Consider the following 72,089-nt stretch of genomic DNA (forward strand, 5'->3'; position numbering starts at 1 on the left):
TCAACCATACTTGGCAGAAAGGAAATTGGTGTGTAGATTGAATAACCAATTGTAGCCTTATTTTGAACTATAGTGAACTCCTCATTCTTTCTCATATCAAATGAGTTGAATGTCATTTTAGATTACGATAATTCAGGGGCCTCACTCCATAAACGTGTTAGAATGTCTCGTTAGTCTTTTCTTTTTTTTCTTTAGGCCTTTAGACCCTCTCTTATACCAACAAAATGTTGGCTCGTTTTTTAATGTATTAGTGAAAAATACATGTTTCATATTTCTCACTATAAAGTGTGGTCTTTTATATAAAGTTTTTTTTTATATTAATGATAAATATGTGTCTCGTATTTTTCAATTGAAACTTCAATACGTTATTTTTAGTTTTTTATATGTATTAATGACAAATATTTGTGTCAGATATGTCTTACGTAATTTTTATATGCTTATTTTGACAAAGATTAATCTTGTGTTAAGGAAAAAATTCATGCATCAAGTTGTAAATTTTGTGTATTCATGACAAATTTTGATTTTATAGTATCCTTAATCAATATTATTAGAGCACTAGTTAGTAATTTTCGAATAATCAATTGATTTAAGTTAAGATCGAAATGTTATTAATGCATTGAGATTCAAATCATAACTTAATGGAGGTGATACAACATTAAATTTCTCGCATATATTTAGAGAATAATTTCATTTAAAAACCACTTTTTGAATTTGTTTATAATATTATATATTTTAAAATTTATTTTATATAGATTATAAATCTGTTTAAATAAATAACTTATTTGTAATTTTTAGCACAAATCTTTATTAAAATAATGTTATATATATATATATATATATATATATATATATATATATATATATATATATATATATATATATATATATATATATATATATATATATATATATATATATATATATATATATATATATATATATTTCGTTTTTATAAGCTAACTTTAAAATTTTATAAAAATAAAGTTAAAAATAAAATAAAAAATATCATAAGTTGTTATACAAAGTCTTTGAAAGAGTGTTACAAAATATATAATAGTAAATAAATCTAAATAAATCAATCTAAATAAACCTTATATAACATAAATTATAGATTATTTGTATGCTAAAACTAGAATTACCAACCCATACGTTTTTGTATAAACATGTAGAATTTATTCAAAATACATACAAACATATCATTTTTATAATGCTTTATTTTGATTAATTACTCCAATAAGAAATTTAGAAAACCTTTTTAACAAATAACTAAGCACTTGATTTTTTCTAACATTACATTTCAACTATATTCAAATGTTTGAGAGGAAAAGAAATAAAAAGATTTAGATAATGATATATAAATGTTTGAAAGGAAAAGAAATAAAAAGATTTAGACAAAGATATATAATTTTGGATAAATTTAAATAAGTCAATTTAAACAAATCTTATATAATATAAATTACAAATTATTTCTTTTCTAAAACTTGAATAATCAATCATACATTTTTTGTATAAGTGGATTTGAAAGTTTATAAATGACGGTATTTTTTCAAAATCTTTTGCTTACTAATCTCTTTTGTCTTTTTTTATTATGATCTTTCCTTTTTCATTGATTTTTTTGTCTCTTCCTAATATTTGAGGGTAGTTGGACACCTTTTAAGGCGATAAATATGTGTCTCGTATTTTCCAATTGAAACTTCTATCTGTTATTTTTAGTTTTTCTTTTATGTACTAATGACAAATATTTGTGCCTGATAATCTTATGTAATTTTTATGACAAAGATTAATCTTGTGTTAAAGAAAAAATTCATGCATCGAATTGTAAATTTTGTGTATTAATGAATTTTTCATTTTACAGTATACTTAATCAATATTATTAGAGCACTAGTTAGTAATTTTCGAATAATCAATTGATTTAAGTTAAAATTGAAATGTCATTGATGCATTGAGATTCAAATCATAACTTAATGGAGGTGATACAACATTAAATTTCTCGAATATTTTTAGAGAATAGTTTCATTTAAAAACCACCTTTTGAATTTGTTTATAATATTATAGATTACATATATATATATATATATATATATATATATATATATATATATATATATATATATATATATATATATATATATATATATATATATATTTTAAAATTATTTTATAATATAGATTATAAGTCTGTTTGAATAAACAATTTATTTGTAGCTTTTAACACAAATCTTTATTAAAATAAACGCTTATATATATATATATATATATATATATATATATATATATATATATATATATATATATATATATATATATATATATATATATATATATATATATATATATATATATATATATATATTGTTTTTATAAGCTATCTTTAAAATTTTTATAAAAATAAAGTTAAAAAAATATAAAAAATATCATAAGTTGTTATACAAAGTCTTTGAAAGAGTGTTACAAAATATATAATAGTAAATAAATCTAAATAAATCAATCTAAACAAACCTTATATAATACAAATTATATTTTATTTGTGTGCTAAAACTAGAATACCAACCCAAACGTTTTTGTATATACATGTAGAATTTATTCAAAATACATACAAACATATCATTTTTATAATGCTTTATTTTGATTAATTACTCCAATAAGAAATTTAGAAAACCTTTTTAACAAATAACTAAGCACTTGATTTTTTCTAACATTACTTTCAACTATATTCAAATGTTTGAAAGGAAAAGAAATAAAAAGATTTAGACAAAGATATTTAAAAGTTTGAAAGGAAAAGAAATAAAAAGATTTAGACAAAGATATTTAAAAGTTTGAAAGGAAAAGAAATAAAAAGATTTAGACAAAGATATTTAAAAGTTTGAAAGGAAAAGAAATAAAAAGATTTAGACAAAGATATTTAAAAGTTTGAAAGGAAAAGAAATAAAAAGATTTAGACAAAGATATATAATTTTGGATAAATTTAAATAAGTCAATTTAAACAAATCTTATATAATATAAATTACAGATTATTCTTTTCTAAAACTAGAATAATCAACCCATACATTTCTGTATAAGTGGATTTGAAAGTTTACAAATGACGTATTTTTTCAGAATCCTTTGCTTATTAATCTCTTTTGCCTTTTTTTATTATGATCTTTTCTTTTTCATTGAGTTTTTGTCTTTTTCTAATATTTGAGGGTAATTGGACACCTTTTAAGGCGATTTTTTTTTTCTTTTGACAACACTTTCTTGACAGGCTTTTCTCTCGAGAGAATTTATTTAAGAGAAATGTGATTGTTGACTTTACTCTTACTACTTGTTATATTTGTGGTGATTTGGTCTAGTCAACTTCTTACTTATTTGTTACTTGTGACTTAGTTAATAGTGTTTGATATATGATTTTCAATTGAGTTGATTGGGATTGTAGGTAGTCCTTCCTAAGGACTTTAATCTTCTCTTTGAGAGATTCATTTTCTTAGTAGGTAAGGCGAAGTCTATGATGATTTTTCTATGGTATGATAAAATGTAGTATGGACCTTTTGAGGGGAAAAATGAGATTGTGTTATCTGGTATTATGACAAATTGAAATAAATTGAGGAGAAAAATATTTTTTTGACTTGAAAATAATTCTTAGGTAGATAATTGAAAAATTCTTCCACCTTTAAAGAATGACTTTATAAATTAACCAATAAGAGATTGAGATTTCTGTCTCCTTTATAGTGGCCGTGGTCCTTTGTTATTCTTTCGGTAGTTGTGTTTTGACATCGGTAATTCAGTTGACTAGTGATCTAACTTATTCTTTCTTTGTGGTGCGGTTTTCAGAGGGCATTTTCTTGTCTGTAGTTTATTTTATTATGATTTATTTATTTTTGACTTGTAGTTTTTTGCTTTATCTTTTTGTTATCTTTTATTTTCTCTAATGTAGTTTTTGATATTTCTTTTCCTAATCATTTCATCATTTGTATTCTATTTTACTTTTTATTATTAATATTATTTTTCTTTTAAAAAAAAAAGAAACAATAAAATGAAAAATAAAAAAGTATTCTTTATTTTCGAAGACGATGCAAACAAGTTGGAATAGAAAAAAAGTAAAGATAACGAATATTGTGTTAGCAATGCCTATGAATATATTTGGTTTTCTTCTCCGATTGTTATTAATACAAATAGTTGTAAATAATAATAATAATATAATATAATTATAAAAATCACATGATTTTTGTAACATTATAGGAATTAAATGCATGGTCATATTGTTGAAAATTGATTGCAAGCAATGAGGTGAGATATATAAGGCATTGGGCCAAACTCAGTAAGGCATTTATGATAATTCATAAGTTTAATATCTAGTATCAACAAATTATGATATGCAAAGGGTTGGTTGGGAGGGACATCTCCCGTGATGCAAAGGAGTATAAAACAGTAAGCAGAATGCAAGAATTAATGAACACATGAGATTGATCCAAAAAAAGAAAACATGACATTACATGTGATTAAGTTTCACCACTTCACCCATATTCTCTCTTTTCATTCACTGTCTGTGGGTCTCCTCTTTCAAAACCAAACCTGCCTATATATCTGCTGTCTTTATTTCTTTTTTATTTTTATTTTTAATAATTAGTAAATATATTATTCTCCAAATTATATGTTATTGATCAAACACATAACATAGAAGATCGTGTAATATCTATCACCCAGGAACATGTTTCCAGCAGAGAGAGTATGTTTATTTCTAGAGGTGCCTTGATCAAATCGTTTTTTCTTAGTAATGATTTATTCCTCTGATAAACGACATAAGAATTAGTAAACTTTTTTCTTATTAAAACCTTCCCAAACACAAGTTGTTTCAGGATGAGTTATAGAACCTTCACTAGAGAGATCAAGAAAGACATCTATTAAAACAAATGATAGAACAATAGGGACCATTTTTATCCAAGAACAAAGGTTGTTTCCTTGTAATTTCAAAGTGCAATAAAATACTCTAACTAGGTAAGGATAAATGTCACAAGAGAATTCTAAGAAAAGTTTCAAACTATATGTTCTAAGTAAACCCAAAAAACAAAATTAAGAGAATTCAGAAAGATCATCGTATTTGGGTGTAAGTAGTGATTTGGTCTGGAATTTTATTTTGAATAATACATTTGTTTTTAGTTACAAGCAATAAATGAAAATCCATATGATTTATGTCTAAAGATTTTCCTTGTAATCTTCTAGAGGGAGGATATTTTTTTTCTGAAGTTGTATTGAGTGGTCATGGTAGGTTTTGGGAGGAATGGGGTATGAAGAAGATGAATAAAAAGAAAATAAACTGTCAGGCAACTGATGTGCTTTATATTTGGGAAAATTTTTAACATGGTATTTGGATGCCAAATGTTGGTATTTGACTACCACCCCAACTTTTTTTTTGAATAATTTATGCTTTTAAATTCTTTTTGACCCATGTACTCATGCTAAATCATATGATTTTTTTTTTATTATGACATATAACACATAGAAAATATAAGAAAGCATAAAGAACATAGAAACTTGATTATGTACCTTATTGAGTGTTCCACTTGATTTGATGAGCAAATAGGTGGATTTCCTTTAAGATCATCATAGCTAATATTGTGTCTCAGATGAATGTTCATTTTCCAATATCATTTTCATCCAAGTTTCCCGATTCTCTTCTTATTTTATAGAAGGATTATTTGGCTAATGGTTTTGTAAATATATCATCCAATTGACCACGAGTGCCCACAAATGTAATTTCCATATCTTCTTTAAGAACATGATATATGAGAAAATGATGTTTCATGTCTATTTGCTTTGTTCTTGAATGCATTACTGGGTTTTTAGTTAAATCGGTGGCACTCATATTGTTCAACCTTAAAGGAATGCACCCTAGGTTTAAACCATAATCACATAGATGTTGCTTTAACTAAAGTACTTGCGCACAACAACTTCTAGCAGCAACATACTCTGCTGCAGTACTTAGGGAAACACAGGCTTGCTTTTTGCAAGACCAAGAAACTAGTCCATTACCTACTATGTGAAACGTTTCACTTGTGCTTTTCTATCAGTTTTGAATCCGACATAATTAGAATTAGAATATCCGATCATATCACATAGAATACCTTTTGGATACCATAAACATACGTTTGTGGTTTCTTTAAGATATCTCATGATCTTTTTAAAAAAGAGAGATGATATTTTTTGGGACAAGATTGATAGCAAACACATAAATAAACACTAAACATTATGTCAGGCCTACTAGCAGTAAGATAAAGTAATGAACCAATGATACCTTTATACCTTGTTATGTCAATTGTAATTCCGGATTCATCTTGATCAACATATGTACTTTAACTCATTGGAGTGGAAATTTATTTGCATTTATCCATGTCAAACTTCTTTAAAAGCTATTTTAAATACTTGGATTGATTTATGAATATGCTCTTCTTTGCTTGTTTGATTTGTAAACCAAGAAAATTGTTAGGTTTACCCATCATGAAAATTTCAAATTCATGCTTGAAAATTATTCACATAAGGTTTCATTTATGGAGCCGAAGATGATATCATCATCATATGATTGAACTAGAAAATTGTGATTGTTAATCTTATTGATAAATAGTGTTGTATCCACCTTTCCCTTGTTGAAACCTCTTTCACATAGAAAGTTGCTTAATCTATCATACCAAGCCCTTATTGCTTGCTACAAGCCATAAAGAGTCTTCTTTTATTTGTACACATGAGAGGGATTATTAAAATCTTGAAAGTCCAAAGGTTGACTTACATAGACTTCATCATGAATATATCCATCAAGAATGCACTTTTAACGTCCATTTGGAATATCTGAAAATTCAAAGAACATGCATATGCAAGTAATAGTCTAATAGCCTCTAATCTTGCAACATGAGCAAATGTTTTATCAAAATCAATACATTCTTCTTAATTATATCCTTGGGCTAACATTCTATCCTTATTCCTAAAATTATACAATTTACATCAAGTTTACTTTTAAACACTCATTTAGTTCCCATTATGTGTTTATTATTAGGTCTAAGAACAAATTTCTAAAATTTATTTATTTCAAATTGATTCAATTCATATTGCATATAAAGAATCCATTGTTCATAATCTAAGGCTTCATGGATTTTAGAAGGTTCAATTTGTGAAACAAAAGCCATGTTTAAATAAGCATATTTAAGATTGAGTCTAGTAGACACTCCATTGCTTATGTCTCAAATTATGTTGTCAATATGATGGTCTCGACGAGTCCTCCATTATTGAGGTAAATCATTATAATTGTGCTCTTATTGTATCACTTCATCTTGCTACCATGTTTCTTATTCAATGAGACCATTATTATTATTCACATCTTTTGGTGCATCATCTATATCATCTTAATAAATATTCACAAATTTATCCATGTATATATTCTTCAACGACGAGTTTTCTTTTATTAAAGATTCTATATGATTTACTAGAAAGAGAATAGCCAAGAAATATACCTTCACTGGGTTTTTCATCAAACTTACCGAGGTTAACCTTACCATTTTTTAAGACAAAGAATTTACATCTAATTATGTGTAGATGTGAAATATTTTGCTTTCTTCCTTTTTAGAGTTCATATATGATGTATCTTATGTGGATCTATGTACTTTCAGGTACAAAGCTAAAAATATCGTTGAAGATCTATCTGAAGTGTTGATGACGAAAATAATTTTTAAAGTCAGTGGCAATAGCTTTCAACCTTGGTGATGATGATCTACCCAAAATAAAAATTTCACGCCTCATAAAAAAAATAGATTCAAGATTAAATTGCTTATATAATCAGAATAAATCCATCAAAAAATCTTGAAGCGTCATATAAAGTGTGAAAGCTCACATGGTCATGTCTATTTGTCTGTCTGTGTGACACGAGTATTGTAAAAATAAGGAAGTAGCTTAGAATTACTAAGAAAACTCTCTCTCCCTCTCTCTCTCTCTCTCTCTCTCTCTCTTACACACACACACACACACCCCTAAAATATTTTTCAAAATGTTTTTATGGTGAAAATTATTTTCTAAGCTAGATCCAAGTGATTAAAGATGTTTCCAAACCCTTTTTGAACTATTTTTGAACTAACCAATTGATTGGTAAATTATGCCAATCGGTTGGCAAAATGTTTTCGAGCCAACCATCCAATTGGAGCATTAAGTCAATCAATTTGAGGAGTACTAATAGAATACCTAAATAATAAATACAACACATTAATGTCTTACAACATCTCTATATCCAAACTTTCCTATTTGGGATTACTAATCAATTAAGAATAAGTTGGTCAATTGATTGAAGCTTTGTACCAATTGATTGGCTTATTAATTTGGCCCATGAATTATTTCAATTATATTTTTTCAAACTACTATATAAGGGAGACATGTCTCATCTTTATTTTACACCACTTTCCAATGTTTTACCATCTCTTTGGAGTTCATCTCTCCAAATTCTTTCTCTCTCTAGAAAATATTACCTTTCACTTGATATTGTCTTAGTGCTTGTAAGTGAAGCTTTGCTTGAGAGGAATAATTTTTTTGTAAGTGATTGTGATGGTCGCTTAAATTCTTAAGAGTGTGATTCTCTTAAGAGATCGAATTTGGTTCATAAGATAAACCAGTCATAAAATCTCTATGGTTGATTTCTTAAGCTTTGCCAGAAAAAGTTTTATTTTGGTTATTGAGATAAGCCATAAATATCTAAATGGTTCATTAGCTTAGCATGGAGTAAAAGCTGTCATTGATTGGGGATAAGCCTTTAAAAATCTCAAGATCATACTATATTAAGGTTTATGGGGATAACATTCAAAAGCTCAAAGTTTTTAGTCAGACTCTCAAGAAGACCCCTCGGGGACAGGAATAGGCTAACGTCTAGCCAAACCTATATAAATCTCTGATGCAATCTCTCTAACCCTTTCCTATTAATTTCTGAAATTTACTTATGTTATTTTATTTCCGTTGCAACTCATTCAATCAAATCACTAATACGGTCTTAACCAAGAAAAAGGATCAAATAATCATGAATTTTAAATACCACAATTCACCCCCTCCTATTATGCTTGAAGTCACTTGTTCAACATCTTCTTCAAGATATGTCTTATCATAACCCAATTACTTACATAACATATTGTGCTTATTGCATCTGCCCAAAAATACATTGTTAGAGCATTGTTCTTGCAAGTTCCTCCAACGACCTATTCTTTCTTTCAGCTACACCATTTTGTTGTGGTGTCCTTGGTACCAAGGAGTTATGTGATATGTCGTTCTTAGCACACAATTCTTCAAAGGATGAATTTTAAACTCTCCACCATGGTCACTTCGAATTGATAAAATCTTCATGGATTTTTTATTTTGAACTAACTTTGCATATTTCTTAAAGGCATTAAAAGCATCATGTTTATAAACTAAAAAAAATGTCCAAGTAAATCTTGAAAAACATCAACAATAACTAATGCGTAATACTTGTCCCAAAAGCTTTTAATCGTTGAGGGTCCAAATAAATCCATGTGAATCAATTGAAGAGGTCTAGATGTAGAAACAATGTTCTTAGCCTTGAAAGAAATCTTAGTTTGCTTACCTTTTTTTACATGTATCACATAATTTATCTTTGACTAATTTATTTAGACGATCCATATGAATATGAGAGATTATTTTATGCCAAAGTCATGCATCATTATTATTGTTACCCTCGATACATTTTATTTTCAAAGATAAATCATCCATATGTATCATTAAAATATTATCGACTCTTTTTCCAATAAGCTTGATTTCATGTAAAATTTCTTCTTCTATGATACATGCATCTTTATTGAAATTTATTTTGAGACCTATATCACATAATTGACTTATGCTTAAAAGGTTATGCTTTAAACCATCCATATAGATAGCATCATCAATAGTGGTAAAGGATGACGTACCTATTCTTCCAATACCAAGAATATTGCATTTATTATCATCTCCATAAGTGACAAATCATGTATATTTTAAGGTTAAAGATTAAAACTTTGATTTATCTCATGTCATGTATTTGAAGCATCCACTATCAAGATACAACAGGTTGGTGGTGACTTTTAAGCATTCCTATAATTTTTTACTAGGTATCCAATGTGCTTTGGATCCTTGTGGGTTAGTTCCTTTCTTTACCCAAACATACTTTCTACTTGGAACACCAATATTTCTCATATAGCAAGCATTTGGCGTATGGCCATTTATATTACAATAAAAGAATTAAGATGCAATGAAAGACATATTTATTTTAGAATGATACAAATTATTTTTCACATATGTTCTTTTTGGTTGAAAGGTATCCTGCACCTTTTTGGTTTAAACATTGGTGTAAGCATTGTTAATCATTACAAATATAGTCTTAATTGAACTAGGTTTATCAAATTTGGAATATACATGACCACTTGTATCATTTGTATATCTTTGTTTACTTAGAAAACTTTCTAAACCAAGTTTTCATTTTTCATATATCTTTATTACTTGATTCAATTCACCAATTTTTAATTCAAGAGAATTACATTTAATACATGTTGAATCTTTAACTTTTTCTAATTCCACTTGCATGGTATTGATGGGACATCATGAGGGGGAAGCATACGTATTAGGTCAAACACTCACCTAAAAGTTAAAGACTCACCCAAACAAGTGAGAGATATATCATATATTCACCCAAAATCTTAAGGTGATAGGTGTATGGGTCTTATTACTTATAAAGTGTTCAACCTTTACTTTTCTAAGCAATGTGAGACTTAGAACTCACATTTGTTTCTCAATCATTTGCCCCTCAAGTGTGATTTCATCCACTATGCTCCCCCTCAAGTGGAAGCTCTTTTGTCCACATACTTGTACAGCCGTTGAGAGACACCCTTATCTCATCATGGATACTTCAACGAAACATGTCGCTTGACTACCATGTCAGGAAGACTTTCAACACAAGGAGTCGGTCCCTTACTCGAACCATGACTCTGATACCACCGATGGGTCATCATGAGGGGGAAGCATACACATTGGGTCAAACACTCACCTAAAGGTCAAAGACTCACCCAAACAAGTGAAACAGACACCACATATCCATCAAAAACCTTAAGGTGATAGGTGTACATGTCCTCTTACTTATAAAGTGCTTAATCTTCACTTTTCTAAGCAATATGAGACTTAGAACTCATACTTGTTTCTCAACAGGTATTAGTTTTACTTTCTAGACAGACAATTATTTTCTTTTGTTTAGTACATGTCCTATACATTTTTAAACATTCAACATGTAATTCAAGAAAAACATTTTGTAATTCATCATATGACGGTTTATTATTAATTTCAAAATCACTAACCTCTTTATCATTATTGTTAGAGTGATGCGGGCTATCAAGGAAAGAAAGTTTCAAAGAGGAAGGAAAGATATGATTCAATGCTTTGAATATGGGAAGCAAAGATATATCAAGGCCGATTGCATGTCTCTAAAAAAGAAGAATGTATTCAAAGGAAAGAAGGGCATGGGACCAAAGAAAGCCTACATATCATGAAAAGAGGCACTACGTCAGCCTAGTAGTCAAAATACCAATATGTGGTAGTCGACTACTATAATATCCCGACCTGGACTATTGATTGGAAAGCTGATGCAAGCCACAAGTGCATCGAAATGTGAAGTGGTATAATATATATCGGAACACAAGGAGATATGTTTGATTACTATTTTTTTACTCTAGAAATGTGTAGCTAAGGCGATGGAAATATTGGTGATTCAGTGTAAATGAATTAAAATAAACAGAATAAAAATCAGGACATGGGTTACAAGAACCACTATCCTGACACACCCAATTTACGTTCTGAATTGAATACAAGAAAATAGTGTGAGATATAGAAAATAGGCAAAATTTTATGCGACACCTACTTTCATAGCGTGTCTACTCTCTCAGTGCTTTCGCTAGCCCGAATCATTCATCTGACAAATCATACTTTAGCACAACTATGCGGCTTTCTTAACCAAGAGTGAGATTCCTTGTCAGTGGCGCCGCAAGTTGGTTGTTTAGCAATCCGCTATTGGATACCAAATCATTACCTTTCAGTACATGATCAGTATTTGAGTTACCTTTGCTTTTGCAATTGACACAAATGTGTTTAAATGCTCAGATTCTAAAATAACACATTTGTCTTATTTTCTCATTATTCAACTACAAATAAAGCAATTAGGGTTCATCATGAGATAGGTCACACGGCCCCTTGTATCTAATGAACTACTCACTCATGGTGAGATTGATCCCAAATAAATAAAGTAAAGACATATCATGCATAACAAATAAATAAGGTAAAATAAATTGCAAGGTAAATAATAAATTAGACTTAAATGAATAGAATACTTGAATATAGAAAATTCCAGAAATACAGCAAGAGTTGCAAAGAAAATACAATGGAGAGCTTGGAGCCAAAAATGAAATTGAAAGATTAAATATAGTGAGTGTCCCCTTTAATCCCAAGCTAATGATCATTACTTATACAAAAATAACCAATTAATCACCTTAAACTCGTGCTAATACAATAATGGACCACTAAGCATTTAATTGAGTTAGTTTTAGTTTTAAAAGGTTAGAAAATGGCAAAAAGTACATATTTCATAACTGACGCTAGGCTCAACACGGTCAATGTTAAGAAACAATGCTTGCTTTTGTTGTCCTCTGATGAATATAGCAGGTGAGTCTGGGAACAACACGTCACATGTTAGGGAACACATCCTGACCGTGTTGTCCCTGGGTTTGATGTATGGGTGAGGCGCTTCATGCCAACACGACCCGTGTCAGCTGACTCTGCCCAACTGTGTTGGACTCGAGCTTTGTGTATGGTATGACTTAATTTTTGCATGATTCTTGCTTTCTTTCGCTTCAATTTATTTAGACACTCCCTTATTACCTAGAAACTGTAAGAACACACCAAAAGCGCATAAAAATGGAATAAAATAAAGAAATAAAGCATAACAAATATTATTAAAGACACACAATAAAAGATATAAATACCACTTATCAAACTTCCCCAAACTAGAATCGTTGCCTGTCCTTAAGAAACTGACCTCACAAAGAGAAAAAGAGGATAAGGTAATGAAACATGCAAGGTTTATAAATTTGAAAAGAATAATACTCATAAGTGAAATTAGTTTCGATTGGCTTTTGGTCAAATCCCCTTGTACTAACCAACACTATAGGAATTGTAAGACACAAACCACATAAACATGGACTAAAAATTTCATTCATTTGATACGGTTATGACTATGGATTTGTACCTAAGTCTCACTTATCGATTTTCTTCTCTTTTTGTTCTTTTAACAATCAAATTAAGGCAATGAAATATGGATAGTAATCACAAACCATACACAGATAATTGAGGATTTATTTGTTATTTATAAGACATGAGAAAACTAGTTGCTTTATTTGCATATGATTCTACACACAAATGTGTTTTTATTTATTTTATTTATTTATTTCGACGTTGGGGTTCAACCACTGTTGGGTTGAGTAATTGGATGAGGGTTACCCAACTTAATATGTGTAGTTGCTTTTAACCACCATTTTTTCCTCAACTAACTAATTATAGCTTGTGAATCTATAGTATATCAGGCTATTTTTATAGAACTAGTCGGAAAATACTTCTCAGAATTGGAGACTATGGCATAAAATGAGTCAAATTGATATCCCTTTTGGGAAAATTTTGGATGTTTGAACAATACCTATTTTATCGATTTTTCCTAGAGTCCTAAATAAGCCTTTCATCCATATATATATATATATATATATATATATATATATATATATATATATATATATATATATATATATATATATATATATATATATATATATATATATATGTACTTTTTTACTCAATCAAATGAAGACCTTACAATTTTTTTTAAAACGACTCAAAATTTGGCAATTAAAAGCACTTGCTTCCCACGAAACGCTTTCTTTAATGTCATTTAGCTCGGCAGCTTATTGAAGCGGTAAATTTATGATCATCAAGCTATGGACAAGCTAGACATCAAATAACAAGAGTCGCCACCGCGCTTTTATTGTTTCCAAGGAAAAAGGGGAAAAGTACGAACAAAATCCAAAAATAAGAAGTTTTCAAATCAAAACTAATAAAATGCCAGAGATTACAGGTAAGGGGGTTGGTTACACAGAGGGAAGGTGTTAGCACCCAAAGTGTCCTAGGTACTCCTAGGGAGCCCTTTCTTGTGTGCATATGTATTTTGTACAAAGTGATGTTACAAACAAATAAAATTGGGGGATGAGAAAAGAATTCATTAATTATATTTTTGTGTTTGACAAGACCTTCGGACTTGTGCCTACGTATCAACATAAAAATGAGGGATCAAAACCTCGTAGTTCGTGATACAACTTTCAAAGTGGATGCATTGCTTTTAATCAAAAATTAAGTTTGAAAGGCACAAGGGCCTAGAAAATGATTTAAATGAGTTAACTCTTTTTGCCTTTTGAAAATTTTAAGTCAAATATAGTTAAGTTTATTTACAAGTTTGAGTTAAGAAAAGAAGTTTGAAAATGCAATGGCATAAGGCCAAAGTTTCTAATTTACAAAAGTGGTCAAAGTTTTAAAAAGAAAACAAGCACAAGCAAAGAAATTTTTAAAAGGAGGGAGAGATTTTGAAATTAAAGAGATGGGGAGGAGATGAAGAGACTAATCATAAGCACAAATTTAAAAGTTAAGAGTTGAAAAGATCTGACCAATGAGCTGCAATCCAATAGACAAGAATGTCATATAGAAATCCCAAATTCCCTTGGACATTAGAATCAAGCAATAAACAATGCACACAATATTAACTTGAAGAGCAAGACATCAAATAAAGATGGCCACATCCAAGCTTTAGACACTCCATGATCTCCTTCAAATTTGCCCATGCAACATATGAATTCCTCAAGTTACAGATTCAAAATAACAACTTCACAATGATCATGTTGCAGATGAACTCAAAGAGATCTTCAATGATGTATCAGATGAAGTTTCAAATTGCAAGCACTTGGTTACATGAAAGTTGGCATTGGCCAAGTCCTTTTGCATAAGGATGTTGCCTAAATTCTAAGTCCAATTGTCCAAGATCAAACCAACAGTCCACACAATAGTTTTTTTTAGGGTTTTTGTTCTTATTATGTACATTAATGGCCAAAGACCACACAAGCAAACAAAATATACACAAACAAGATATATCACACAATATGGTCCAAGTAGACAAAGTGAAAATGACATTAATATAAACAATTAGAGTGGTATGATTAATGGCAAATGAATAGAGCTTAAAAATTAAAGTGCATTAAAAGTAAATGGCTTGAAATTAAATGTTAGTTGTTAATGAATTAGAAGTTAGTATTGCTTTTGCTTTCCATTTTAAGTTATTCTTAGGAGAACACTCAACCCACTTATCACAAGGATGGATCCTTGAACCAAGACATCTTCCAAAGGAAGGAAAAAAGGCAAAGTTTCCACACAATACCATGAAAGATGGGAGACTTACAATCTTACTATCTAGAATGCTATGCCTTTTTATGTCAAAAATTTAGCGCTATGTTAAGCAATCGTAATTGGACTTATGTAGAAGTCACAACTATTTAAGGTCGGGCAATAGAATTTTGGTGTTAATGCATGTTAGAGACATAGTATAATGGACTATGCTCATGAAACATACCACACACAAAAAAATATGCAAAAGAGGTGGCCTAATCTCATCCATACTTATGTTGATTTTTCAATCAACTAGCCTTAGGACCTTGAGATATCATAGGCCAAATGAAACGGATGCATAAAGAAGGGGAATTAGATGAAGAAGGAGGGGAGTGGATCAAAACTCAAATTGGTCAAAGGAGGACTTTTACCAAATTAAGATCATTCATTCATTTTGGGAGATGGAATGTACATTCCATCAATCCCCTAAATTCAATGATCTTAACCTAACAAAGTTAAATCAACCTTGACCAAGACCCAACAACACAAGTCAAACTCATACAAATCATCAAGATAGCTCAACACAATTATTTGGCATTTATTCAATTTTAAAATACTAAAAATAATGCATTAAATTAAATATGGTTTGGCAAATTCCTAAAATCTCATAAAAACACCAAAGAAATGGCCATGAGATTTGTCATAGGTCAAACAAGGTCAAAGGACCTTGGAGAATTTTTTTAAAGAATTTTTGGAAACTTAAAAGTATTTTTAAACAATTAAAATTATTCACAAAACCAAGTAAATCATGAAAAATATTAATAATGATCCAAAAAATAATTTTAATTCAAAATATGAAAGAGGATTTTATTTAAATTTTTTTGGTGAATCTCTCATATTTTTTGGATCAATATTAAAATTAATATGAATTAATGAAAATAAAACAAATTAAATGAAATTCAAATAATCAGAAAAAATGTGAACCACTTGATCTCCCTGGTTAATTGAGGTGGCAGATCAAGTGGCTGAGCGCGCACAATCTACCATGCACCTGAGTCAACTAATCACACGCGTGGTAATCAGTATGTACGCTCAAGATTAAAACATTTCAAATGAGATTAATGGCTCAAAACCTGTCTAGCACACCACTGACGCTGGACCTCCGGTCACCTTCTCAGGCGAGGTCCACCGGACTGGTTCACTCATCACCATCAAGAAAATGAAAAAAGAGGATATGATCTGAAAGAAAAAATGGTGTAGAGCTCGAATCTGACCTCAATTTCAACTAACTCCAAATATATAAAAAGATATGAGGAGTTGAATTTTGAGGTGTGTCAACTGAGTTGCTTCGATTTGACCTCAAAGCAACTCAATCTTCTTGCCTATATTGGCAGGACTTCAGATAACCAAAGATCCAAGAGAATTGATGAGAATTGAGTGAGAATCAAAGAGAAGAAGATTTATGAAAATTACCTTCAATGTTGTGCAGAAATGGATCTTGCTTGCTTCAAACTTGACTTGATCACACTCGAGGAGCTTGCAGAAATGGTTTGGCAATGGTACAAAGCTTTGGATCCTGGAGTTATTGAATCTCCAAACAATGAGATTCAAACTCAATTTTCAAGTTGAAAATTCTCAGGTTTTCCTTTGAATGGCGAGGATTTGAATTGGGGGGCAAAGTTGGCGCGCAAGGTGTGTTTGAAATGAGCTCAGAGGCCTTGTATTTATAGCATTTGGGATTGATAATTGCACACTTGAAAATTTACTAAATTTGGAAATGTGATGCACAAGCTTGCATGGGAATGTATAGGCCCATGAAGCAATCCATTATGATCCAATTGCAACTGTACTGAAGTTAAAATCATGCTTGAGTGGCAAGGCAAAGTGAAATGGAGTTTTGGACATTTGATTTTCTCCAATGATGCAGACCTGTTAAGGCCATGCGTAGCCGTAGCAAACCTCATCCAAAATGAATGAAATAGGGTTCTTTGGAAAGCTTAGATCAAGGGGAATAACTTTAATATTGGACACTTTTTCATTTGGGACTTGGATCCTGGTGAGTTTTGAGGTGGAAGTTTGGAAATTTCAACATGTTGAAATTTTTTCTAAGTGTTAAGTCATATATCTCAATATTCCACATTGCTTAACTTTTTATGTGAGCTCCAAATGAGAAACGTGTCTTCATCAAAGTTTTAACTATTTCAAATAACTTCAAAATGATCCCCAATTTCATGTCATTTGGATTTAGAATGATAGAGTTATGTATTTTTGAAGTTGAGGAAAATCACTTGTTCAATGGTATAAGGCAACAATGACCTATAATGTATCCTCATATCACATGCTCATAAAAGTTGATTTAGCTTTCACTCCAAACATAAAAGTTGACGTATACACCTTTAATTTGATTATGCAACTTGTAAATCTTTCATATCATAAAAATTGAGCAAGTTATGGCCTTGAGAAGTTAACTTTCAAATTAGGGTTTAGACAAAATGACATATAATGTTTCAACATAGGAAATGATTATCCAAGAAAAAATAGCTCTAGGTATCAACATGAAAGTTGTTTGTAATGTCATTTAGAATAACGTTTCTCTTGGAATCATTTTCATATCGTGAAAATTGTAGGAGATAGGGTCTAGGGAGACCCAGTTTTGATCAAATGAATCCATCTGGCCAACCACCACCAACCAACTTGCTAACCTTCAATTATCTTGACTTTATAGGATCATGATTGATCCTATATGCATAAGATGATGAATTTTTAAGTGTCCCTTGAGAAATTTGGTCAATTGGTGAGATAGTTTGTTGAGGAAGTTACTCAAGATACCCAATCAAATTAGGGTTTCCAGGGCAAATCACTTCCAAACTCTTGAAGAATACTTGATCAATATGACATGTAGAGATCATTGGGACTCATATATGATGCTTAGAGACATTGTGGATCAATCCTTGATTGTACTTTTAGCCATGAGGGTCTTAAACCCTAGATGTGAACTTGATAGATCAATGGGGATCATGCCTTACCTACAAAGGAGTTAGACAAATACAATGACATATTTTTGGTATTTTGATTAGTAAAATGATGATATACAAGTATGATACAATCACATGATGCTTGGTGATCTCTCCCAAAACAAACCCAATGAAAGAGGGGTAAGGAGGATGCCAAGGTATGATCCCAATGCTAATGCATATGATGAAATTGCATGAGGGATCTTAGGGTCAAAATTGGGGTCTTACACTTATGAGTACAAACATTCATGGCGGCTTCTTCAAAGATGGTTCTTCAAACTTAGGTTTAGTTGTCTTTAGGGCCCATTCCCACCTACCTAGTTAGCTCTCATATTTAGTACTCCCCTTTTTCTTTCTTCTATGGGGTGGTTCGTACTTTTTGACCAGTGGGGGTGGAATTTATTCTACCTCAAGTGTTTGGTTTTCAGGTTGGGTTTCATTATAATTTTTCTTCCTCCTATGGGTTGGTTCATATTTCTTAATCGGTGGGGGTGTTTTTTGCTCTACCTTAAGTGTTGGGTGTTTGGGCTTTACTTCATCACAAGTTTTAACCTCATCAACTAAGTAACAAGAAACCTTTGTATAAGGATCTTTCAGGAAGCTTGTCATTATGAATTCAATTCTCTCATTTCCTACCTCAAGGGATAACTTTCGCTTCTTAACATCAATAATTGTGCCAACAATGTAGAAAAAGGGCCTACCAACAATGATAGGTACTTGTGAATCTTCCTCAATGTTCGTGATAATAAAATCGATTAGTATATAGAGATGTCCTATTTTTATGGGTACATCCTCTAACACACCGATTGGGTACTTGACTGGTTTGTCTGCAAGTTATAGAGAAACATTTATAGGTTTCATCTCACCTATTCCTAACTTCTTGCACACAGATATGGGCATTAGGCTAAAGTTGGTCCCTAAATCACATAGTGCTCTATCAAACACCATAATGCCAAGCTGATATGGAATTGAAAAACTCTTTGTATCCTTCAATTTAGGTTGCATACTTCATTGCCACGACCTCATGTTCCTCTAATTTTCTCTTTTAGATAGTTTTTCCTTTAGGAACTTAACATAAGTGAGCATTTGGGAGAGAACTTCGGTGAAAGGCACATTGACGTAGAGCTTTTTCAGCATCTATACGAATTTCAAAAAATGAGCCTCTACCTTAGCCTTCACCAATCTTTGTGGAAATGGATTTTTATTTGTAGGGAGGAGGGGAAACATAAGGCCCCTATTTCTCTTCCTCTTCGATAACCATCATTTCCGGTGGTGTCGATAAACTCTCCTTATCCATTAATTTTTTCTCTCCTAAACTCTCAAACTTTTTTACATTTCTCCTCAGAACTCTCAATTTGTTTTCCTTTTTTCTCAGAACCCTCAACTTGTTTTCAACTTCTGGTTATCACAACATTCACATGTCCCATAGGATTGTGCTCGGGATGACCCGGAAAAGACCCCAGAGGGACTTAAGATAAAGATTATTGTTGTTCAACCTTGGAGATTTGCGTCTCAAATTTCTTGTTATGAGTGGAAATGTATTCAATCATAGTGGTCAACTGCATAAGGACCTCATTTGTATGAAGAGTTTTGTTTCTGAATTCTCCATTCTTACAATTTTGCATCGCCAAGAAACTCTCCATCATGGTTTCTAATTTAGATTTACTAAAGGTTGTACCTTGTTGGAAACCCGAAGGCCCCATGGTGTTATGGGACTGATTATTCATATAAGATAAGTTGGGGTGATATCTACACCCAGGTTTATAAGTATTAGAATATGGATTTCCTCACTGATTGCTAACATAATTAATGTTGTCTTGAGTGGATCCTCCAACAAGGATCACGTGACAGTCATTGAGGGAATGTCTTTAACCCACAAACCTCACAGTAGAGGACCATTAGGGTGGCAGGAGCTACAAAAGCTACAGGTGTGGAAACAAATGGTGTTACACTCAAGTTTTTAATATTTTGGTAGAGTGTGTCTAACTTGGAATTCATGTGATTGAACAAACTTGCTTCATAAAGCCCACACTTTTGAGGGGATTTAACAATTTTTTTCCCGTGCACTTCCTCATGAATGGTGGTTTTTTGCCATGTCCTCGATCAAGTTATAAGCCACATATTATGGGTTATTCATGAGCGTGCCACCGACAGGATCATCTAAATTCATCCTCGTGGAGTAGAGGAGAATATTGTATAAAATGTGTACTATCAACCATTTTTTTAGTTCGTATAACGGGCACAATCTCAACAGATCTTTGAAATGCTCATAGGCATCAACGAGAGACTCTCCTTCCTCTTGTCTAAAATTATTAATTTTACTTCTACTTGAGTTTTCTTGCTTAGCAGAAAGTACTGCATAAGGAAAACAACCTTTAGTTATGGCCACGTAGTTATGGAATTAACATACAAAGATTGAAGCCACGCTCAGGCTTGGGCTCTTAACGAGAAAGAGAACTATCTGAGTTGAATGACATTTTATTCAATGCCATTGGCTTTTTGAGTGCCACAGAACTTGACAAAGATGGACAAATGAAGGTTCAGATTTTTAGTACACAACCCTGAGAACTGGTTATGTTGAACCATACCCACCATCGAGGGATTAATCAAAAAGTTATTTTCCATAATAGGCGGATGGAAAATAGTACTATGCGGTTATCATCAGTGATAACCGTGTTCTATTTTAGTGGTTTGGTATATAAGACCTTTTTAGCCATTTGTCTGAGAGCTCGGATTCTCTCGTGCAAGAAATGCTCTATTTTGTTCATAGGTTCAAAAAGATTTCCCGCAGACCGGGTTCTTTGCATACGATGGCAGCGAAGAAATCATAGTAACAAAAAATAAAAGGTGATTTAGTCTATATGGTGCTAGAATAAAAATTCAATATCAAAATTATCTCCTCGACATCGGCGCCAAAAAGTTGATGCAAGTCACAAGTGCACGACAATGCAAAGTAGTACAATAAATATCAAACCACGAGGAGATATGTTTGATTACCGTTTTTTACTCTAGCGATGTGTAGCTAAGGCGATCAAAATATTGGTGATTCAGTGTAGATGACTTAAAATAAATAGAATAAAAATCAAGACATGAGGTACGTGATCAACTATCCCAATACAACCAATTTACCTTCCGAATCGAATACAAGAAAATGGAGTGAGTTATAGAAAATAAAAAAAAATTGTATAACACCTACTTTCATAGCGTGTGCACTCTCTCAGATGAATAATTTATCTGCTTTTGCTAGCCCGAGTCATTCATCTGAGAACTCGTATTTTAGCATAACTATATGGCTTTCTCAGCCAAGAGCAAGACACTTTGTCAGTGGCGCCACAACTTGGTTATTTAGAAATCCAATTTCGGACACCGAATCATTACCTTTCAGTACATGATTATTATCTTAGTTGCCTTTACTTTCACAACCGATACAAATATGTTTAAATGCTCTGATTCTAAAATAACATATTGCTCTTATTTTCCTGTTATTCGCATACAGATAAATCAATCTGGATTTGTCATGAGATAGGTCTCACGACCCCTTGTCCCTAATGGACTACTCAGTCATGGTGAGATTGATTGCAAATAAACAAGTAAAGAAATATCATGCATAACAAATAAGTAAGGTAAAACAATTTCAAGTTAAATAAGAAAAGTAGACCTAAATGAAGACAATACTTGAATAGAGACAATTCCAGAAATATAGCAAAAGTTGCAAAGAAAATACAACAGAGAGCTTGGAGCAAAAACTTAAACTAAAAAATGAAATCTAGTGAAATCCCCCCCCTTAATCCCAAGCTAATGATCATTACTTATACAAAAATTGTCAATTAATCACCTTACATTCTCACTAATATAATTACTTATAGAAAAACCGTGTTGGCCTCGGGCTTTGTGTATGGGATGACTTCCTTTTTGCATGATTCTTGAATTCTTTCGCTTCAATTTAGTTTGATAATCCCTTATTATCTAGAAACATTAAGAACATACCAAAGAGCATAAAAACCGAATAAAACAAGTAAAGAAAGCCTAACAAATACTGCTAAAGACGATAAGAGTATAAGTACCACTTATCAAAATCCCGCTTTTACGTTTGTGAATGAGATTTAAGGACCAAGAGGGTAAAATGGTTATTTTATCCCCAAGGATAATTGGATCAATCCTTGATGATTTTACATGGTATTTTGAGTTAAGAGTAAGCTTGATATGGTGATAATCATGCTTAGAACCTATATTCCACTCATTAGAACAAATGCCATTTTATATATTCTCCTTAACTAAGTGAAGGGAATTTTGGTCATTGGAGAAGATGGATATAAAATCGTTCCTTAGAAGTTAAATTCAGATTTTTTCCATCTCCTCACAAATGAGGCTTCACTTGAGAATAGAAAAGTGAGAAGGAAGATCTTAAAATCACATGGATGAAGAAGATGGAAAACTTCCCTAAGTCCACACCTCTCCTCCTTCCCTCAATGGAAACACTTGAAGAAGACCAATAAAGTTCACTCTAACCCCCTCTCTAACTCAGTATCTTAGTAAGCCCCTAAAAACTCTTTAATCATCATCTTCATATCTAAATCACACCCCTTTAATCCCACTTTTTTGGTTCAATTGCATGAGCAATCCATTAAGTGGGAATTAGAGACTTGGCCTAACTAATTGAAGAAATCATTGAGCTTTGGAGTGAGGATGCATGCATATAGAATGGTGAGGAGCAATCTTTTCATCATCACCAAGTTCCTCTGTATCATAATCTTCAATCATGAGAAATGTAAGTTCCCCCCCCCCCCCCCCCCCCCCCCCCCCCCTTATGAATATGATCATTCCTTGTCCATGAACCCTAGTTTCATTATAAATTGAATGCATGTTAGAATCTTATATTTTGTAGTTGTTAATTGATGTATGTTCTACAATTTGAAGTGGTATTGAAGCCTTAACTAGGCCTAGTATGCTTAGTGATGTTGAGAGTCGTGGGTGAGGCCCGAGTGTTGGGATTTTTATGGAAAAATGCAGGAAAAGGAAGGTAAAGTGTAGCTTTGAGAGTTTTTGGGTGTTTTATGCCATAAAACTCACTTCCTCAAAGAATGAAAATTTTTGGGTCGCTTACGGCTGTAAGCTATAGTTACGGCCAACTTGTAATGTTTGATGCTCGAAAATTAGGTTAGCTTGCAATTAGCATAACATGAGTTAAGAAGCTCCGTTTCGGGCGAGGTTAGTTGCATTATAAAAGTAATGCAAAAATATACAGCACAATAAATTGTTAATGACCTTTTATCTCTCATACAAACTAGTTTGATTGTAATAAATATGTTTGTACTAAAAGCGTGATAGTCTCTAGATTAATGATGTTAAGGCATTGCTACATCAGCGAATGAAGGGATACTAAAACATATAGAAAGAATGAGTAATAGACCATATGTAAGTGTATGTATGTCATTTAATTATATGCATATGTACAAAGATATTGTCAAGGAATTGCTTACAATATCTTTGATTAGAGACGTTAAAGAAAGTATAAAAGGACAAAGTAAGAGGAGTATATGTCTACACATGTATATTATTGTTACTATATGTATATGTATAAAGATGGTGATATCATTTTTATATATAACTAAATTAAAGAGTGGAAGGACTTAAATTCAAAAGTTTACACTATAGTCGAATAATTGGGATGCTAATTTGTACTCGATTATAGTGGGCTAGAGTTTCGTTGGATTCACCCATATATACAAGATGGGATATGCAATAGGTTGTATAATGTATCTATTTCATGTTATGCAGAGAGGAGGGATATTGGTAGGGAAAACCTCGATTTTTTTATATCAAGTATAAGCAAATATTAAGTATTGAGTTGAGTAGTAAGGCATTGGGTGATTAGATGAAAAGTGACTAGTAGATATTATAACATTATAGGTAGGTTATACATAGGAAGAGAACAAGGTAGGCTATTGTACCTCCCTATTTATTCTAGCCCACCTAAGTCCTAAAACTACATTAGGTGGTAGTTGAGGTGAATGAATATGCATAGTGTAGTAAATCCTATCCTAGGATAGTTATAGTTTATCTAACCCTGAGTAAGATTGTAGAACTGCGTTAGGCGTTAGGTGATTAGGGAAATAGTCACCAATGCCTATTTTATAGTATTTGAGGACTCATAATACAAAGAGACAGGTAAATGATATAGCTAACTTATGGGATTTAGGTTTAGAGTGTCTATATTAGATCCTCAAGAGATATCTTATTAGCCTACTAAATTCATTGAGACCTAGGTATATCTTTCCCTTATTGACATTATCAAATGAGTAAGCTAAGGGTGAAGATGAAAGTAAAAGGAATGTGACCTAGTTAGATGGACCCTTACTAGTTTTATGTTTGAATTCATGATATGTTAAGAGCTAGTGTAAAAATGTAGTATTCAAGTTATTTGTGACTCAATAAATGAAGTGGGAAGGGTGTGAGATACTCTGATGGAATGTCCTAGTAAGCCCGACAAGATAGAAGGGTAGAAAGTGATTTAATTGTTTAGATTATAAATCCACTGAGATTCGTAACCCACCCCATATTGTTATAAAATTTTCAGGTAAGAAGGTATTCAGGTTACACTCACAGTTTCAAACTTGGCACTGAGGATTCAATGAAGTGTCTTTCCACTATGTTGAATAATTCATGATATATTAGTTATTTTTGATGTTCTGTTGTAAATTTTTAATTTGGTCCATTTCTAGATACTTACATTGATGTATCCAATACCAATTATTAATACCATTAGTTGTTATTCTAGATATATGAATAATGGGTATTACAACTACCACTTGTTCCAACATTCAATTTTTCAAATTTTGAACACTGATAGTTGACTACCACCACTTCCAGAACTGAAAATATGCAATTTTTCATCGGGTGGTCGAATACCACTTCTTGATAGACGACTACCACTTTTCCCTTTTGCTTAAAAATATACTTTTAAGTTTTAATGTTTGGCTTTAAGAATGATCATGAATGATGATGCAAGAAAGGTTTAGATGAAGTGAGATATGAGTTTTATGAGATATTGAAATTTTTATAGCATGGATTACACCATGTACCTTAGTTATGATTTCTTGTCTTAAACTTCATTTTAATTCTAATGTTCTTTCAATCTTGGTCATCTTCATGCATAATACTATTTGATCATTTTTCATCTTTGATAGTCTTTGTATTCATCAAAATTATACTTGATATAAGATGTATTCACATGTACGAAACATATAGAAGAAGGTCCACCTAGTCATTAGTGATTGACACACTCTTATTGGATTGGATTATCTTTATGGGTCATTGTCGCATCACGCGAAAAAACCGGCGGGAAAAGAAAGAAACAACAGAGCCGCCACCGTGCGTTATTTATCCCAAAAGAGGGAAAGGAAACGCTCGAAGTAAACCTAGGAAAGAACATGGTCTCGCGACCAAAGAGGATGGGTTCGGGAGTCGGTTATGCGAAGGGAAGGTGTTAGGCACCCTACGCATCCGTAGTACTCTACGGGATCCACGCACAAAAGGAAGGATAAATTGGTTGCTAAACACTGCTCAAACACGCACACACTGGCTGAAAGAAGCGAAAGAGACTGACTGAAACTGACTCGGCAGGATATCGTATCCTGGGCCTACTTAGTCTATCAGGCATAGACATCAGAGTCGAAGTAGTTCGGACTGGGGAAACGACACATGCTCGCTAGGATATCGCATCCTATGCATACGTATCTTCTCGGACGAGAGAAGAATCAGAGCATTCGTAGCTCGGCTGACACGCACACAAACAAACAGACAAAGGCAAACGTGGAGCCCGACTGCCAATCACTGGACTTAAGTCAGCATCCGAACCAAAACACACGCACACTGGAACCCAAATGCCAATCACTGGACTTACATTGACATCCGAACCTAAACACACACAGGAAACCAACTGCCAATCGCTGGACTTATGTCGGACTCCAACCAGAACACACACAAGGGTGGTTAAGACACAAAGGATCGGAAAAGAAAAAGGGCGACAAATTGCTAAGGAGTCAAGCACTCGAGCCTAGCAACTGTCAAACACACACAAAAAGAAAAGAAAAGGCGCCCGGAGAGATCAGCTCAATCTCCTGCCTACATACTTCATCTGGTGTGAAGATCAGGGCGATGTAGTTCCCCTACGCAGGGACAAAGGATCTAGCCTAACCAGATAACAGAGGGAGACACAACACTAGGGAGACTACGACTCGAGCCTAGATGTTGTCATGCAAAGTCAACCCTAAGTTAAGGTTTCTAGCTAAATGGCACAAGGGCCAACCTATCCTAGACAAGGCTTGCACAGGAAGCAAGAGTCTCGATTGCAACTAGGGCAAGAGAAAGGGGAGGTCTCGATCACAACAGGGGTGAGAGAAAAGAATTAGATGTTAGTGGTTAGTCAAACTCGACAAGACATCGCATCTCGTGCCTACGTATCTCATCTGGACATGAGAATCAGAGTTGCCGTAGTTCGGCAGGCAGGGAAAAAGGTCTCGATTGCAACTAGGGCAAGAGAAAGGGAAAGTCTCGATCGCAACGAGGGCGAAAACAAGCACAGATTAGTTGTTAGTCAAACTCGACAAGACATCGCATCTCGTGCCTACGTATCTCACCTGATCGTGAGAATCAGAGTTGCCGTAGTTCGGCAAAACAGTTCTAAGCATGGCTCACACAGGGAGTAAGCCACACAGACCTGACTTGCACAGGAAACAAGTCTAAGCTAGCCTAAGAAGCAAAGCAATCACAATCACAGATAGCACACACTATATACACACAAGAGGCTCAAGCAAAAGGTTAGGCACTAGGGCCAACTGGAATAGGGTAGGTGTGCTCTTAACCTTGCCATTGAGAGGCTAAGGTGAAGCAGATGAAAGGAGATGAGGGGTGTGCCTCATAGCTCTTATCCCTGGCCAGGGAGAGCTAATAGACAAATGAGCATGGGTCCAGAAAGTGGGAACCCTTCTATACTCGAAGACTCTGACACTGTACACTTTGTACAAGATCTTGGGGTTTGTATCCCAATGCATCAACACACGGCATTGTGAGCAGAGGGATGACACAACAAGAGTAGTGGGGGATAGATTGCATATCCCTACCTTCCACCAATTGCCTTACTTGAAGGACTTTTCCTGCTTGGGACAATTTTAAACATACACAAGCATGGCCTCTTAAGGAGGACTTCAGACAGTTTGCCCGGTCAAATAACAGACCGGGTCTCCAGACTACATGAAGTAAAAGAGATTATACCTCAAGCAAGTTGCTAAAAAGCAAAGCAAATCAAGTTCAGAGAACTTAAGCAACTAAAGTACCTGAAAAAGTCAAAACAATCAGCAAACAGTTCAAAAGTTTAAATCAAAAGGAATTGGTAAACAGTCAACACAGATGGTCAACTGTGCGAGGCATAAGACTCAAACACATGAGTCAAACCTACAAAACAAAGGTTAGCATATGATAAAACAATCAAGTTCAAACAGGTTTGAATGATCTTTGAGGCATTGGTGCTTAACCTGAAACAGGAACTCAATTGTAAGCTCAAAAGACCACTAGGACTAGCCTAGGGTCAAGGATGAAAGAAAAAGTCAAAACAACAAAGAAAAGTCAACCAAAGTCAAGGTCAAACATTTAAGAAGCTATCACAATTGGATTCACAATCATATCATGCATCATCATCAACTCATAAGCAAAAGAAGGCAAGGCATGGCAAATGAAAGCACAAAAAAGTCAACAGAATGACTTGCATCAAAAGTCAACCCAAACAATCTCAAAAATCATCAAATAAATCAAATTCAATCCTAACATCTAGAATGGCAAGCATGTCAAATTTCATTGCATTTGGATGAGAGGAAGGCAGTCAATTAAAATCAAGAAGTCAAACCAAATTCAAGCATGCACAATGAAGGTCAACAAACATGGGTCAACTTCAAAAAATCATATCAAATTGAAAACAGATGAGAAATGAGTGAGGTTAACACCAATGCAAAGCTCAAGATGTCTAGTTATCACATATGAAATTTCATGATCATACAATATGGTATGAGGATTTCCCAAATGATTTGGCAACATGTAGCACAAAAAGTCAACCATGGACTAGGCAGGGAAGAAAATTCACAATCAAATGGAAAACAATACAATTAATTCCAAGAAAATTCATACACCAACTAGACATGTAAGATATCATTCATGCAAAATTTGGGGTCAATTGGATGCAAGGAAGCATATCAAAAAAATTAGGGAAAATGCATGATCATGGTATGACACCAAATGTGACACATAACTTCAAAAATTCATATCCAGCAAACCACAAATGGGAAATCCACAAACTTTATACCAAAATGAAGGTGAATGAGTCTAGTTTCTCCACAAAAAATTTCAAGCTCATTGGATGCAACATGAGTATTTCACAAAAAGAATGGCAATGGGTGTCAAATGGGCATACATGTTAGGAAACCAATCACCAATTAAAATCCAGCCAATGAAAAATTAATTAAAAATCATAATCAAATACTAGACATCCATGTGGACATTATGCAAAAAATTTCAGGATTTTTGGAGTTAAAATGAATGAGAAATTAATTTTGGAAGTTGATGAATAATTGAAGCAAATCATGAACACATAGCATGGGATAAGGGTCAAACAAGGGTCAACAGTGGCACGGTTGTAAATATTGCATCACTTATCAAAGCTGTGCGTTTTGGGCAGGGGAAATGAAATGTTCTGATTGGTCCTCACCAATAGAACAGTAACTCGGCCAATGGATGTTCATATTTTCTGGTTTTAGAAACCCTTAGGGTTTACATACAGCAGGGCATTTGTTCATCTTCAACAAAATCAACCAAAACGAAATCCAACAAAAGCACACAAACAACATGGTATTGGTACAGGCAACATCATTCAGCAACAACCAAACACAATCATGCAAATTTCTGGCAAATCCATAGAGTTTCAAAAACAGCAGCATTCATCATCTTCTCCAAGAATCATGGCAAACCAACATCAAAACAACATTCGACCAGCACACAACAGCATAGCATTTAGTAACGTTCATAAAGCAACCAGACAACAGCATACAACACAGTTCATATGGATTTTCTGGGCAGGATGAGGTTTAACATGAACAGCATAATATCATCACCCACATTCAATCATAAAATCAAAATGCTCAGAAATCAAAATCCACCATACTAATAGCATCAATAAACATCAAGCAACACAAATATGGTGTTCATTTTCACTAGCTCATCCTAAACTAACCAAATCAATGGAAAACATGTTTGAGTGCACAGGATAACATCCAGATTTCTCATGATATAGTTAACCATTTTGGATGATACAAGTTGCATTGAAACCAGCATACAAAGTCCTTTCATAAACATAGCATAGCAAGGCAAATAGTGGAGGTCGATTACTTACTTGGTTTTGAAGAAAAACGAGATGCAGTGTTTGTTTTGATGTTGCAGCCCGATACAGATGTTCACAGTGCCTTGAAATGATGAAAACTTGAGGTAGGTAAGCTCAGCAATGCTTGGAAATCCTCAAAACTCGATTCACCATTGTTATGGCTTGAGGAAAACAGAACCAGAAAATGCAATACAGTTGAGGTTAGGTGCTCGAAAACACTCCTAAATGAGGTCCAGATGAAGAAACAAGGAAGGTTATTCAAGGGTTTTTGGTGTTTTGCTCAGAAGAATGTAACTCGAGCCAAATGGAAAATGAGAGAATGAGAATATTTTCTGTGATGGCTGCTGTGTCTAGGGTTCTGAAATGTCAGAAAAGTTGCTTTATATTGTCTGTTTTAAGTCCACTAATCCAATGCTAAGCTGGTTTAGTTTAATGAAGACCAATTGCCATTTTGCTAATTTGGAAAGTATGGAAATGGAGGTGTGAGTTTGTGGTCGAAATGGGCCTTGAAACCAGCTGCTAATGACCAATACTCTTGCTGTTTGTGGTCTGTACATGAAATGCTACACTTGTTTTACTTATTTCACACCATTTGCAAGAATTGCCAAGTTTGCATTTTTGTCCAAAATGGTGGTAAGATGATATTATGAGCACAAATTTTGACTTGAGACATGTTGCAAATGACATTTAGAAGGAATCCCAATTGGCAAAATGGTGAAAAAATCAATGAATCAAAAAGTCAAAGTTTGGTCAAACTTGATTTTTAAATGGAAAAGGTCAAAAAATGCCATTTTGATTGGCAAGGTTTTGGTGAATGAAATTTATATTTTTGGAAAGAGGAGGAAAAATGTGGTTTGTAGGAAAAAACCCCACCAAATTTGGCCTTATGGTTCATGAGATATGGCCCTTTGAAGTTCACAAATTTCTGAAATTGAATTGATCATATCTTGACAACCACACATGGGATTTGAGAGTTCTTGGACTTTTTGAAAATGGGAGAACAAGATCTTCAACTTTCATGTTGGGCAAAAATTCATTTGAAGCTTGTATCATGATGCAAGTTGAGGATCAAGAAGTTTCCATTTTTGGCAGTTAAAATTACAGGTCCAGTTTCTATTTTGGGAAATTTTCTGTTTGGCTTCAAATTCTTCCATGATGAGGTTTGACATGACATATGAGGCCTATTAGGACATGAATAAGCTCTCTCAAACCATTTCCAACCATCAAAACCATAAAATCAACCACAGTTGACCAAGTTTGACTTTTCTAGGGTTTCTGACTGTCTATGCACTGACTGATGAATTCCAAACCCTAATTCCTTGAGACCTTGACTTCAAATGATGTCCCAAGTTGTATGGACTCTTGATTATTGATCATGGTGCCCAAATTCCACAAGAATGGCCACCATCCATTGCTTTGATTGACTGTTGACTGTCTAGGGTTTTTGCCTGACTGTGCATGAACTGATGACCTCTGAGCATCCAACCCTTGACCTGAACACTTCAAATGGACCTCCAAGTCATGTGAACTTGTTGGACAAACCCTAGGGCCTTGGATCCTTGAGAAACAACCTTGCTTGCTTGGTTGGCTGATCTCCTGATCAGTTTGACCTAATTTCTTGCTTGCTTGCTCTTGAGGCAACTGGGGACAATGCAATGCTATGCAATGGATCATGATATGCTATGACCTAATATGAAATGGTATGTACAATGATAGGTGCAAATTTGAGGTGCTACAGTCATTGGTCAACCCAAAAAAATTTCCCTCCAACTCCATGCTATCAGCTCTGAAGTGATTATTTTTTATACAAATATTAGTGAGACTAGCCCATGAATTCAAACCATCGAAAGAATATCTATGTGGAGAATGTGAAGCAGTAAGAATCCATTTTTGTGATGGAAATGGAATTGAGTAAGATTAGTTAGCCTATGGTACATACGCATTAAGTGTACTTTGTGAAGACATCATATTTTTTTAATGACGGTCTCCATTGTTGGACATGTGACTTCCCACGCGAGAGAGAGGGGGGGGGGGGGTGAATTGTGTGGTTCCGAAAAACATAGTTTTGAAAAAAAATGGTTTAACATCAGAGTTTAAAAACATATTAACAATTGTTTTAATATTATGCAGTGGAAAATAAATTAGTAGAGTTTAAATTGCAGAAATGTAAAGAGTTAAGGGAAGAGAGGAACACCAAAAGTTATATAGGTTCAGTCAAGAAACAACTTAGTCTTGTCCCCAAATTGATCTTGAGAGTATCCAATAAACTTGAGAGCTTTTAGTAGGTTAGACTTACAAACCTTCCTTATACATGGAAAATTTAAGTTTTGGATGACTTCCAACTAAATAATAAACAACAGAGTGAAGCAGTGAGTCTTCCTTCCAAACAACGGATCCAAGCGGCTAGCCTTTTTTCCATAAGAATCTTGGAGTGGTTAGTCTTCAAGCTTTTGAACAAAAAATGTGAGCTTTTAACACCGGACTGAGCTCACGAATCTTAAACCTTGGGTTTACAACGAGCTAACCAATAACCTTAGAGATTTTAATACCAGACTATTATCGAACCTTATCAAGCTTTTAACATCGGGCTAAGCTTAAACCTTAAACCTTGGTTTTACCACGGGCTAACCAAGAAGTTATGAAAGCTTTTATCAAGGGTTGTGCCTTCAAACTTAAACAAGGGTTTGATGACACAATCCCTAAACTAAAGCTTTTCACGGGTTTAGCTTCTAACCCAAACAATCCCTAATATGATAAAATTTTCAACCAAGATATAAACAAAATTTTCCTTGGCGAACTTACAATTATACCCTTCAAGAATTACAACTTATCCTCACTCACTAAATAACTTTCTCAAAAAAGTACTTCGGCTAAAATATTAGTGAGAAAAAGTAAAAGAAAATTTTAGAGAGAGATAAAAATTGAGAAGTATGAAACACAGTTCTGGGTGTTTTGAAATGAGGGAAGGGACCTCTATTTATAGGTTAGAGTTGGCTCAAAAAGGAAATTATTTTAAAAGCATTTTATGACTTACCAATCGATTAGCAAAGTGTTTCAATCGATTGGTCAGCTCCTTTACAATCGATTCCCAAGTTAAAAAAGGAAATAAGAGAGATATAACTATTACCAATCATTAAGATATTATTCTAATCGATTAAGGAACATTTTTGAAATATCCCAATCAATTGGGATAAGGTGTCGATCGATTGGAAAAGACAAAATATTTGCCCAGATCTTTCTCACACAACTTCCAACTCATTTGGAACGACTACAAGACATTTTTGAAAGTATTTCTTTGAGAAAAGTCAGTTTAAAAAATGTTTTCGTGTGTGTGTGATTTAAACATCTACTTTTACGAAACACCTTTTATGCATTACATAGTTTTCACCCAGACTAGTTAAGGCCTGGCTTTCTTGTGTTTCAAGACTTTTCCAGATACCTTCCTTCTTGTAGACACTTTCTTGAGTTCACTTGAGATGAGGCTTGAGATAACTTCTATTTGGTTTCCATCGCCAGATAGTCAAGCCCAACCAATCCTAATACTTTGGTTTGCATCTTTAACCATTTAACCGTTTGTGCTTGACTTGTCCACATTAGTTGTCATCATTATGCAAAAAAGTTATCATCATCAAAATTAAAATAGTTGTCCTTGTTAAAAGCATATTGTAGCGGTAAATTCATGACCATCAAGTTATGGATAAGCTAGACATCAATAAAACCAGAGTCGCCACCGCACTTTTATTGTTTCCAAGGGAAAAGGGAAAAGTACGCACAAAATCCAAAAGATAAGAAGTTTTCAAATCAAAACTAATAAAATGCCATAGATTACAGGTAAGGGGGTTGGTTACACAGAGGGAAGGTGTTAGCACCCAAAGTGTCCTAGGTACTTCTAGGGAGCCCTTTCTTGTGCGCATATGTGTTTTTGTATAAATGACGTTCGTAATAAATAGAGTGGAGGGATGAGAAAAAAATTCATTAATTATATTTTTTTGTTTGACAAGACCTTCGGTTGTGCCTACGTACCAACATAAATGAGGGATCAAAACCTCGTAGTTCGTGGTATCAATTTCAAAGTGAATGAGTTGCTTTTAACAAAAATTTAAGTTTAATAAAGGCACGAAAGGCCTAAAAAGGTTTGAATGAGTATTAGTTCTTTTTGTCTTTTGAAATTTTAAGTCAAGTATAGTTAAGTTCATTTACAAGTTTGATTTAAGAAAAGGACTTTAAAATGCAATGGCATAAGGCCAAAGTTTCTAATTTGCAATATGGTTAAAGTTTAGAAAAGACACAAGCAAAGAAGATTTGAAAAGGGGGAGAGATTTTGAAATTAAAGAAGTGGGGAGGAGATGAAGAGACTAATCCTAAGCACAAATTTAAAAGTTAAGAGTTGAAAATATTTGACCAATGGGCGGCAATCCAATGGACAAGAATGTCATATAGAAACCCAAATTTCCCTTGGACTTTAGAATCAAGCAATATCAATACACAAATATCAAGATGAAGAGCAAGGCATCAAATAAAGATAACCACATACAAGCTTAGCAACTCCATGATCTTCTTCCAAATTCCCATGTATCAGATGACTTCAAAGAAGGCATTAGACACATGTTCAAAATAATAGCTTCAATATGATCATATTGCAGATGAACTCAAATGGATCTTCAATAATTGTCTCAGATGAAGGTTCAATTCTCAAGCAATTAGTTTCATGAAAGTTGGCATTGGCCAAGTCCTTTGCATAGGGAGTGTTGCCTAAATTCTAAGTCCAATAGTCTCAGATCAAACCAACAGTCCACACAAAAATGTTTTTAGGGTTTTTTGTTCTTATTATGTACATTAAGGTCAAAAGACCACAAACACAAATAAGTATATACAAACACATTATATCACAAATTATGGCCCAAATGGGCAAAGTAAAAATGGCATTAAAGTAAACAATTTGAATGGTATGAATAATGGCAAATGAATAAAAGCTTGAAATTAAAATGCATAAGAGTAAATGACTTGAAATTAAATGTTAGTTGTTAATTGATTAGTATTGCTTTTGCTTTGTTTTTGTTTAAGTCATTCTTTGGAGAGCACTCAACCCACTTATCACAAGCATGGATCCTTGAACCAAGACATCTTCCAAAGGAAGGAAAAAAGACCAAGTTTCCACATAATACTATGAAAGAGGGAGATTTACAATCTCATTTACTAGAATGCTATGCCTTTTGTGTCACAAATTTAGCGCTATATTAAACAATCGTAATTGGACATATGTAAAAGTCACAACTATTTGAGGTCGGACAATAGAACTTTTGTGTTAATGCATGTTAGAGACATAGTACAATGGACTATGCTCATGGAACATACCACACACAAAAAGAATATACAAAATAGTGGACCTAATCTCATCCATACTCATGTTGATTTTTGCAATCAACTAGCCTTAGGATATAGAGATATCATAGGTCCATGACATGAATGAATAAAGAAGGGGAATGGGATGAAGAGGGAGGGGGAATGGAATCAACACAAATTGGTCAAAGGAGGACTTTTACCAAATTAAGATCATTCATTCATTTTGGGAGATGAAATGTACATTTCATCAATCCCCTAAATCTAATGATCTTAACCTTACAAAGTCAAATCAACCTTGATCAAGGCCCAACCACACAAGTCAAACTCAATAAGTCATTTAAAATGGCTCAACACAATTTATTTGGCATTTAATCAATTAAAAATAATTAAAATATGCATTAAATTAAATTATGGTTGGTCAATTTCCTAAAACCTCATCAAAACACCAAAGAAATGGCCATGCGATTTATCATAGGTCAAACAAGGTCAAAGGACCTTGGAGAAATTTTTTCATAATTTTTGGAAACTTAAAAGTATTTTTAAATAATTAAAAATATTCAAAAAATCAATTAAATCATGAAAAATATTAATAATGATCCAAAAATTATTTTAATTCAAAAAATGAAAGAGGAATTTTTTTAAATTTTTTTGGTGAAACTCTCATATTTTTTGGATCAATATTAAAATTAATATGAATTAATAAAAATAAACCAAATAAAGTGAAAATCAAATAATCAGAAAAAACGTGGACCACTTGATCTCCCTCATTAATTGAGGTGGCAGATCAAGTGGCCACAAGTGCGTTTTCCATGGTGGACTTGAGTCAGCGCGCCACAAAATAGATAATCAAAACTAACGCTCGTGATTAAAACATATTGAATAGATCATGTGGCTCTGGACCTTGCCAACTCACCGCCGGAGCAAATCTCTGGTCACCTTCTCAGGCGAGCCTCGATGGACTGGTCCAATCATAACCATCACTAAAATAAAAAAGAAAATGATTTTGTAGCAAAAATGACACTAAGCACGAATCTGACCTCAATTTATCCTAACTCCAAGTATATTGAGAGATACAAGGAGTTGAAATTTGAGGCGCATGATCTGAGTTGCTTCGATTTGCGCTCAAAGCAACTCAATCTTGTTGCCTATATTGGTAGGACTTCAGACAACCAAGGAACCAAGAGAATTATGGAGAATTGAGTGAGAATCGAAGAGATGAAAATTTCTGGAAAATACCTTCAATGCAGGTCTAGATTCAATTGCTTTTGCCTTGGCTCGTGCTTGATCTTGTTCAGGAAGCTTGTAGAAGTATATTAGAATGCAAAGAAGTTCGTGGATCGCTGGAGTTTTGAATCTCAAAACAGTGAGATTCAAACTCAATTTTCAAAGAAAATTCTCAGGATTATCGTCTCAAATGGAAGAGTTTGGGGTTTTTGATCAAAGCTGGCGTGAAGGGGTCCTCAATTCTGAACCTAGAGGCCTCTATTTATAGCTGAATCACATGTTATTTGCACCTTACAATTGAACTTCCAAATTTGGCAATGAGTGATGCATGGATGCATGGGCGTGTACAGGCCCATGAAGTCATTCCTTTAGGTCCAAAATCAAGTGTGAACATGTCTGAAATCAACTTGGAATTCAAGGCAATTGTACACAGCTATTTGAAGTTTGATCTTTGCCAAATGATGATGCCATGTTCAAGCCATGCGCATACCATTCAAATCTTATCCAAAATGGATGAAATTTGACTTTCTGGAAAGGTTAGGTCAAGAGAAACAACTTTAATGTTGAACACTTTTTGATTTGAAGCTTGTATCATGATGAAATTTGAAGTGGAAGTTTGGAAATTTTAACATATCAAATTTTTTTCTAAGTGTCAAGCCATATGTTCACTTATTCCACCTTAGCTAACTTTTTGTCTGAGCTTCAGATGAGAAAAGTGTCTGTATCAAAGTTGTAGCTATTTCAAAGACCGTCAAAATAGTCACAAATTTGACCTCATCTGGATTTGATACAAAGGAGTTATGCATTTTTGAAGTTGAGGAAAATCACTTGTTCAATGGTATTGGTCCAAAATGACCTATAATGTATCCTCATATCACATGCTCATAAAAGTTGAATTAGCTCTTCCTCCAAACATAAAATTTGAAGTAGACACCTTTAATTAGATTTTTCAACTTGGAAATATTTCATCTCATAAAAATTGAGCAAGTTATGATCTTGGGAAGTTGACCTCCAAATTAGGGTTTAGACAAAATGACCTATAATCTTTCACCATACAAAATGACTTTCCAAGAAAAACTAGCTCTAGACCTCAACATGAAACTTGTTTGGAATGTCATTTAGAGTAACAGTTCTCTTGGAATCATTTTCATATGATAACAATTGTAGGAGATAGGGTCTAGGGGACCCCAGTTTTGATCAGATGAATTCCTCTGGTCAATCACCATCAACCAACTTGCTAACTGGAAATTCTCTTAACTTTTAGGACTCATGGAGGATCATGTATGCATAAGATGATGAAATTTTAACTATCCCTTGAAATATTTGATCAATTGTTGAAGAATCTTGTTGAAGAAGTTACACAAGATACCTAGATGAATTAGGGTTTCCAAGGCAAACCAATTCCAAATTCTTGATGATTTCTTGATCAAAATATCATGTGAAGATCATGGGGACTCATATATGATACTTAGACCCATAGTAAACCAATTCTAGATTGGTCTCCTTGCATTGAGGGTCTTAAACCGTAGATGTGAACTTGATAGATCAAAGGTGATCATGTGCCCTTCCTACAAAAGAGTTAGACAAATGCAAAGACATATTTTTGGTATTTTGGTTAGTAAATGATAAAATACAAGGTATGATACAATCACATGGTGCTTGGTGATTTCTTCCAATACAAACCCAATGAATGAGGGGTAAAGAGGATGCCAAGGTATGATCCCAATGCTAATGCATATGATGAGGTAGCATGAGGGATCTTAGGGTCAAAATTAGGGTCTTACAGCTACTCCTATTTCAGGACTTTCTGACTGAGGAGATGAAGGTTAAAATCTTTGTATCGACTCAGTAGAGTGGGCTTAAATAACAACATATAGAAACAAATTTTGGTCCCTAAGGGACCTCATGATGCATATGCTATGAATGTTAAAATACATCTCTGTGGGGAAATGTTGCCACAAAGGAAAAGAATTCAGAGAGACTGAAAATCTGCAGGAGCGTAATGCATTCCGCAAGGAAAGCTCACTAGGGAGACAAAGACTCTAGGGGATAAAAGGTTATGTGTAGGCCAGACTACGACTTAAAAACTGCCGGGGGACACGAGGGGTTTCCATGAAAAACAATGGAAAGACTCAGCCGGGGAGGTACAATGATCATCTGCAGGGGGACACGGGTAGATCAAAGTAAAACTGAAATACTCAAACCAAACAGGAACGACGATTCCACTAAGGAAATACACACTCAAACTCGACTGGGAAAGAGAAGATCTTCAACACAGGAGGAGCAAAAATATATTATCCACTACCAATTCTGGGTACGGGGATAACAAAATCTGACAGGGAGGACATCCGTTACCGGTTAGGGTAAACATATCAAGGATGACTCGCTGAGGGCCGCTAGGAGGTGTATTCATTACCAGTTACTGGGTAAGAATAGACTTGCCGGGGAAAAGCTGAAAATAGGATTTACAACTACCGGTTACTGGGCAGAAGACCAAAGGGAGAGAATATCCGTCACCGGTTAAAATGAACATATCAAGGATAGACTCAAAGGAAAGAAAATCCGTCATCGGTTAAGATGAACATATCAATGATAGACTTGCCTAGGGATGATAAGGAGGATATCCGTCACCGGTTAGGATGAACATATCAAGGATAAATTTCCCGAGCAAAAAAAGGTAGGAATTACATCTATCGAAGGCTGGATAGAATACCAAAAAAAAAAATATCCGTCACCGGTTAGGATGAACATATCAAGGATATACTCTGGGGGAATAATAGGGATGATATCTATCAGTTACTTGGATAGAGAACCAAAAAGAGAATATCTGTCACCGGTTAGGATGAATATATCAAGGATAAACTTTGCGAAGGGGAGAAAAGCAGGATTTACAACTATTAGTTACTGGGCAGAAGACCGCAAAGAGAAGGAAACCCGTCATCGATTAGGATGAACATATCAAGGATTAACTTTCTAGGGAATAAAATAGGGATTACAACTACCTTTTTACTGGGTAGAATACCAAAAAGAGAATACCTGTCATCGGTTAGGATGAACATATCAAGGACATTCTTCCTGGGAAACGTGAAAACGAATCCGATGGGGAGAAAAGGGGTCACTTTTACCGGGTATTGGGCAAGAAGTAACAAACTGCAAACTAAGAAGAATACTACCAGTTATTGGGTAATAAACTCTCAGGGGGCCAAAAGCATCTATCTAGGTAAGATCTAGAAAGAAACGGTCAATCAAGACTCAACCCGATGAGGATAGAAATCAAGGGGAGTGGTTCCATCCAGATAATCAATTGGAGAGGAAGCTGAAATAATAATCATCCACGAGGAAATAACTCAGTGGGGAAAGGAGAAAGGTTAAAGTCTTTCCGCTTAGGGGGCTGACACTCTATAATTGAAGGAGGACAGACACACCAAACCTGTATGGGGCTAAAGTACCACTATAGTAGAGGATAAAAATCACAAGAATGAATCACCAGGTGCAATGATGCAATAATGAAGTTATATGAGTGTATATGTATATGTATATATAATGATTATGCTGACAAAATGATCACAAAGGATACAAAAATGCCGCTGATTTGAATCACCGATACAATTCTCGGCCAATCCACAAAAGAGGGAAACAACTGCTGGAGAAAAGACCAAACATCTCAAAGGCTCAACCCTAGTCGGGTAAGAAGGGAGGAGATCTATTGAGGAAACTGCTATCAACTTTGTAGGGAATTTTAGGTCAACACCATATCAAATGGGAGACAACCCTGCAAGGAATAAACACAAATAACTGCTCAAAAACCAGGAGGAAACTTTGACTGGGGACAAATCTGATGGCGACTTGTGAGGAAAGCAAAGTTCTGCCGAAACCTGTTGCAATGTAGAAGATGAACAACTCGTCTGGTGAAATTAGCAAACACCGGATGCTAACACTGCTGGGGGTGAAAGACAGGAAACATGCCAACTGCTCGGGGAGAACTAATAATGCTCCACATTTAGGTCTTACCGTTTTTCAAACCGTTGTCGATATCCCTTTTAATGAAATCAATTGCTTAAAATTAACGCTTTTATATGTTTAAGAAAATATGCTTTTGATTAAAACTTAATTTCAAAAAATGATCATAATAAAATTTAAATCTATTTGGCTGAATTAAACAAGAGTAGAAACAATTGGATAAAAGCTCAACTTTATTTAATAGAATGATAATCTGTAAATGATAAGACTCCATAGATCTTTACAAAAGTTGAAAAATGGTAATTTACATGGAAAAGGGCTACATTGAATACAATGATCACTAATCCTTCTACCAACCCTTGATATCCATTGTGCTCTTGGCCGCTACTGGGGATCAGAATCCGACAATATGCTCAACAAAGTCTTCAAGACTGAAGATCAGAAGGATGTCGTTACTTGCCAAAAACCCATAATTTTTGCATAAATTGCCCCAAGGCGGGGTACTCAATTTATCGGGATAGTTTTTTCTATTTTAAGTCTCTAACTTTTGTCTGGATTGCCCTTTCAGGTTTTCAATCCACCGAGACGCTAATTTTTGCCTAAGCCGCCCTTTCGGGTTTTCGACTTAGTGAGTTGTTCTTTTATTTTTAGGCGAAGTATTTCTTGACTGCATCTGTGTTCACAAGACGAGTGAACTCTTCACCATCCATAGATTTAAGAATCAAAGCACCGCCTGAAGAGGCTCTCTTAACAACATATGGGCCTTCATAATTAGGAGTCCATTTGCCCCTAGAATCTGGTTTGAAAGATAGAATCTTCTTGAGCACAAGGTCACCTTCTCTAAACACACGAGGCTTGACCTTCTTATCAAAAGCTTTCTTCATTCTCTGTTGATACAACTGACTATGACACATGCTAGTCAACCTCTTCTCTTCAGTCAAATTTAGCTGCTCATACCTGGTCTGACACCATTCAGCTTCAGTCAACTTGGCTTCCATCAAGACACGCAATGATGGGATCTCAACCTCTATGGGGAGCACAACTTCCATACCATAAACAAGAGAGAAAGGGGTTGCCCATGTTGAAGTGCAGATGGAAGTACGATACCCATGTAAAGCAAATGGGAGCATCTCATGCCAATCCTTATATGTCACAACCATCTTCTAGATGATTTTCTTGATGTTCTCATTCGCAGATTCAACAACCCCATTCATCTTAGGTCTGTAGAGAGAAGAATTATGGTGTTCAATTTTGAAGTCTTTGCAAAGAGCTTCCACCATATTATTATTCAAGTTCGATCCATTATCAATAATGATCTTACTTGGCACACCATATCGACATATAATCTGATTCTTGATAAACCTCACAACAACTTGCTTGGTTACATTTGCATATGATGCCGCTTCAACCCACTTTGTGAAGTAGTCAATAGCCACTAGAATGAAACGATGTCCGTTTGAAGCTTTGGGCTCAATCATGCCAATCATGTCAATTCCCCACACGGAGAAGGGCCATGGGGAAGAAATGACGTTTAACAGTGTCGGAGGAACATGAATCTTATCCACATATATTTGACACTTGTGGCATTTCTTCACAAACTTGCAACATTCAGATTCCATTGTCAGCCAATAGTAACCTGCTCGCAACATCTTCTTTGCCACAACATGTCCATTAGAATGAGTACCAAAGGAACCTTCATGGACTTCGGTCATCAATAAGTCTGCTTCGTGTCTATCCATGCATGTGAGAAGAACCATATCAAAGTTTCTCTTGTAAAGCACATCACCATTCAGGTAGAAGTTTCCAGCTAATCTTCTCAAAGTCTTCTTATCTTTCAAAGATGCCCCAGATGGGTAAATCTGACTTTGGAGGAAACATTTGATATCAAAATACCATGGCTTCTCATCTTTGATCTCTTCAACAACAAACACATGAGATGGCCTATTAAGACGCATCACAATCAAATTGGGAACCTCATTCCAATACTTCACTACAACCATTGAAGCCAATGTTTCAAGAGCATCTGCCATCCGGTTTTCATCTCGAGGGATATGATGAAATTCAACCTTTGTAAAGAAAGTTGAAATCTTCCTTGCATAATCTCTATTTGGTATCAAACTGGGTTGATTCGTCTCCCATTCACCTTTGATCTGATTGACAACCAAAGCTGAATCTCCATAGACGTCAAATTACTTGATTTTGAGATCAATGGCCTCTTCAAGCTCCATAATGCAAGCTTCATACTTTGCTATATCATTTGTACACTTGAAAGTCAGTCTAGCTATAAATGGAAAATGGGTGCCTTAAGGAGTGATGATTACTGCCCCAATGCTATTACCATATTGATTAACAATTCCATCAAATACCATTCCCCAATGGGAACCAGGTTCTGGCCCTTCTTCAAGCAATGGTTCATCACAATCTTTCATTTTCAAGTACAAGATCTCTTCGTCAGGAAAATCATACTGCACTCACCAATAATCTTCAATCGGTTAGTGAGCCAAATGGTCAGCCAAGACACTACCTTTGATAGATTTCTAAGATCGGTATTTAATATCACACTTTGATAACAACATCTGCCAATGAGCAATCCTCCCAGTTAAAGCAGGCTTCTCAAAAATATACTTGATTGGATCCATTTTGGATATCAACCAAGTTGTATGATTCAACATATATTGACGCAGACGCTTAGCAGCGCAAGCCAATGCTGACAAGTCTTCTCAAGCGTAGAATACCGAGTCTCACAATCGGTGAATTTCTTACTGAGGTAGTAAATTGCATACTCTTTCTTTCCAGTCTCGTCTTACTGACCTAGAACACAACCCATACTTTCTTCAAGCACAGTCAAATACATGATCAACGGTCTTCCTTCAACAGGCAGAGACAAAATCAAAGGCTCAAGCAGATATTCTTTGATACTGTTAAAAGCCTTCTGGCAGTCCTCGGTCCAATCACAAGACTGATCTTTTCGAAGAAGCTTGAATATAGGCGCACATGTGGCAGTCATATGCGAAATGAATATGGAAATGTAATTCAAGCGGCCGAGAAAACCTCAGACTTGCTTCTCAGTTTTGGGCGCAAGCATCTCTTGTATTGCTTTGACCTTGGCAAGACCAACTTCAATACCTTTCTCGCTGACAATAAAGCCCAACAACTTACCAGAACGAACACCAAAAGTAAACTTATTGGGATTCAAGCGGAGTTTATACTTCCTCAAATGCTGGAATAACTTCAAAAAATGCTCAACAAGTTCTTCTTCATCAATGGATTTAGCAACCATGTCATCGACATAGACTTCGATCTCTTTGTGCACCATATCATGAAAAAGAGTAGTCATTGCTCTTTGGTAAGTTGCACCAGCATTCTTTAAACCGAAAGGCATCACTCTATAACAGAATGTTCCCCAGGGTGTAATGAATGTGGTCTTCTCCATATCTTCGGGTGCCATCTTGATCTGATTATAACCGGAAAATCCGTCCACAAATGAAAAAACTTTGAACTTAGCTGTATTATCTACCAACATATCAATGTGTGGCAGAGGGAAATCATCTTTCAGTCTGGCTTTATTCAAATCTCTATAATCAACACACATGCGGACCTTTCCATCTTTCTTCGGAACAGGCACAATATTGGCCACCCATTGTGGATACTCAACAGTCACAAGGAAACCGACATCAATCTGTTTTTGCACTTCTTCTTTGATCTTCACTGCGATATCAGGATGAGTTCTCCTCAACTTTTGCTTGACTGGAGGGAATTCTGGCCTCAACGGTAATCTATGCTCCACAATCTCAGAATCCAAACCAGGCATGTCTTGATAGGACCAAGCAAACACATCTGAATATTCTCGTAGAAGATCAATCAACCCCTTCTTCACTTCTGGACACAGCCGAGACCCAATCTTGACTTCTTTCACGTCATCCTCAGAACCCAAGTTGACTAGCTCAATCTGCTCTTCGAACGACTAAATGGATTTTTCCTCGTGCTCAAGAATACGAGACAATTCATCACTTACTTCTTCATCACTTTCCTCCTTAGCCTCAAACACAAGGAATTCATAATTTGGGGAAGGAGAAGGATCATTGTATTCAATGGGTTAGAAACCAACCTGCATAATGATTTGATTTTTTATTTTAGAGAAGTGAATTTGTGACCAAATATTATGCAAATGGACAAATTATTGTTTATTTATGTTTTTTGTGATTACCATTTTCAAAATAAAGCAAAAAGTAAAAACAAAACATCATAGATGTGGATGAATAGAATTATATTTTATTAATGATCAAATTGAAATGCCCAAAAAATGTTCACTTCTCCCTTAGGCATAGGAGAAGGTTTTAAAAATAAAAATAAAAGCAATTACTTAGATCGATGCATAATAACAGGAATATCAACGACAATCCAATTGTCGCAAGCTTTTCCATGCGTCACAAAATTGGTGCAGTCTTCATCTTCATCATCCTCTAGCACAACAACTAAGTTTTGTTCATTACCATGAATGAACCCTCCGCTATGGAAATTGAGTTGCATATCTTCAGATCTAACCACTGGTGAACCTCGTTGGAAAACCAATCTGGCTCTACTCTTGTTGTAGGAGACCTCTACCATCTGTCCCCACTGATCAGACTAACCATCTTCAACAATCTTCAATGCATCTTTGAATGAGGACATGGGTACCCCAACTCTCTTTTCCTCAGCAATAGATAAGGCTTGGAACGGATTTCCAACCTCATCCTCAACTTCTACATAAGAGAAAGATGACAGGTGGCTAACCAACAACGCCTTCTCTCCACCCATGATGACGAGCTTACAATTCTTGACAAATTTCAGCTTCTGATGCAATGTTGAAGTAACAAATCCTGCCTCATGAATCCATGGTCTTGCCAATAGACAACTATAGGCCGGGTGGATATCCATTACTTGAAAAGTAATCTGGAAGTCACTCGGACCTATCTTCACTGGAAGGTCCACTTCTCCAATCACAATCTTGGGAGAACAGTCAAATGCTTTGATGGTCACACCACTATATCTCATCGGAGCTCCTTGGTATGACAACCAGAATAAAGTCAACTTTGGAAGTACGTTCAATGAGCACACGATGTCTACCAACACATTGGACAAAGTGTCATCTTTGTAATTCATTGATGTAGCGGGTATTCGTTACCTTATGGTTTATTGACTAAACCAAAAGTAAACATACAATTCGAGTCGCCACCACACTTTTATTTGTCCAAAGGAAAGGCTAAAAAGCGAACAAAAGCCAAGTAAGAAGTTTTATCAAATCAAAAACTAATAAAAATGTCAGAGATCTAGGTAAGGGGGTTGGTTATGAAATGGGAAGGTTTTACGCACCCAAAATATCCTTAGTACTCTAAGGGAACCCTTTTTGCAAATGTGTGTTGTAGGTTGGTATTTGTGAAAATATGTGCAAAAGATTGGGGGGATGAGAAGAGAATTTATATTTATAATTTTGTTGTTTGAATGGATGAACCCATTGCCTACATACCATCACAAAGGTAGGATCAAAACCTCGTAGTTCGGGGTAAAAATCTCAAATATTGGTGAATTGATTTGATCAAAAGCCTTAAGGTCTTTTGTTATCAAAGGGAGAAAACTCAACCTAAACCAACAATCCACCATGTGAGGAGAGCTTCAACATACTAGTGAGGGGTTAACCCTATGATAAGTATGGAAGACTTATAGTCCAATCACTAAGGATAAAGTGAGGTTTACATCAACCACTATGATAATTTAAACCTATGGCTAATGTTTATGAAAAAAGTTTTAACAAAGGTGGCCATTGGAACCACAAAATCAACTTGAAATGAGTTGTATTCACAAGTTAGGTTTATTTACAAAATGAAATCAAAGTTGAATTAAAATTTATTCACAATGAGTATTAATGAAGAGATTTTGAAAAGTCAAAGGCATAAGGCCTAGGTTTCTAATTTGAAGCAAAGTCAAAGTTTTCATATAAATGAGTTTGGCTTGGGTTAGAATGAGGAGAAGAAGATAAGGGCTAGTCCTAAAGCATACAAAGATAAGAGAAGAGATAAAACCCTTGGAGTTCCTTTTCTTGAGATCATAAAGATGATTCAAGATGCTCATTTCCTTTGGACTTAGAAAACACAATCAAACAATCAAACAATTATCTTCAAGCTCCTAGGATCTCTATTTGGCTTGTCTCTCTTAACTTGGATACTCATGACAATGGTCCTTTCTTCTGTCTCAAGATGGAATCCCTATCACACAAGAGCAAACATCAAAAAGTTCACAACACAATAAGAGGAATGGACAAAGAATAAGTTTTGGAGAGGAAGTCCTTTTGAAGTCAACCTTTTCAATTTAGCATTCTAAAGGCATGAGGCCTAGTTGCTCTTCAACATTTTTAGCATTCTAAAGGCATGAGGCCTAGTTTCTCTTCAACTCCTTTAAGCATGGGTAAGGTCCTAATTCTAAGTCCCTTCTCCTTTTTGCATTGGGTCACACAAACAAAGACAAAACAACCATAAAGCAACAATATATTTATGTACAATAATAAGCTGAAGTGAGCAAAAGGAAAATGGCATAAACATAAAATATGTCCTCAAGTGAGCAAAGGGAAAAGCAATATGAATAAATGAGCAAGAAAGTAAATTGCAAGAAATTAAATGCTTCAAAATAAAGTTAGTAATTAGTGGTTATGTTAGTGTGTCATAAGACAATTTAGCGCTATGTTAAGCAATCATAAATGGACTAATGTAGTAGTCACACCTATCTGAGGCCGGTCAATAAAACTATAGGCAAATAAACACAAGTTAGAGATCATGACTAGTAAGCCAAGCTCCTACAACTTGCCATGCCAAAAGAAAAGAGGAAAGACCTTGTATGGACTTTAGGTTTTTTGCTTGACTAAGAAGCAACCTATCTTGGACACAAAGCAACTCACTTGATCTTGGATTAAGTTGAGTTTTATTTGGATCAAAGAAGGTTAAACCTCTCATATGTCAAGACCAACCATACGACATTAACTCATTGGCCAAAATAAAAAGAAAGTGAGATGAAGATGAAATGGATAAAAGGAGAATTCAAATGTCAAATACAATTGGTCAAAAGTGAATCAAATCATCATCAACCAAAGCTAAACAGAAAAGAAATGAAGATTAGAAGTCAACAAGTCAAATATATTTTTTGGTATTTTTGGGAATTAAAATATATGCAAAATTAAAATGGACAAAATATGGTCAAACCTCAAATTCAATTCAAATCAACTTCAACAAGTCCACTTGAATTCTCATAGGTCTAACATGGTTAAACAAGGTTTGACAAATTTTTTCAATAATTTTTGAAATCAGAAACTATTTTAAAACAATTAAAAACAATGAAAAATAACACAAATGAATTAAAATCTCAAATAAATCTCAAATCAATTAAGAAATTGATGAGACTATTTTTCATAGACTTATCATGATCCATATGTGTTAAGAAAATATTTTTGGAATTTTCAGATATCAAAAATTATTTAAAATGAATTAAAAACTATTAAAAACAAAATAATTCACAAAAAATATTAAATGAAGTCACAAAAATAATTAAAAATAAAAATATGAAACTAGATTTTTCAAGATTTTTTTTGGCATTGGTCTCATATTTTTGTGACTTCAAATAAAATATTTATGAATTTTTGAAAATAAAAGGAACAAATGAAATTAAAACAGAAAATAGGAAAAATGCGCTTGCCATTGGATTTGTCTCATTAATTGACGTGGCATTATCACACGGTCCAGAGGCGCGGTCATACCATGTTCTCAAGTCAAGTGCATCACATGTGGAATTAAAACAAGTCAATGCAAGCAAGGGCCAGGATTATAACATTTGAAAGAGATCTAAGGGATCTGAAGCATCCACGTGGGGATGGTGTTAGAAACCACCATCTTCTCCGGCCAACTAACTATTTCCGGCCACCACGCGTAGGGTTTCAAAAGTTAATGAAAATGAAAAACAATGGTATCAAAATGAAGCTGGGGTGATGTACATCACCCCTGTAACCTTGGATCTTCCTCAATGTTTCTATTTAATGAGAAATCAGAGCTTGAAGATCAAGGTACACAAACTGAAATGGCACGATTCATGAAATTAAGACCACCACTGGCCTACCTCTTGCTTGAGGACTTCAGAAAACAGTTCAAACCAAAGCAATTCACATTGTATAGCAAGATCCAAATCAAAATAGTTTGGTGATATACCTCTGAAATGGAGCTTTAAACAGCACGATCTCTTCAAGCTTTTGATCCAAATTTGAACTGGAGATGTAATGATGATGCAAGGCTAAGGAATTAAGACTTGAAGATCAACTAAGGATGTTGAAATTCAAGCTTGAAATTGAAAAATGAAAACTGAAATTCCTTTGAGTGAGGTTGGGTTTCCAATTCAGCAGAGTTTCAGATCTCCTTCAAGTTGAATTTTGAATGAGCAAGCACCTCTATTTATAGCTGAACTTGATGCAATGCTTGCTTTCTCCCGTGTGCATGAATTTCGGATCCTCCATGCATGGGCTTGTACAGGCGCATGTGAGGCCTAAAAGTGGATGGAAATGCATGCTGAGATCACAATGAGTTGAATTGGACATGCAATTGGCCTGGTTTTTGCTTGCACATGAAGTTATGAGGTGAATTGCAAAATTGAACATAAAACTTAAGCTCTTCGAAAGTCCCACATGGAAAATCCAAAAATGATAGTGTGAGTAATGGTTGGAAAGCTCTTGACATAAGGAACAAAAGTCATGTTGGGCAAAAATTAATTTGGAGTTTGGAAATTTATGAAAACTGACTTTGAAGTTTGGGGTACAAAACATGTCTAGGTCCCCTTTGAATTTTTTTGCCAAAACCAAGCAACTTCAAGCCCTTCTGTTTTAATGATGCAAGCCTCAAATGGAAAACTCTCCAACATAAAAGTTGTATATCTTTTCAATATTATCAATTTAGACTTAAAGTTTTCATCATTTGGATTTTTTATGAGAAAGTTATGGGCACTTGAAGTTGGACATTTTTCAAATTCAATGACTTTGGTCCAAAGTGACCTATAATGTGTTGTATTATCACATGTGTTTCCTTTAGGATTATGAAATTTTGTCCGACATAACATTTGAAGTAGACATCTTAAGCTTTCCAATGCATTTGGTCTCACCTCAAAATCATAAAACATAAGGAAGTTAGGTCCTTGGGAAGTTGACCCAAAATTAGGGTTTTAGTCAAAATGACCTATAATGTTTTGAAATGAATGATGACCTTCCAAGTTTAAAATGGATTTTTGATGAACATTAAATTTTTTCATATGGTTATTAAGAACATTTTTTCTCTTGGGGTGACCTTCATTTGACAAACACATCACAAGTTGTATCTCAGTGATCCTCAGTTTAGTCAGATGACTTGACTGGTCAACTTCTCAAGGCCAAACCTAAAATCTTGATGAATAAATGATTGAGGATACTCACATAGGCTCATATATGCATAAAATAATGAATGAAAGAACTTCCCTTGATTAAATTTGATCATCGGTTGAGGTTGCTTCATGAGCAAGGCACAGTCAATGCACAATTGAATTAGGGTTTCCTTGGGAAACAATCCTCAAGCACTTTGGTTTATCTTGATCAAATTAACAAATTGAGATACTTGGGAGAAATATATGATGATTGATAAATTTGTGGACCATTGTCATGCTTGCTTTCATCTTCATCTAGCCACTTCATTAAGCTTAGGAACCTCCTAGGAGCAAGGGCACACATGATCACTTGAGCTTCAAAACAAAAAGAGTTAGTGACATATTTTTGTGCTTTTGGTTAGTAAACAAATAAGAAAAGAAATAATATACAATTCAAGCATGCTTGGTGGTCTCAAACCACTCACACAAGTCCCACCCAAAGGTAAAGGAGCCAAACATGCTATGATCCTTGAGGCAATGCAATGAGCAATGATATGATGCCATGAGAGATCTTAGGGTCAAAATTAGGGTCTTACAATTGAGATATGCAAAGCCAAGTTATGATTTATACCCTTCTCGGGGAGTTCTTCATCACAGAAACTGATATTATTGCAGGAAGTGATGTTAGCCACAATATGATCGAACTGATCCGCTGTAACATCATGTTCCACATACGCTTGCTCAAGAACCTTCTGCAGTGCTCCTCTGTACGCTTCTGAGTTCATTAACAGAGACAATACTGAGATCTTCGAGGGGGTTTAGAGCAACTGCTCCACCATATTGAATTCACTTTTCTTGATCAATTTAAGTACATCATCATCATCATTAGGCTTCAAGTCGCTGGATTCACCAGATTGACACCTTGGAGCGCTAATAGATTCTACCACTGGTATATCAACTTTCTTACTAACAGATACATCCTCCACATTCTTTGGGAATGCCGGCCCAAACACACGACCACTACGGGTCACCTTGGTAACATCATCTATGCTCACAACAGAACTGGTCGTAGGCAAAGGAACCTCTTGACCATTCTCCAACATAGTAGTATTGTACTGATACAGAACAACTTTATCGGGTGCATATGGGACAGGACCCGCTAACCGTATAACCAACGGCGATGCTAATCTATTGCTGACGTTGTTACTGCTACTGCTATCATACTGAATCACCACTCTCTCGGGATTCTTGAAAACAGGGACTATGACATTCACATCGTCATCTACATGCCGAGATTGAATAATCTGAATCAAGCCTCCATCCATCTACCTCTAGATATCCCTCTTCACAATCATACAACCTCTGGGATTGACACCGCAAACAACACAACCATCAAGACCATGCTCACAATCGCTAACCAAGCAGATATCCTTGTGCATCCTCACCAAGGACCTTCTTATGAAACAAACATCAAATACCTTGAACTCGCTAGGACAACCTTCCACCATATTAACAGATGAATTTCCATGGGCAGGTAGTGGGTTAGCTTTGACATTTGGAGCACGGTCCTCAACCATTACACTCTTTACTAGCTTCTGAACTTCATACTTGAGAGGCTAACAATTCTCTATATCATGTTCGGGAGCTCCTTGATGAAAAGCACAACGGAGTTCTGGTTTGTACCACCATGGAAGTGGTTCGGGGATTTGCGGAGGATTTCTTGGTTGCAACAAGTTCTTGAGAACCAAAGACGGATATAACTCTGCATATGCCATCAGAATTGGGTCGAAAGAGACCTTCTTCCTCTTAAAATTTGATTGCTGGTGATTCTTGGTATTGTTGTTGTTGTAGGTATTTGTTCGTTGTTGTGGTTGTTGTTGTTGAATTGGTGTTGACTGAATAGCTGAAAATATTGGGATTACTGATGATACTTGATGATGATGTTGACGGGGTGGTTGACTTCTTCTTACCTGAGGCCTTCTTTTCCTCCCAACAGACACTACATTAGTCTCTGCTTCCTTCTTCTTACCAAAACTATTGCCATATCTCTTGCTGGATGACACCTCCTCTCTAGATAACCGTCCCTCTCGGACACCTTCTTCGAGCCTCATCCCCATGTTCACCATCTCGGTAAAATCACTAGGGGCACTGGAGATCATCCACTCATAATAAAATAAGCTCATGGTCTTGAGAAAATTTTTGGTCATCGCCTTTTCTTCCAAAGGAGGGGTAATCTGAGCGACAAGCTCTCTCCATCTTTGCATATACTCCTTGAATGTCTCCTTATCCTTCTGAGACAATGATCTCAACTGGTCTCTATCTGGAGCCATATCAACATTATATTTGTACTGCTTCACGAATGCTTCGCCTAAATCATTGAACGTACGGATGCTCGCACAATCCAATCCCATGTACCACTTCAGAGCGACACCGGTCAAGTTGTCTTGAAAATAATGGATCAGAAGTTGATCATTATCAGTTTGAGTATACAATATTCTGGCGTACATCACCAAATGACTGAGTGGACATGTATTCCCCTTTTACTTTTCAAAGTAAGGCACTTTGAATTTCACCAGGATCTTCACATTTGGAACCAAACAAAGTTCCGCAGCACTCTTTCCAAACATGTCTTTACTCCTCAACATTTTCAACTCCTTACGCAGCTCAAGGAATTGGTCATTCATCTCGTCCATCTTCTCGTACACATCAGGGCCCTCAGAATGGTAGATGGTGTCTTCTACACGGGGTAGAGTATGCACAACTGGTGGCGACACGGACATGACTAGGCTAGATGCCGGCATGGAAGCAAAAGTAGGCACAAAGCCTTCAGGCACAAAATTCGGAGGCATTCCCCACGGGAATCCGGCAGGCATGTTGGGTGCAAAGTGAACAGCGGTTGCAGGAAGGGTAGAGGTAGCCACCTCAGAAATAACAATCCTCTGAGGAGGAGGAGTTGCAGGCGTTGGAGAAGAATGGCTCTGAACAGCTAGGACTGACTCCATCATGGCAGTCAGACGAGCAATCTCATCCTTTTAGGTCTCTGTTCTCTTGTTCAAGATGCTCCATAATCCTTGAGTGATTGGCGCGCGTATTATATCGATGAGTCAGCTTGGCTGAAGCACGTAAGAAACACCAATGAGACATCTAGCGAAAGAGAAACCTGCTTATGCAAATGATGCATGAAATGCAATGCTTGATTTTTTTATTTTCAAGGAACTTACTATATTATTTGCAAATATATATTTTAACAAAAATTGTAACAATTTGATATGACCATAAAAATCTCTTTATATATATATATATATATATATATATATATATATATATATATATATATATATATATATATATATATATATATATATATATATATATATATATATATATATATATATATGATTGGAAGGATTACACTGAGTACAATTTCAGAAACCAAATGAAAATACAAGAGAAAAGGAGACTATTCATCCTAAGGATCCCTAACAACGATGTCAAAAGACCTAACTGCAGGTGCGTACTTCCTTCGAATGCGTCGGATCTCGGTCTGAAAATAAGCCTTCATCTGAATCTTCTCGAGGACAAGCTGATCAATAATCTTCTTCCAAGCGACGGAAGGCTGAGGCATACTATAGGAAGATGAAACTTTTGGTTCTCTCTGTCTCTTTGTTACTTGGTCTTCAAGTAGCTCTATAAGTGCATCTTTGTCCTTAGACTCAAGCTGCAACTCCTCATGCTTTCTGCTCAAAGCATGGAAACGCTCTTCCCACATATCCTTTTCTTGCTTCATCTTGGGGAGCATGTCTTCCAACTCCTCTACATATTGGTTTAATGGCTCAACCATAACCATAGACATAGGTCTCTCACAGACATAAGGCATCTTCAATTCCAAAGCTCTTTTCTTCACCTAAAGGGTGTAAACTTTCAAAGCTACAAATTGAACGGACCAAGCTCGGACCTTCCCTTCCTATGCACATTATGCCAAACATGCATAATCTTCTTCAAATGTTGGGTATCTTTACCCTCTTGATAGAAAAGTCCTTCTAACAAGGTGTTATTAGGTTTGTCTCTCAAGGGGAACCCAAGTTGACGACGGACCAAAGCAGGGTTGTAGTTAATTCCTCCTTGTGTACTAATGAGAGGCACATTAGAGAATTCACCACAACAATCAATAATCTCCATGCTACGTAATGAAGAATCATACCAAACTATATCATCATTAGTGAGAGCCATAAGTCGCTGAGACCACCTTAGACATTGTTTGCTCTCCACAAACGAAGGCGTCTGAGGCAAGTGCGAAATAAACCACTTGTACATAAGAGGAATTCAAGAGACAATAGTTCCACCGCCTTTAGAATTCTTTAGATGAAAATAGAAGTACATATCTCCTAATAGAGTATGAACAGGATTCCCAATCAAGAATATTCTAATGGCATTAACATCAACAAAACCGTCAATGTTAGGGAACAAGGCTAAACCATAGATGAGCAACACGAAGATAGCCTCGAAAGCATCCACACTACCGGCTTGAGCAAAATCAGTAACTTCCTTGATGAGGAATTCATAAGTTAACCTAAATAATCCTCCTTTCTTCACCCAATGAGCCTCTATCTCAGACTTCTCCAAGTGAAGGGCTTCAACAATAAGATGAGATCTGGGAATCTCTTCCAATCCACTAAATGACACTTTGTTAGAAACAGGTATTCCTAAGAGATGGGCATACTCCTCCAATGTAGGCACAAGTTGATAATCAGGAAAAGTGAAGCAACGGTAGAGAGGATCATAAAACTGAACCAAAACACTCAGAAGTCTTTCAACCACATTGGCAAATAAGATAGACAAAAGCTTCCCATGACGTTGCTTAAAGTCCAAGGGATCTAATACAAAATATGCTAACTTCCTTAACTCTTTCAAGTCTGGACATCTGAAACTGTACTTCTTAGTGTTCCTTCGTCCATAATCCATGATCTGGAAATATTTGCAAATAACACCTCAGTTCCTTGAAATTTTCGTGTGATGAATGTTATGATGTGCATGAATGCATGAATACAATCACAAATAAGGGATCACACACAAGGCAAACAAGCAAAGGTCAAGGGATGAATCAAGTCATTGTCAAGATCAATAATCCATTTTGGTGGATTATGGTTTTCACCTTATCAATACCCAAGTTCCATTGATATTGACAAGACTTGATTGGATCAACCAAAAATTAAGGGTTTATTGTGAGTCACGAGCATGGAGTCTGGGTGAGAACCATCCCAAGGGAGTGAACTAAGGACAAAAACCTGTAGATCATGTTCTAAAAAGTTCCCAGAGTCTTAATTCCATCTATCGGATATTACAGGTTAGGATGACTGACTCATCAACCCATAATATTCTCAAGAGAAACTCGTCTGAGTGTAGTATCGCGTAACAACTATTATCAAGTTTACACTTGAACAGTCTCCGCACTACGTCCTAAATAGGCCAAGAGGGGTTAAATGTTCTACGGTCCTCAGCTTCTCGGACCCCAAATCAGAGATAGTAATTCCTAACCACAAATACTTGTGTGACAATCCCAACTCTAAAAGGGTCTCCACTGAGTAGATGGGTCTCAAGCCAACTTGTTAAGGACTACTCCACACAAGTCAAACATGACTATACCATCCTCCTATCTTAATTGCACTCAAGTTCAGGTTAGAACTTATCTCACCACTTAGAGATCACCAAGCACAACAAGCAGATTATATCATACAAATAAATATACAAACATCAAATATACAATTATATACCTGCAAAAAAGTAGGCTAAACCCACTGGAGACTACTCCCCAACAAAGTCGCCACTTAATTTTTGTAGTGGTAAATTCATGACCATCAAGCTATGGATAAATTAAACGTCAATTAAACCAGAGTCGCCACCGCGTTTTTTTTTTGTTTCCAAGGGAAAAGAGAAAAGTACGAACAAAACCCAAAGATAAGAAGTTTTCAAATCAAAACTAATAAAATGTTAGAGATTACAGGTAAGGGGGTTGGTTACACAGAGGGGAGGTGTTATCACCCAAAGTGTCCTAGGTACTCCTAGGGAGCCCTTTCTTGTGTGCATATGTGTTTTTGTATAAATGATTTTTGCAAATAAAAAGAGTGCGGGGATGAGAAAAGAATTCATTAATTATATTTTTTGTGTTTGACAAGACCTTCGGCCTTGTGCCTACGTACCAACATAAAAATGAGGGATCAAAACCTCGTAGTTCGTGGTATCAATTTCAAAGTAAGTCCATTGATTTTAAAAAAAATTAAGTTTAACAAAGGCACAAAAGGCCTAAAATGATTTGAATGAGTGTTAGTTCTTTTTGGCTTTTGAAATTTTAAGTCAGGTATAATTAAGTTTTTTTACAAGTTTGATTAAGAAAAGGAGTTTGAAAATGCAATGGCATAAGGTCAAAGTTTCTAGTTTGCAATATGGTCAAAGTTTAGAAATCAACAAACACAAGCAAAGAAGATTTTAAAAGGAGTGAGAGATTTTGAAATTAAAGAAGTGGGGTGGAGATGAAGAGACTAATCCTAAGCACAAATTTAAAAGTTGAGAGTTGTAAAGATCTGACCAATGGGCTGTAATCCAATAAACAAGAATGTCATATAGAAACCCAACTTTCCCTTGGACTTTAGAATCAAGCACAAACAATATACAAATAAAAAGTTGAAGAGCAAGGCATCAAATAAAGATAGCCACATCCAAGCTTAGCAACTACATGATCTTCTTCAAAATTTGCCCATGTGTCAGATGACTTCAAAGATTGCATAAGTCACAAGTTCAAAATAACAGTTTCACAATGATCATGTTGTAGATGAACTCAAATGGATCTTCAATATTGTATCAGATGAATGTTAACTTCACAAGCACTTGGTTACATGAAAGTTGGCATTGGCCAAGTCCTTTTGCATAGGGAATGTTGCCTAAATTCTAAGTCCCATAGTCTCATATCAAAGCAACAGTCCATACAAGATGTTTTTTTTAGGGATTTTGTTCTTATTATGTACATTAGGGTCAAAAGACCACACAATCAAACAAGTATGCACAAACACAATATATCACAAAACATGTCCCAAATGGACAACGTGAAAATGACATTGAAGTAAACAACTTGAATGGTATGAATAATGGCAAATGAATAAGGCTTAAAAATTAAAGTGCATTGAAAGTAAATGACTTGAAATTAAATGTTAGTTGTTAATTGATTAGAAGTTAGTATTGCTTTTGCTTTTATTTTTATTTAAGTAATTCTTTAGAAAACACTCAACCCACTTATCACAAGCACGAATCCTTGAACCAAGACATCTTTCAAAGGAAGGAAAAAAGGCCAAGTTTCCACACAATACCATGAAAGAGGGGAGACTTACAATCTCACTTACTAGAATGATATGCTTTTGAATCAAAATTTAGCATTATGTTAAGAAATCGTAATTGGACTTATGTAGAAGTCACAACTATTTGAGGTCGGGCAATAGAATTTTGGTGTTAATGCATGTTAGAGACATAGTATAATGGACTATACTCATGAAATATACCACACACAAAAAGAATATGCAAAGTGGGGGACCTAATCTCATCCATACTTATGTTAATTTTGCAATCAACTTGCCTTAGGATATAGAGATATCATAGGTCCATGGCATGAATGAATAAAGAAGGGGAATGAGATGAAGAGGGAGGGGGAATGGATCAAACACAAATTGGTCAAAGGAGGACTTTTACCAAATTAAGATTATTCATTCATTTTGGGAGATGGAATGTACATTCCATCAATCCTCTAAATCCAATGATCTTAACCTAGCAAAGTCAAATCAACCTTGACCAAGGCCCAACAACACAAGTCAAACTCACAAAGTCAATTAACATGACTCTACAGAATTAATTTGGCATTTAAACAATTAAAAATAACAAAAATATGCATTAAATTAAATTATGGTTGGTCAATTTCCTAAAACCCCATAAAAACTCCAAAGAAATGGCCATGAGATTTATCATAGGTCAAACAAGGTCAAAGGACCTTGGAGAAAAATTTTCAGAATTTTTGGAAACTTAAAAGTATTTTAAAATAATTAAAAATATTCATAAAATCAATTAAATCATGAAAAATATTAATAATGTTCCAAAAAATAATTTTAATTCAAAAAATGAAAGAGGAATTTATTTAAATTTTTTTGGTGAAACTCTCATATTTTTTGGATCAATATTAAATTTAATTATAATTAATGAAAATAAGACAAATAAGATGAAAATTCAATTAATCAGAAAAATGTGGACCACTTGATCTCCCTCATTAGTTGAGGTGGTAGATCAAGTGGTTTGAAACACGCGTTCCACCAAACACACGAGTCAGCACACTACACCAATGGTAATCACAAAGAGCGCTCAGGATTAAAATAATTTGAAATGATCAAATGGCTCAGAACGTGTCCAGCACATCGCCGGAGCAAATCACCAGTCATCTTCTCAGGTGATCTTGGTCGGACTGATTCTTTCATCACCATCACAAAAAAGAAAAAGAAGGACATGATCTTAAAGAAAAAATGGCACTGATCACGAATCTGACCTTAATACAAACTAACTCCAAGTATATTGAGAGATACATGAAGTTGAATTTTGAGGTGTATGAACTGAGCTGCTTCAATTTGACCTCAAAGCAACTCAATCTTCTTTCCTATATTGGTAGGACTTCAGAAAACCAAGGATCAAAAGAATTTATGAGAATTTTGAGAGAGAATTGAAGAGAATAAAAATCTGGAAAAATACCTTCAATGTTGTGCAGAACTTGATCTCTCTTGCTTCAATTCGTGTTTCATCTTGCTCAAGAAGCTTGCAGAAGTAGCTTAGGATTGGTACAAGGCTTTGGATCCCAGAGTTTTTGAATCTCCAAACAGTGAGATTCAAACTCAAATTTCAATTGAAATTTCTCAGGTTTTCCTTTCAATTGTGAGGGTTTCAAATATGGGAGGCAAAGCTGGCGCGCAAGGGTCCTTCATTCTGATACAATGGACCTCTATTTATAGCAAATGCAAGTGATATTTGCACCTTTCAAAACACTTCCAAATTTGGCAAAGTGAAGTGCATGCTTGCATGGGTCTGCACAGACCCATGAAGCAACTCAATTAAGTCCAAATGCAAGTGAGATTGAGTCTGAATGTGGATTGTGATGCAAGGCAAAGGTGTATTGATGTTTGAATATTGATCCTTGCCAATTGATGCAGCCCTGTTCAGACCATGCGCAGACCCCTCAAATCTTATCCAAAATGAATGAATTTTGACTCTTTGAAAAGGTTAGATCAAGAGGAACAACTCTTATGTTGAACACTTTTCCATTTGGACCTTGTATCATGATGAATTTTGAGGTGGAAGTTTGGAAATTTCAACATGTTGAAATTTTTTCTAAGTGTCAAGCCATATGTTCAATTATTCCATCTTGGCTAACTTTTTATGTGAGCGTCAAATGAGAAACGTGTCTTCATCAAAGTTGTATCTATTTCAAAACCCTTCAAAAGGGCATAAGTTTGACCTTATTTGGATTTGGTATGAATAAGTTATGCATTTTTGAAGTTGAGGAAAATCACTTGTTCAATGGTATTGGTCCAAAATGACCTATAATGTATCCTCATATCACATGCTCATAAAAGTTGATTTAGCTCTTCCTAAAAAAATAAAAGTTGAAGTAGACACCTTGAATTTGATTGTGCAACTTGGAAATCATTCATATCACAAAAATTGAGCAAGTTATGGCCTTGGGAAGTTGACTTTCAAATTAGGGTTTAGACAAAAGGACCTATAATCTTTCAACATAAAAAATTACTTTCCAAGAAAAAATAGATCTAGACCTCAACATGAAAGTTGTTTGTAATTTCATTTAGGGTAACGTTTCTCTTGGAATAATTTTCATATGATGAAAATTGCAGGAGATATGGTCTAGGGGAACCTAGTTTTGATCAGATGAACTCTACTGGTCAACCACCATCAACCACCTTTCTAACTTGCAATTATCTTGACTTTTAAGACTCATGGGAGATCATACATGCATAAGACGATGAAATTTGAAGTGTCCCTTGAAATATTTGATTAATTGGCGAAGTAGCTTGTTGAAGAAGTTACTCAAGATACCCAGATGAACTAGGGTTTCCAAGGCAAACCAATTCCAAACTCTTGAAGAATGCTTGATCAAAATAACATGTAAAGATCATGGGGACTCATATATGATGCCTAAAGCCATTATGGATCATCCCTTGGTTGAGCTCTTAGCAATGAGGGTCTTAAACCCTAGATGTGAACTTGATAGATCAAAGGTGATAAAGTGCCCTACCTACAAAAGAGTTAGACAAATGCAAAGACATATTTTTGGTATTTTGGTTAGTAAATGATAAAATAAAAAGTATGATACAATCACATGGTACTTGGTGATCTCTCCCAAAACAAACCCAATGAAAGAGGGGTAAGGAGGATGCCAAGGTATGATCCCAATGCTAATGCATATGATGAAATAGCATGAGGGATCTTAGGGTCAAAATTGGGGTCTTACAGCAATCTCGTCCTTCAAATATCTGTTCTCTTGATCTAGATGTTCCATAATCCTTGAGTGGTTGGTGTGGGTATTGTCTCGATGAGTCAGCTTGGTTGAAACACAGAAGAAATACCAATAAGACATCTGGTGAAAGAGAAACCTGCTATGCAAATGATGCATGAAATGCAATGTTTGATTGCTTTTTTTATTTTCAAGGAACTTACTATATTATTTGCATATATATATATATATATATATATATATATATATATATATATATATATATATATATATATATATAACAACAATTGCAACAATTTGATATGACCATAAAATCTCTTTTATTTATATAATTGGAAGGATTACACTGAGTACAATTTCAGAAACCAAAAATATAAAATATAAGAGTAAAGGAGACTAGTCATCCTAAGGATCCCTAATAACAACATCAGAAGACCTAGCTGCAGGCGCGTACTTCCTTCGGATGCGTCAGATCTCGTACTCAAAAGAAGTCTTCATCTGAATCTTCTCAAGGACAAGCTGATCCACAATCTTCTTCCAAGCGATGGAAGGTTGAGGCATACTAGAGGAAGATGAAACCTCTAGCTCTCTTTGTCTCTTCGTCACTCGATCTTCAAGAAGCTCAATAAGTGCATATTTGTCTTTAGACTCCAGTTTCAACTCCTCATGCTTTCTGCTCAAAGCATGGAATCACTCTTCCCACATGTCCTTCTCTTGCTTCATCTTAGCAAGCGCGTCTTCCAACTCCTCTACATCTTGGTTAGGGAGAGTTAATGGCTCAACCACAACCATAAACATAGGTCTCTCACAAGCATAAGGCGTCTTCAATTCCAAAGCTCTCTTCTTCACCCAAAGAGTGTAAGCTTCCAAAGCTACACAATTGCACGGACCAAGCTCAGATCTTCCTTTCCTATGCACATTATGCCAAGCATGCACAATCTTCTGCTTCAAATGCTGGGGATCTTTACCCTCTTGATAGAAAAGACCTTCTAACAAAGTGTTATTAGGTTTGTCTCTCAAGGGGAACCCAAGTTGATGGTGAGCCAATGCAGGGTTGTAGTTAATTCCTCCTTGTGTACTAATGAGAGGCACATTAGAGAATTCACCATAACAATTAATAATCTCCAAACTGCTTAATGAAGGATCATACCAAACTATATCATCATTAATGAGAGACATAAGTCTCTGAGACCACCGTAGACATTGTTTGTTCTCCACAAAAGAAGGCGTCTGAGGCAAGTGCGAAATAAACCACTTGTACAGAAGAGGAACACAACAGATGATCGTTCCACCACCCTTAGAATTTCTCAAATGCAAAGAGAAATACATATCACCTAACAACGTAGGCATGGGATTTCAAATTAAGAAAATTCTAATGGCATTAACATCAACAAAACCGTCAATGTTAGGGAATAAAGCCACTCCATAGATGAGCATCACAAAGATGACTTCAAAAGCATCCACACTACCATCTTGAGCGAAGGCAGTAGCTTCCTTGATGAGGAACTCAGAAGTCAACCCAAACAATCCTCCTTTCTTCACCCAATGAGCCTATATCTCAGACTTCTTCAAGTGAAGAGCTTCAACTATAAGATGAGATTTGGGAATCTCTTCCAATCCACTAAAAGGCAACTTGTTAGAAACAGGCATTCCCAACAGATGAGCATACTTCTCCAACGTAGGCACAAGCTATTAATCCGGGAAAATGAAGCAATGGTAGAGAGGATCATAGAACTGAATCAACACACTCAAGAGTCCTTCACCACATCAGCAAACAGAATAGATAGAAACTTCCCATGGCATTGTTTGAAGTCCAAGGGATCTAATACAAAAGATGCTAGCTTCCTTAACTCTTTTAAGCCGGGACATCTGAAACTGTACTTCTTAGTGTTCCTTCGTCCATAATCCATGCCCTGAAACTATTTGCAAATAAGACCTCAGTTCCTTGAAATTTTTGTGTGATGAATGTTATAATGCACATGAATGCAAATAAGGGATCACACACAAGGCAAACAAACAAAGGTCAGGGGATGAATCAAGTCATTGTCAAGATCAATCATCCATTTTGGTGGATTATGGTTTACACCTTATCAACACCCAAGTTCCATTGATATTGATAAGACTTGATTGGATCAACCAAGAATCAAGGGTTTGTCGTGAGTCACGGGCATGGAGTTGGGATAAGAACCATCCCAAAGGAGTGTACTAAGGATTAAACCTGTAGATCATGTTCTAAAAAATTCCTAGAGTCTTAATTCCATCTATCGAATATTACAGATTAGGATGATTGACTCAACAATGCATAATATTCTCAAGAGAAACTCGTCTGAGTGTAGTATCGCGTAACAACTGTTATCAAGTCTACACTTGAACAGTCACCACACTACGTCCTAAATAGGCCAAGAGGGGTTAAATGTTCTACGATCCTCAGCTTCTCGGACCCCAAATCAGAGATAGTAATGCGTAACCACAAATAACTTGTGTGACATTCATAACTTCAAAAGGGTCTTCACTGAGTAGATGGGTCTCAAGCCAACTTGTTAAGGACTACTCCACACAAGTCGAACATGACTATACCATCCTCCTATCTTAATTGCACTAAAGTTTGGGTTAGAACTTATCTCACCACTCAGAGATCACCAAGCACAACAAGCTGATTATATTACACAAACAAATATACACATGTCAAATATGCAATTATATAGACACAAAAAAGTAGGCTAAACGCATTGGAGACTATTTCCCCAGCAGAGTCACCACTTAATTTCTGTAGCGGTAAATTCATGACCATCAAGCTATGGATAAGCTAGACGTCAATAAAACCAGAGTCTCCACCGCGCTTTTATTGTTTCCAAGGCAAAAGGGAAAAGTACGAACAAAACCCAAAAGATAAGAAGTTTTCAAATCAAAACTAATAAAATTCCAGAGATTACGGGTAAGGGGGTTGGTTACACAGAGGGAAGGTGTTAGCACCCAAAGTGTCCTAGGTACTCCTAGGGAGCCCTTTCTTGTGTGCATATGTGTTTTTGTATAAATGACGTTTGCAATAAATAGAGTGGAGGGATGAGAAAAGAATTCATTAATTCTATTTTTGTGTTTGACAAGACCTTCGGTCTTGTGCCTACGTACCAACATAAAATGAGGGATAAAAACCTCGTAGTTCGTGGTATCAATTTCAAAGTGAATGAGTTGCTTTTAAAAACATTTGAGTTTAACAAAGGTACGAAAGGCCTAAAAAGGTTTGAATGAGTATTAGTTCTTTTTGTCTTTTGAAATTTTAAATCAAGTATAGTTAAGTTCATTTACAAGTTTTATTTAAGAAAAGGAGTTTAAAATGCAATGGTATAAGGCCAAAGTTTCTAATTTACAATATGGTCAAAGTTTAGAAAAAGACAAAAGCAAAGAAGATTTGAAAAGGGGGAGATATTTTGAAATTAAAGAAGTGGGGAGGAGATGAAGAGACTAATCCTAAGCACAAATTTAAAAGTTAAGAGTTGAAAATATCTGACCAATGAGCGAAAATCCAATGGACAAGAATGTCATATAGAAACCCAAATTTCCCTTGGACTTTAGAATCAAGCAATACTAATACACAAATAGCAATATTAAGAGCAAGGCATCAAATAAATATAGCCACATCCAAGCTTAGCAACTCCATGATCTTCTTCCAAATTCCCATGTATCAGATGACTTCAAAGATGGCATTAGACACAGGTTCAAAATAACAGCTTCAATATGATCATATTACAGATGAACTCAAATGGATCTTTAATAATTGCCTCAGATGAAAGTTCACTTCTCAAGCACTTGGTTTCATGAATGTTGGAATTTTCCAAGTCCTTTGCATAAGGAGTGTTGCTTAAATATAAGTCCAATAGTCTCAGATCAAACCAATAGTCCACACAAAAATGTTTTTAGGGTTTTTTGTTCTTATTATGTACATTAAGGTCAAAAGACCACAAACACAAACAAGTATATACAAACACATTATATCATAAATTATGGCCCAAATGGGCAAAGTAAAAATGGCATTAAAGTAAACAAATTGAATGGTATGAATAATGACAAATGAATAAAAGCTTGAAATTAAAATGTATAAGAGTAAATGACTTGAAATTAAATGTTAGTTGTTAGTTGATTAGTATTGCTTTTGCTTTATTTTTGTTTAAGCCATTCTTTGGAGAACACTCAACCCACTTATCACAAGCATGGATCCTTGAACCAAGACATCTTCCAAAGGAAGGGAAAAAAGGCCAAGTTTCCATACAATACCATGAAAGAGGGAGACTTACAATCTCACTTACTAGAATGCTATGCCTTTTGTGTCACAAATTTAGCGCTATGTTAAACAATCATAATGGGACTTATGTAAAAGTCACAACTATTTGAGGCCGAACAATAGAATTTTGGTGTTAATGCATGTTAGAGACATAGTATAATGGACTATGCTCATGGAACATACCACACACAAAAAGAATATGCAAAATGGTGGACCTAATCTCATCCATACTCGTGTTGATTTTTGCAATCAACTAGCCTTAGGATATAGAGATATCATAGGTCCATGACATGAAAGAATAAAGAAGGGGAATGAGATGAAGAGGGAGGGGGAATGGAATAAACACAAATTGGTCAAAGGAGGAATTTTACCAAATTAAGATCATTCATTCATTTTGGGAGATGAAATATACATTTCATCAATCCCTTAAATCCAATGATCTTAACCTAACAAAGTCAAATCAACCTTGACCAATGTCCAACAACACAATTCAAACTTAACAAGTCAATTAAAATGGCTCAACACAATTTATATGACATTTAATCAATTAAAAATAATTAAAATATGCATTAAATTAAATTATGGTTGATAAATTTCCTAAAACCTCATCAAAACACCAAAGAAATGGCCATGAGATTTATCATAGGTCAAACAAGGTCAAAGGACCTTGGAGAAAAAATTCATAATTTTTGGAAACTTCAAATTATTTTTAAACAATTAAAAATATTCACAAAATCAATTAAATCATGAAAAATATTAATAATGATCCAAAAAATAATTTTAATTCAGAAAATGAAAGAGGAATTTATTTAAATTTTTTTGGTGAAACTCTCATATTTTTTGGATCAATATTAAAATTAATATGAATTAATGAAAATAAACCAAATAAAATGAAAATCAAATAATCAGAAAAAATGTGGACCACTTGATCTCCCTAATTAATTGAGGTGGCAGATCAAGTGGCCACAAGCGTGCTTTCCATGGTGGACTTGATTTAGCACGCCACAAAACATGTAATCTAAACCAACGCTCGTGATTAAAATGTATTGAATAGATCATGTGGCTCTGGACCTGGCCAACTCACCAACGAAGCAAATCTCCGGTCACCTTCCCAGGCGAGCCTCGTCGGACAGGTCCAATCATAACCATCACTAAAATAAAAAAGAAGGACACGATTTTGAAGTAAAAATGGCACTGAGCACGAATCTGACCTCAATTTATCCTAACTCCAAGTATATTGAGAGATACAAGGAGTTGAAATTTGAGGTGCATGATTTGAGTTGCTTCGATTTAACCTCAAAGCAACTCAATCTTGTTGCCTACATTGGTAGGACTTTAGACAACCAAGGAACCAAGAGAATTATGGAGAATTAAGTGATAATCGAAGAGATGAAAATTTCTGGAAAATACCTTCAATGCAGGTCTGGATTCAATTGCTTTTGCCTTGGCTCGTGCTTTATCTTGTTCAGGAGGCTTGCAGAAGTAGATTAGAATGCAAAGAAGTTCTTGGATCCCTGGAGTTTTGAATCTCAAAACAGTGAGATTCAAACTCAATTTTCATGAAAATTCTCAGGATTATCCTCTCAAATAGAAGGGTTTGGGGTTTTGAATTAAAGCTGGTGCGAAGGGGTCCTCAATTCTGAACCTAGAGGCCTCTATTCATAGCTGAATCACGTGTTATTTGCACCTTACAATTGAACTTCCAAATTTGGCAATGAGTGATGCATGGGTGCATGGGCGTGTACAGGCCCATGAAGTCATTCCTTTAGGTCCAAAATCAAGTGTGAACATGTCTGAAATCAACTTGGAATGCAAGGCAATTGTACACAGCTGTTTGAAGTTTGATCTTTGCCAAATGATGATGCCATGTTCAAGCCATGCGCAAACCATTTAAATCTTGTCCAAAATGGATGAAATTGGACTTTTTGGAAAGGTTAGATCAAGAGGAACAACTTTCATGTTGAATACTTTTCTATTTGAAGCTTGTATCATGATTAATTTTGAAGTGGAAGTTTGAGAATTTTAACATATCAAAAACATTTCTAAGTGTCAAGCCATATGTTCACTTATTCCACCTTGGCTAACTTTTTGTGTGAGCTTCAAATGAGAAACGTGTATTCATCAAAGATGTATCTATTTCAAAGAACTTCAAAATAGTCATAAATTTGACCTCATTTGGATTTGATACAAAGGAGTTATGCATTTTTGAAGTTGAGGAAAATTACTTGTTCAATGGTATTGGTCCAAAATGACCTATAATGTATCCTCATATCACATGCTCATAAAAGTTGAATTAGGTATTCCTAAAAATATAAAAGTTGAATCATACACCACTAATTTGATTTTGCAACTTGTAAATCTTTCATATCATAAAAACTTAGAAAGTTATGGCCTTGGGAAGTTGACCTCCAAATTAGGGTTTAGACAAAATGACCTATAATCTTTCACCATAAAAAATGTCTTTCCAAGCAAAAATAGATCTAGACCTCAACATGAAAGTTGTTTGTAATGTAATTTAGAGTAACTTTTAGCTTGGAATCATTTTCATATGATAAAAAGTGTAGGAGATAGGGTCTAGGGGACCCCCGTTTTGATCTGATGAATTCCTCTGGTCAATCACCATCAACCAACTTGCTAATTGGAAATTATCTTAACTTTTAGGACTTATGGAGAATAATGTATGCATAATATGATGAAATTTGAAGTATCCCTTGAAATATTTGATCAATTGTTGAAGAAGCTTGTTGAAGAAGTTACACAAGATACCCAGATGAATTAGGGTTTCCAAGGCAAACCGATTCCAAACTCTTGATGATTTCTTGATCAAAATATCATGTGAAGATCATAGGGACTCATATATGATAATTAGAGCCATAGTAAACCAATACTTGATTGAGCTCCTTGCATTGAGGGTATTAAACCATTGATGTGAACTTGATAGATCAAAGGTGATCATTTTCCCTTCCCACAAAAGAGTTAGACAAATGCAAAGACATATTTTTGGTATTTTGGTTAGTAAATGATAAAATACAAGGTATGATACAATAACATGGTGCTTGGTGATCTCTCCCAATACAAACCCAATGAATGAGGGGTAAGGAGGATGCCAAGGTATGATCCCAATGCTAATGCACATGATGAGGTAGCATGAGGGATCTTAGGGTCAAAATTGGGGTCTTACACATATCATCTGCAAAATAAGATTCCACATTCTCCCCCGTTTTGACCATGACAATGCATCTTTAAGGGGGGTGGTAAAAGAAAATAGAACATATGTGTTCGGAGTGATTGAGCTCCCATTGAGTTAAATAAAAGTATACTTGACTCCCCTTGGGAGTATACTTCTCCCCCTTTGTCGAAATAGAAAAGGTGGATAAAGATGCATTGCGTAAAGTATAATATGCACACATAAACAAATAAGCCTTTAGTAAAGGGAAAACCATTATCTTATTTATTGAGGATAAAATACTTATAATTCAAAGTACAAGAATGGATATTGAGAGAATTAAATATTGAGTAAAACTAACGACCAAATGGGTAAACAAAAACATATAAGTGAGATTATTCTATCCCATAAGTAGCATCATTCCTTGCCATGATTTTCTTCATATCCTCGGCTAAAGTTTGGAAAATTTTCAACACCTTGTCTATCTTGGTGTCTTCTTCCTCGGTCGGTTCATCTTCTCCTTCCTCCTTAAAAGATGACTCTTCCTCTATTTCTCCATGTTTGATATGAACTCTGATCTCTTTCAGAGAAGTATAGGTGATCCTATAGTTTCCCGAGTCTTCTGCTTTCTCCACGGTGTCAATGTTTAAGGTGGCCAGAAGTCTTGTAATGATTGGTCCATAGGGTAGCCCTGCATATGGGATTTCTTTGCATCAAATAATGTGGTTGAACATACCTTCTACCCAATTAGTTGGTGTTTCTTGGGTTAGGAGCCATAGAGGTATTATATCTTCCCTAAATACATAGTCGTGGTTTATGATCCTTGGGAGTAGGATTATAATGAGAAGGTAATGGATGTACTAACCTTTGGATTCAGGTGAATGGATATGAAGGGAACCTTCTTCTTTTCCATAAGGTTGATTATAAGGGAATTGATGGTAGTAGTGTGCTTGAGGTTTTTAAAGCCTATTGGTTTATCAAGGATGTAGGCTATCCCTTCAGTGGGAAACTAAAAAGTTATCCAAAAATGATCCTTGTGAATTGCAATTTCCACTACATATGTTCTCAAGGAGGTTCCTACAATTTTAGGTTTAGATAAAACTCTTTTACTAAGTTTGGGAAGGTCCTATCCGGTATTTGGGTGAAGAGATATTTGAAGGAAGCTTGGAAAATTTATTGATTAGGCTTATGACTTTTCAAGAGACTCGGTTTCAAGTACCAAGGTTGAATTACTTTCTTGGCTAAAATTTTCATCTTTTTTTCTTGCTTGTAGTTTATTAAACTCGCAGTGAAAGGATTTCTTCGTTGTTTTTCCGTGGCTTATTGGCTTGAGAAGGCCATGGTGAAACTTATGGCAGGCGAACTCACACACATGAGAAGATTCAAGAAAGTATGAATTTGAGATGCAAGGAATAGTGAAAGAGGCATACCTATTTATTGCGTGCCTTCCAAAGCTTTGGAGGTATATTTCAGGAAAGTATTCATTGTAGATTATACTAATTGAAAATAAAATCAGAATCTTTCTAAATTGAGTGTTCCAATCTATTGGCTAACTCCTCCAATCGATTGGTGAATTGGATCTCTCCAGATTTTGTTCGTTTATCATCAATGCTTGGATCTGCTTTGCTTGGAGGTCAATTTTATCTTGGATATGATTTGAAATTTGGTGCGCCAACCTTCTCCAATTGATTTACATAATGTACCAATCGATTGGGCTTACGTAGTTAAGCCTCCTTAGTGCATGTTGTTAGACGATATTACCGATCTAGAATGGGGGTTCAATAGATCAGTATTTAAATTTAGCGATTTTTTATTTTTTTTAAAGTTTGCGAAAGCTCCCTAGACCATAATCGTCTAAACGATCCGTTAATGAAAAGATCAGATATGTGTGAAACCAAATGGAATAACTAAGATAAAGATAATTAACCACTATCTTAATCAATCGATTAATTTCCCCAATCCTTGATATAGTTACCACTAATGCTGAGTTAACACAATAAGAGAACAAGTAAAATACTGATAGACTTATGTGAGGTTAATTTTATCAAACACTTGGTGTGAACTCCACACCAAGTCTCAATTTCACTCAAATTGAATGTGCAGAATTTTACTTAGTTGCAATCAAAGTGATTGCACCAATTTATCGAACAACTTCTATGCATAACAATTAAGCGAGATTAATTTTACTATGCATTAGAGTTTCAATTATTTTGGAGTTTTCCATATCGAAGCGATTGAGTAACTCATTGCAATACTTCGTTTGGCTCACAAAAGTTCCTTCTTCAAGTTGCTTGATTTGAAGTCCGAGGAAGTAATTTAGCTCCCCCATCATGCTCATTTCAAATTCTCCCTGCATCAACTTAGAGAATTCCTTGACAAAATTTATGTTAGTAGATCCAAAAGTAATGTCATCTACATAGACTTGAACTAAAATAGAGTGTTTTCCTAAACGCTTAATAAAAAGGGTTGTACAAACCTTCCCTCTTGAGAATCCTTGTTCTAGTAGAAATTTGATAAGACGCTCATACCATGCCCTAAGGGCTTGTTTGAGACCATACAAAGCAAGCTTAAGCTTATAAACATAGTTAGGATGCTCATAGTTTTCAAAACCGGGAGGTTGAGATACATAGACCTCTTCATTAATGTAACCGTTTAGGAAAGCTCTCTTAACATCCATTTCAAATAATTTGAAATTTTGAGAACAAGCATAGGCAAGAAAAAGGCGTATAGCCTCGAGTCGGGCTACCAGAGCATAAGTTTTCTCATAGTCGATGCCTTCCTCTTGGTTATACCCTTGAGCAACAGGGCGAGCCTTGTTGCGAGTTATAACTCTGTTTTCGTCTAACTTGTTCCTAAACATCCATTTAGTACCGATTACTCGATAGTCTCATGGAGGGGGAACAAGATCCCACACCTCATTTCTTTTGAACTGATTAAGTTCCTCTTGTATTGCTAAAAACCAATGTTCATTGAGTAATGCGCCTTTGGAGGTTTTAGGCTCAATTTGAGAGACGAAAGCGAAATGATAACAAAAGTTACTTATCTTTGACCGTGTGGTGAATCCCTTTGAGATATCTCCTAGAATATTATCAATGGGATGATCCTTAGAAGATTTCAATTCCAAAGGAAGATCGTTGTTGTTAATCGAATGATCCTCCTCTTTCTTTTCAGATATGTGATTTGGCTCCTCCTCGGCTTTTTCTGGATAGGGTTCAACACTCTTTTCTTCTTGATCTTTTATTATGTCTTCTGAAGGAACACCTGCACCATCAACAATAATACCTTCTCCAACAATTTTCGGATAAGATTCATCAAAGGAAACATGCACGGATTCTTCAGCAATAAGTAACCTTTTGTTGTATACTTTATATGCTTTACTAGATTGAGAGTATCCGAGAAAGACACCTTCATCGATTTTTGAGTCAAATTTACCAAGGTTTTCTTTACCATTATTTAATACAAAGCATTTACATCCGAATACATGAAGATGTGAAGGATTAGGCTTCCTTCCCTTTAGCAATTCATAAGGAGTTTTGTTTAGAATAGGACGAATGAGTATCCTATTCAATACATAACAAGCCGTATTTATGGCATTGGCCCGAAAATATTTAGGAAGGCTATTTTCATGGAAGATGTGAAGCATTAGGCTTCCTTCCCTTTAGCAAACTCGGTTTTTATGTTCCACTACTCCATTTTTTTGTGGAGTTCTTGGAGCAGAAAAATTATGATCAATGCCATTTTTTTCACAAAATTCCTCAAAGAGGTGGTTTTCAAATTCACCTTCGTGATCACTTCGGATAGTAACTATGCTAGTGTTCAATTTGTTTTGAGAAATCTTGGAAAACTTTTCAAAAGCTGAAAAAGTGTCACTTTTACTTGCTAAGAAGATGCTCCAACAAAATCTAGAGTAGTCATCTACTATAACAAAACCATAGTAGTTTCCACCTAGACTTTTAATTCTAGATGGCCCCAAAAGGTCCACATGGAGAAGTTCAAGGGGTCTCGTTGTGGAAATAATATTTTTAGATTTAAAAGAGATCCTTGTTTGGTTTCCCATTTGGCACACATCACATAAGCGATCGTTTGAAAATTTGTTTTTGGGAAGATCAACTACTATATCTTTTGCATTAACTTTATTTAGCAAGTCAAAGTTGACATGCGTTAATCGTCTATGCCAAAGCCAAGAGACTTCACTCATGGAGACAAGACATTTAGCGCTAGTCAAAGATACTTCATTCAAGTTAAGCATGTATACATTATTTACCCTCCAGCCCTTAAGTATATCA

The sequence above is a fragment of the Lathyrus oleraceus genome, chromosome 5, assembly GCF_024323335.1.
Source record: "Lathyrus oleraceus cultivar Zhongwan6 chromosome 5, CAAS_Psat_ZW6_1.0, whole genome shotgun sequence".
Taxonomy (NCBI): Eukaryota; Viridiplantae; Streptophyta; class Magnoliopsida; order Fabales; family Fabaceae; genus Lathyrus; species Lathyrus oleraceus.